Source organism: Schistocerca gregaria, chromosome 2 (assembly GCF_023897955.1).
Source record: "Schistocerca gregaria isolate iqSchGreg1 chromosome 2, iqSchGreg1.2, whole genome shotgun sequence".
In the NCBI taxonomy this organism is placed as follows: Eukaryota; Metazoa; Arthropoda; class Insecta; order Orthoptera; family Acrididae; genus Schistocerca; species Schistocerca gregaria.
In genome coordinates, this window is record NC_064921.1 from 509,356,795 (window position 1) to 509,428,883 (window position 72,089).

Consider the following 72,089-nt stretch of genomic DNA (forward strand, 5'->3'; position numbering starts at 1 on the left):
CTTGTGAAGTGATGCGCCATGTGTCGTCTGTAAGAGAGCTGCAGCCAGCAGCCAATGTGGCAACGCAGTCACTGTGACAGACGTCAACTGTCAAGTAATTTTAAATGGACTATAACTAACAAACTAACTAACCATCTCCTTCAGTTTCTCCATTTCTTCAAGGAAGCCATTTTTTGCCTTCCTTTTCTCTTTTCTTAGAAGTTTCCTCCTCAGTTCCCCAGACAAGGCTATGATTGTGATCTTGACCATCTTCTCAGTAATGGTTTCCACTTCTTGGATTGGTCTATTCTCCAATCCAGCTGCAAAACAGTTTCCGCAGTTCAACAGCCAATTACAGTATTGTTTTGTTTGTATCACAGCAGCCCCCATTTTTTAGATTAGTTTCCATCTTATTTCTTTTGTTTCGACAAGAACTAGTGCTATATCAGTCCACAGTGGAGCCCTCCTGCTTCTGTTACGCTAATTACTCAGGGGGTCGCCCAGTATCCCTGAAGTTCCGTTCACGACATATTTTCAAATGTCTCCGATAGTTCTCGCCACAGATCGCTTCATACCTTGAGTTGGGAGTACTTTCGTTCCATCTTCCTTGTTCCATTCTATGCATATTTTCACGTGAATCACATGTCCCAAGAAGAAGTACTTGTTCCCCACATCCATAAAGGGATCTCCTTTTGTATGTGGTCAGTCTCCTTGGACAAAAGTAGATGCAGTATTGAGGGGAGAATGGGTTCAAGTGGCATTACAAAGAATATCCTCCAAAACCTTACACAATCACATCCTGTCTTAGTTACATCCCCATGCTCACTGAGCATTTCATTCTGTTCCTCACCTACACTTATTAACAAAAGTGCAGACACGTTGGGCGTCAAGCATGCACTGAGGTCATCGACAGACATAGAAGTAACACTAAATGATCCCCAGGGAAGTGTATTGGGACCCTTGCAGTTCGTGTTGTATATTTAGGACCTTGTAGACAATATTAATAGTAACTGCAACCTTTCTCCAGATGTCATAGTTAAGTACTGTCCAAAACAAACTACACAAGTATTCAGGCAGATCTTGATATGATTTCAAAGTGGTGCAAAGATTGACAACTTGCTTTAAATGTTCAGAAATATCAAATTTTGCATTTTACAAAACGAAAACACTTAGTATACTGTCACTACAGTATCAACAAGTCACTACTGGAATCACTCGACTCAGACAGATACTGGGGTGTAATAGTTCGTTGAGACATGGAATAGAATGATCATGTACAGCTAGTGATAGGCAAAGCAGATGCTAGACTTGGGTATATTGGTATAGTACTCATCAAATTTTATCTGTCTATGAAGGAGATTGATTAAAAATCACTCATGCAGCTTGTCCTAGATTATTGCTCAGATAGGACTAACAGGGGAAAATGAATGTATACAGAGAAGTGCAGCAAGCACAGTCACAGACTTGTTGCACCATTGGGAGAGTTTCATAAATGCTTAAAAAATCTGACCAGGCAGACACCTTAAGATAGATGCTTTCTGTCCTGAGGAAGCTTACTTACAAAGATCTGGGACAAGTTTTAAATGATGACACCTCCCCCCCCCCCATCTACCATGTATCATTTCAACACAAATCATGAAGACAGGATTTGTTTAATTACAGCACACAAGGAAGCATTTAATGTTATTATTCCCAAGCTCCATACTTGAATGAGACGGTGAGATGTCCTAATAACTGTACAATGAGAAATACCCTGTTCCATGCACTTCAGAGTGGTTTGCAGAAGATGGTTGTAGGTGTAGATTTAGAAGAAAAAACGGCCCAAGAATACTAAATACGAAAATAGATACCTCACAGAAATCATTTATGGGCCTCAAGTACGCAAATAAAAAGAGTTATCAGCAAGTGAACGAAGTAACGTCCAAAAACACCTTTCGAATGAGTACACTTAATTTTGAATTGTACTTCTTCCCCTACATATAAGTCAGATAGGCAATTTGAGTTGTCATGCAAGGTTTTACGTGAAATTGTGGATGCTATTTAGAGTTCAATGTAGGTACATCTGAGGGTAAAGTTCTTAACAATTCCGTTGCGTTTTGTTCTTAGTCCAGGTTCTGAGAGGCCACCAGTGTTGTAAATATAACTATTTCTGTACTTACTTTTCTAAAAAAATGTACAGTTATACAGAAACAATCTTCGTTCAAAAGTTTGTATGGTAAACTGCTGATAAATGTAACAACAGGAAAAAGTCGCCCCAAAATTCCAAAACATGGACTTACAAAAATATGTACATACAAACACGTTAAACAGAATTTATATGGCAATTCATGGAGACTGTTTACCTGATCCATAGTGTCTTTTTCTATATAACAAAATAGAATACCCTATGGTTCCTCCCACCAACGTCTACATCAAAACTTTTTCCCTGATAAACCTTCAACTTTGCGTTCATTTTCGATTGAGAATGATAATCAAAAGTTATTATATAACAAACAAAACCATTGTCTTCATAACTGAAGGCTTCCATCAAGGATTGCTGATGGACAAATTAAAAAAAAAAAACTAGGACTAGTAACTGCCAGCCGACATGTGCAAGTTTTCGTTGGCTGTGGAAACAATGCAAAGCATACATCGATTACCTCAAACGCAGAGCATCTTGCTTTTGATACTATTTGGAATTCCAAGAGCGTGGTGTGGGTGTTTTGTTGTGTAGTGAAGTGTACATGTGAGAACGTGGGAAATGTGTTATAACGTTGTACAAGTAAAACATGTGAAGTGACACGTGATTTTTACCATATTTCGGGGACTAATATCAAAAGATCAACTTATGATGGATTGAAGAAAGCATCAACGTTATGTTTGAATGGCAGTATTTGGCGCGGAGAAGAACATTTACCTAAATCGGTAAATATGTTTCGAGGGAGCGATTCAGTTGAGCAGACCAAAGCTGATGCTGATAGCTGGTTTTCAAATCTGTGTTGATGGTTATCGGAGCTTGATTTAGGAACATAATATACTACTCTGTAAGTGACATATTCATCCAGATGAAAGTTTCCCTTGATTTCTCTCAAGTGCTCTAAGCAAATTCCGTGATGATGCTTTGAAAAGGACACTGCATATTTCCTTCACAATCCCTTCGTACTCCGATCTTGTGATCCGTCTCCAAACCACCCATTTGTCGACGGGGCATTAAACGCTGATGTTCCTTCCTTCCCCCTTCGTTTCATTAATGACAATTTTTCGAAGTTTATTCCAATTATTCCTGTGCATATACTAGAATTCGCCCGCGTCTTACCATAAAGTACTGTATGACACATCACGTTTAATATTTTAACAAGTTGTTCTATTTTGTGGGTACACAAATCATATAAATTCAATATCAGATTTACTATCTTCTGTATGTTTTATGAATGCCGGTAACTATGAATTTAATTTCCGCATGTTCTCAATCAAATGTTAAATAACTGTTCAGGTTTCAGTTGACTAGTCGTAAATACTTCTCAGCCAATGCTAGAAGTGAACATTTCCGTGAAGCTCCTACTAGTTCTGTAGCTTTGAGTGAAATAGCTTTTGCATAGTGCTCTTTGCCAATATCATGGCAAATAGGCCTATGTACTTCATGATGCTGCAAAATATACTTCTTTTGTAAAGGTTTTGTAATACTTTCTAGGTAGAAGCACATACTTCCAGGGACTCCAAAACAGTGTTAAGATGTGGTTTCTTTAACATTTAAGATGATGATGAATTCGCATAGTATATATATTCATTCGAAGTTAACTAATTTCTCTTCTTCAGAAATGCTTTTCTTGCCTTTGCCAGTCTACATGTTATATCTTATATATATATCTCCTGGTGTGGAATTAGTATGTGAGAATGCTTTTGTTTTGACAATCGTGAGAGTAGGGAGTAGTAACAATATCACACATAGATGTGTGTTGGCTAAAGCTAATCTTCTTGGATTCCTTCAAACACTGTTGTTGTTGTTGTCTTCAGTCCTGAGACTGGTTTGATGCAGCTCTCCATGCTACTCTATCCTGTGCAAGCTGCTTCATCTCCCAGTACCTACTGCAACCTACATCCTTCTGAATCTGCTTAGTGTACTCATCTCTCGGTCTCCCTCTACGATTTTTACCCTCCACGCTGCCCTCCAATGCTAAATTTGTGATCCCTTGATGCCTCAAAACATGTCCTACCAACCGATCCCTTCTTCTAGTCAAGTTGTGCCACAAACTTCTCTTCTCCCCAATCCTATTCAATACCTCCTCATTAGTTACGTGATCTATCCACCTTATCTTCAGTATTCTTCTGTAGCACCACATTTCGAAAGCTTCTATTCTCTTCTTGTCCAAACTAGTAATCGTCCATGTTTCACTTCCATACATGGCAACACTCCAAACAAATACTTTCAGAAACGACTTCCTGGTACATAAATCTATATTCGATGTTAACAAATTTCTCTTCTTCAGAAACGCTTTCCTTGCCATTGCCAGTCTACATTTTATATCCTCTCTACTTCGACCATCATCAGTTATTTTACTTCCTAAATAGCAAAACTCCTTTACTACTTTAAGTGTCTCATTTCCTAATCTAATTCCCTCAGCATCACCCGACTTAATTCGACTACATTCCATTATCCTCGTTTTGCTTTTGTTAATGTTCATCTTATATCCTCCTTTCAAGACACTGTCCATTCCGTTCAACTGCTCTTCCAAGCCCTTTGCCGTCTCTGACAGAATTACAATGTCATCGGCGAACCTCAAAGTTTTTACTTCGTCTCCATGAATTTTAATACCTACTCCAAATTTTTCTTTTGTTTCCTTTACTGCTCGCTCAATATACAGATTGAATAACATCGGGGAGAGGCTACAGCCCTGTCTCACTCCTTTCCCAACCACTGCTTCCCTTTCATGCCCCTCGACTCTTATAACTGCCATCTGGTTTCTGTACAAATTGTAAATAGCCTTTCGCTCCCTGTATTTTACCCCTGCCACCTTTAGAATTTGAAAGAGAGTATTCCAGTCAACATTGTCAAAAGCTTTCTGTAAGTCTACAAATGCTAGAAACGTAGGTTTGCCTTTTCTTAATCTTTCTTCTAAGATAAGTCGTAAGGTCAGTATTGCCTCACGTGTTCCAACATTTCGACGGAATCCAAACTGATCCTCCCCGAGGTCTGCATCTACCAGTTTTTCCATTCGTCTGTAAAGAATTCGCGTTAGTATTTTGCAGCCGTGGCTTATTAAACTGATAGTTCGGTAATTTTCACATCTGTCAGCACCTGCTTTCTTTGGGATTGGAATTATTATATTCTTCTTGAAGTCTGAGGGTATTTCGTCTGTCTCATACATCTTGCTCACCAGCTGGTAGAGTTTTGTCATGACTGGCTCTCCCAAGGCCGTCAGTAGTTCTAATGGAATGTTGTCTACTCCGGGGGCCTTGTTTCGACTCAGGTCTTTCAGTGCTCTGTCAAACTCTTCACGCAGTATCGTATCTCCCATTTCGTCTTCATCTACATCCTCTTCTATTCCCATAATATTGTCCTCAAGTACATCGCCCTTGTATAAACCTTCTATATACTCCTTCCACCTTTCTGCCTTCCCTTCTTTGCTTAGAACTGGGCTGCCATCTGAGCTCTTGATATTCATACACGTGGTTCTCTTCTCTCCAAAGGTCTCTTTAATTTTCCTGTAGGCAGTATCTATCTTACCCCTAGTGAGATAAGCTTCTACATCCTTACATTTGTCCTCTAGCCATCCCTGTTTAGCCATTTTGCACTTCCTGTCGATCTCATTTTTGAGACGTTTGTACACTAAGCAGCTTAATTTGTATTTCTTGTTCTCACCTGTTAGTGGGGGAAATGGAAATCATTTGTTTGCTCACATTCTTTTTCTCCATTGTAAGATACTCCCTGTTATTGCATAAGCATCCTGTAAATTATGGATGCATAACTGTTGTATTGTTTCTGGAACAATTGTTACATTCACAATCAGAATCACTGATATTGATTACATGGGATGAAATATGTGAAGCATATGTCGACAGAACTCCCAAATGTTGATATCTTTGTACTTGGGTTTGAAATTGTGGTACGGTACCTCTGCACGAATTTGTAACACAGACTTATTTTTTGGCGAGCATAGAGGTAGCTGACAGTCCAAACGCCATGTAGGCTAATTATTTTTCTTCAAGCCGCAATTCCCTGTTTCTTCTTTTCATATAAGAGTTGTGTGGATTTTTTTCAAACAATGGGTCAATGTCGATGCGATTTCACCTGTCTGCTTTGACGTGTGATGTCATCATTGGGTGGAAATCTCTGTTTCAAGCGTATACAACACAGTGACCATGATGTCACTCGTTACACCTAAGAACAAACATAAGTAACACGTGAAATATTTAATTCTAGCAACAGCATGAAACTGTTGAGGCAAATAGGAGGTTTTGGGCAGCAACTTACTAATATATGCCAATAAGAATGACAACATTCAAAATAAATATAAATTAAAAATTAAGCACCGGAAGTTTTCATCATCAGCACTGTTACAAAATGCAAAAGTTAAAACCATTGGTATTGGAAATTTTGCTTGACCTTGTTGTTATGTTCTTCAATCCAAAGACTAGTTTTATGCAGCTCTCCATGCTACTCTATCCTGCACAAGCCTCTTCTTTCCTGAGTAACTGCTGCAGACGACATCCTTCTGAATCTGCTTACTGAATTCATCTCGTCCCCCCCCCCCCCCCCCCCCCACACTCTCTCTCTCTCTCTCCCCTCCAATACTAAATTGGTGATCCCTTGATGTCCCAGAATGTGCCTTGCCAACCATTCTCAGGTTGTGCCACAGATTTCTTTTCTCCCCAATTTTATTCAGTGCCTCCTCGTTAGTTCGTGGTTTACCCATCTAATTTTTACCATTCTTCTGTAGCACCACACTTCAAAAGCTTCTATTCTCTTCTTGTCTAAACTTTTTATCATTCATGTTTCACTTTCATACCTGGCTACACTCCATACAAACACTTTCACAAAAGACACTTAAATCTATATTCGAAGTTAACTAATTTCTCTTCTTCAGAAATGCTTTTCTTGCCTTTGCCAGTCTACGTGTTATATCTTCTCTATTTTGACCATCATCAGTTATTTTGCTGCCCAAATAACAAAAATCATTTGCTACTTTGTGTCTCGCTTCTTAATTGAATTCCCTCAGCATCACCTGGTTTAATTCAACTACATTCCATTATCTTTATTTTGCTTTTGTTGATGTTTGTCTTATATCCTCCTTTCAAGACACTTTCAATTGAGTTCATCTGCTCTTCCAAGTCCTCTGCTGTCTCTGACAGAATTACAGTCTCATTGGCAAAGTTCAAAAGTTTTTGTTTCTTCTCCCTGGACTTTGATTCCCATTCTAATTTTATCTTGCTCTATATACAGATTCAATAACATTGGGTATAGGCTACAATCCTGTCCCACTCCTTCCTCAATCAGTGCTACCCTTTCATGCCCCGTGACTCCTTTAACGTCAATCTAGTTTCTATACAAATTGTAAATAGCATTTTGCTCCCTGCATTTTACCGCTGCCACCTTTAGAATTTGGAAGAGAGTATTCCAGTCAAAATTGTCAAAGGCTTCCTCTTTGTCTACAAATGCTGTAAATGTAGTATTAACTTTTTTTCTCAAGCTATCTTCTATGAGAAGTCTTAGGGTCAGTATAGCCTCTCGTCTTCCTACATTCTCCGAAATCTTCCTCGAGATCGGCTTCTACCAGTTTTTTCATTTGTCTGTAAAGAATTCACGTCAGTATTTTAGCCGTGATTTATTGAACTGATTGTTTGGTAATTGTCACATGTACCAGCATCTCCTTTCTTTGGAATTGAGATCATTGTATTCTTCTTGAAGTCTGGGGTATTTCACCTGTCTCATACATCTAGCTCACCAGGTGGAAGAGTTTTGTCATGGCTCGCCCTCCCAAAGCTATCAGGAGTTCTAATGGAATGTTGTCTACTCTTGGGACATGTGTCGACTTAGGTCTTTCAGTGCTCTGTCAAGTTCTTCACACAGTACCATAACTCCCAGCTCATCTGCATCTATGTTGTCTTCCATTTCCATAATATTCCTCTCCCTTATATAGTCCCTTTGTATACTCCTTCCACATTTTTGTTTTCCCTTCTTTGCATAAGACTGGTTTTCCATTCAAGCTCTTGATATTCATACAGGTGGTTCACCTTTCTCCGAAGGTCTCATTTTCCTGTAGGCAATATCTATCTTACCCCTAGTGATGTATGTTTATACATGCTTACATTTATCCTCTAGCCATTCCCTCTTAGTCATTTTGCACTTCCTCCTTTTTTTTTATATACATTTGTATTCCCTTTTGCCTGCTTCATTTACTACATTTTTATGTTTTGTCCTTTCATCAATTAAATTCAATATCTCATCTGTTACCCAAGGAATTCTACTAGCCCTTGTCTTTTTACCTACTTGATGCTCTGCTGCCTTCACTGTTTCATCTCTCTAAACTATCCTTTTTCTTCAACTCTATTCCTTTCCCTTGTTCTTGTCAATTGTTCTCTAACATTCCCTCTGAGACTCTACAACATCTAGTTCTTTCAGTTTATCCAGGTCCCATCTCCTTAAATTCCTACCTCTTTGCAGTTTCTTCAGTTTTAATCCACATATTATAACCAATAAATTGTTCTCACAGTCCACATCTGTATCTGGAAATGTATTATTAATTTAAAATCTGGTCCAGAAATCTGTCTTACCATTATACAGTTTCTGAAAACTTTGGGTGTCTCTAGGTCTCTTCCATATACACAGCCTTCTTCCATGATTCTTAAACCAAGTGTTACCTATTATTGAATTATGCTCTGTGCAGAATTCCACCAGGCTGCTTCCTCTTTCATTCCTTTCCCCAAGTCCATATTTACCTCCTATTTTTCCTTCTCTTTCTCTTCATACTATCAAATTCCAGTCCCCCATGACTACTAAATTTTTATCTCCCGTAACTGTCAGAATAGTTTCTTTTATCTCATCATAGATTTCTTAAATCTCTTAATAATCTGCATAGCTAGTTGGCATATAAGCTCGTGCTACTGTGATGGTTGTTGACTTCGAGTCTGTCTTGGCTACAGTAATGTGTTCACTATGCTGTTCATAGTAGCTTATACATGTTCGTATTTTTTTTATTTGTAATTAAACCTACACCTGTGTCACCCCTATTTGATTTTGTATGTATGAGCTGTATTCACCTGACCACAAGTCCTGTTCCTCCTGCCACTGAAGTTTACTAACTCCCAGTATAGCGGACTTTAACTTATCCATTTTCCTTTTTAAACTTTCTAACCTACCTGCCCAATTAAGCAATCTTACTATCCATGTTCTGATCTGTAGAATGCCAATTTTACTTCTCCTTATAATGACATTTTCCTGAGTAGTCCTCACCTAGAGATCTGAATAGGGGACTATTTTAACTCCGGAATATTTTACCCATGAGAATGCAATCATCATTGACCTCACTGCGGAGCAGCATGCCCTAGGGGAAAAATTGTGGCTGTAGTTTCACCTTGCTTTCAGAATTCCCAGTACCAGCACAGTTGATATTACAAGGCCAGATCAACAGTTGCTCCTGCAGCTACTGAAAAGGCTGCTTCCCCTCTTCAGGAACCACAGGTTTGACTGGCCTCTAAACACATACCCCTCCATTGTGATTGCACCTACAGTGTGGCTATCTGTATCACCGAGACACGCAAGCCTCCCCACCAACGGCAAGGTCCATGATCACTTGACCTCTGTAGCTATAATGAAGCCCTCGGTACCAAGAAACCCACGCACAACTCCAGGACCCAATAACAAAAATTTCATTTGACCTACTTAATAGCTGAAACAAAACCTGACACACACACACACACACACACACACACACACACACACACACACACACACCATAGACTCGTACCCCAGTGTGTGTGTGTGTGTTGTGTTTTCTAATCACTCTGAAAAACAATTTGTTCAGAAAGTAGCAGTGTCCTCGTTCCTGTTTGCATGCATACCAACTATGTGACGACTACCTTTACTCCTTTAACAAGTTCTCTTTGGGTCTTTCAGGCTACACATACAGTAATACAGGCTGTCCCACTCAAACCTCCGTGATTTCAAAGACCCATGGGGAAAAAAAAAAAAAAAAAAAAAAAACACAGTAGATAAGACAATGAGAAATGCACCAGATTGTAGAGCATCTTAAAGAATTTATATTTCTGCATCAGAAGTGCCAAGTATCGTCACCAGAGTGCAGCATGGTCGTATGAAGTAAAAATGGAGACCCCACAGCAGTGCGCGCAAGCAGTAGTGTGGTTTGCTGAAACAAAATCACCAATTACTGTGCAAAGAAATTATTGTCGTGTGTATGAATGTGATCCACCTGTTGTGAAAGCAATTAAGGATTGGTATAGGAAGTTTGTGAAAACAATAAAGGATTGATGGCAACAGGAAGTGATCTGAAACATTCGGGCAGTGCATGTTACTGAGTTTCAGAAGAGGCAGTGAAGGACACCAGACAAACGTTTCTCAGAAGCCCACGTAAGTCAATTCGTCAAGCATCTAGGCAACTTGATGTACCTCGATCAACAGTGTATTGTGTAGTTAACCAGCATCTTCGTATGTGTGTTTACGTGGGCTTCTGAGAAACTTTTGTGTGATGTCCTCCACAGTCTCTTCTGAAATTCCATAACATGCACAACCAGAATGTTTCAGAACACTTCCTGTTGCCATAAACTTCCCATACCATTCCTTAATTGTTTTCACATCAGATGGATCACATTTATACACACAACGATAATTTCTTTTCACAGTAATCGGTGATTTTGTTTCTGCAAACTACACTACTCTGCTTGCGTGCACTGCTGCGAAGTCGCTATTTTCACTTCATGTGACCAAGCTGCACTCTGCCAACAATACTTGGTACTTCTGGTGTGGGAATATAAATTCTTTGAGATGCTCTACAATGTGGTGCATTTTTCACTGTCGTATCTACTATGGTTTTTCTCTCCTGGGTTCTTGAAATCAGGGAGGGTTAAGTGGGACACTGCACAGTAGAGAATAAGAGGGGGGAGGTGGTGGATGTTAGTAGTTTCTGGTTTCAAATTCCTATACTATATCTTTCACCTCTAGACCTTTGTTCTCCAGAAACTGAAGCAGCACTCAAAGCACTTTCTCTTTCTGTAGGCCTATTGAAAGAGAACATGGCTTTATTGGAAATATTCTGGGAGAAATTGTGCATACCACGTGCCATGCTACTCAATGCAGCTGAAGTGTTCCCCAATCTTTACCAAGTGGTGTAGTGTATCCATTAAATTGGACATAGGCATACTTGATTCAGTGTATATTTAATATTCTTCTGCTTTTCTTCTTAATTTATTGACCCTGTCCTTGGACTTGACACTACTAGACTTCATCTCCTCACTGGTCTTTTCCTACTAGAAGGAACTGTAATACTTGTGCTTTTCTTGAATAATTATTTGATCTTTCACGGATGATCATGTACAATAACTTTCGGAGCCATCCGGTAGTGATGAGGATCAGAATAGACCTGCAATTATTCCTTGCCTGTTATAAGAGACGACTAAAAGGAATCTTATGCCTAGTGAAGCTTTTACTTTAATGGCTGAGCTGTTACTTGGATACCCATCAGTTTTAGCTCATTTCATTTTCCTCAACTTTTTTGGCTTAATTATTTATTTCCCTTTTAAGGTTTGACATCCACTCTTCCAAATTTTACAGAAATGGCCATTAAGGGCTTGATCTATACATCATGTGCTGTGATCTTCTGTACCTACATCTATAGTGGATTTACATTCACACCCAAAATCCCACACAGTAGCCAATAAATTGGGAGGGGGGTTTGCATCATGTACCCACATGATTATAGCCTCCTGACAATGCAAGGATCACACTGCTGATGCCCAAGCAGTAACATCCCCATGTATGCCACGGAGTGGGGCACCAAGCGCTCGTACCCTTTCTTCTGGTGGGGTCACACCTGTAGGGTAAGCCTCTGATAGAAGTGAGTGTCAGCAGCAAGAGTGATCCACATTGAAACAGATCAAGCCTCTCCATACTGGTAGATATGCCAGTGTGGCTGTCTAAGTGGATAGAAAGAAAGATTTTAAGACAGGGGCTTACCACCCTATGGCATTTCCACATTTGGCCACTCCATGGAATGAGAGTCAGACAAGCAGAAATGGGGGTGGATAGTTCTCCCAGTTCTTGGTATGCTCCAAAACTGTAACTGTAACAAATTTCAGAGTGTGCCATGGAACATACTCAGCGATAGATATGAGTCTGCTGTCCAAGCATTTCACTCTTATTCCAATGGTTCATCCTGTGACATCAGCCACTCTCTTTTCCTCAACACCCCAATGGAACATGTATCAAGTTAGTCACTTCAAAAGCCGGCTGGCAGCTTTCATTTCCAAAGCAACTTTTGAAACAAGTCAAGAGAAGGATATTGAAGGAGTGGTACAATGTGTTACTGACACAATTATACATGACACAGAAGCAGTGATACCCTATAACTCAGGCTATTGCAATGGTGCCAGGATGGTCTGAAGAACACAGCGGTCTGAGGAAAGAACTGCAACTTTGAGAGAATTCTGCAGGACACTTAAATGACACAAGCACCACTCCTCTACAGAACATTTAATGGCATTCAAGAGAGTTCAAGTGAAGGCATGATTTTTCATAAAGAAGGAAAATAAGGAGGGTTGAGAACAGTATAAATCGTATGTTTGTGCCCACATTCCATTGTCTCAATTATGGACTATACTAAGCTGCATTTGTGGCCACCCACTGTCCACAGTAGTTCCTGGTATCTCCCTCAATGGTGACATTGTATTAATCCCATGGTCACTGCTGAATGTTTCACACACACATTGCCAAAGTGTCTGCGTGCAGTAACTACAACCATTCTGATTTCTTGACCTGGAAACATCTGTCAGAGCAAAACTCCTTATCCTTCCATGCACGAGGCTTTGAATCATACTGTGTTCCATTTAGCACTTACTGAATTGAAGTTTTGCTATGCCTTAACAATGTGTCAGGACACGAGCCCTGAGCCCATTAAAATCCATAATCAAATGCTTAAAACACCTTAGCAACAAAGGCATAAAACACATTCTCGATATTTTCAGTCACATTTGACAGGAAGGAGCATTTATGTTGTCTCCACCCCTCTTCCTCCTCAATGGTGGGAGATTAATATTATTCCTATCCTGAAACCGGGGTAAACTGTTTCGTGTGCAGTGCTTTCACCCATTGCCAACACTTGATTGCTGCTTTATTTGATCTAAAGGAGTAGTACAATAACACCTGGCACCATCACATCCTGTCTGCACTGCACAAATTTGGGCTCTGGGGTTGTTTATCCATTTTTATCCAGAAGTTACTATCCCCCCAGTGGTTCCAGGTCCAAATAGGTTTTATCATCAGCAACCAATATGTATAGAAAACCAGGATTCTGATTGTAACCTCCTTTGCACCGAGCGAGGTGGCGCAGTGGTTAGCACATTAGACTCGCATTCGGGAAGGCGACAGTTCAGACCCGCGTCCAGCCATCCTGATTTAGGTTTTCCGTGATTTTCCTAAATCGCCTCAGGCAAATGCCGGGATGGTTCCTTTGAAAGGGCACGGCCGACTTCCTTCCCCGTCCTTCCCTAATCCGATGAGACTGATGATCGCGCAGTTTGATCTCTTCCCCCAAGCAAACCAACCTAACCTTCTTTGCCATTACAATCAAAGATGTCGTGACTACAGTGGGACATATGGTCTCATCATCATTGTATATGGACATCTTTGCCTTATTACAACTCTCCACCATTGCACACTGCATAATGCCAACTTCTGTATTTATGCACCTGGAATTTTACCTTGCTACATAGGTGCTTGAAGTCATCAAAACTTTCAGGATTTTAGCCCTTTTATTTGACAGTAGGTTAACATGGTTACCACATGTACACCAGCTCAAAGCAAATTGAATGTGGAAGCTTAATATCCTCAGATTCCTCAGCAGCACTTTGTGGAGTGCAGACTGCAGAGTTCTCCTATTGTACAAAACTTTGATTTTGTCCTGACTGAACTTTGTATGCTTTTTCTAAGGGTTGGCAGCACTGCCGGTGCTGAGCTTGTTAGATCCAGTCCACCACAATGGTGTTGGTTGGCAACTGGAGCCTTCCATAAGAGCCCTGTAGACAGTCTCATAGTGGGAGCTGGTATCTCACCACTGAGGGTCAGACACCAGCAACTCTTTAGTGAACTACATGGTCATCACCTGTCAGATGCCGACACATATGTGTTACTTGACTGTTTCACAACTATAAGTTGCAACTGTTTGTGAATTGCCTGCAAGTTGGTAGACCATCTGGGATACAATTGGAAGCGCAGTGTGCCCCCTCTTGGTTTTGTTTATAGTTTCCTCTCAGCATGCCCCATGGTATTTACCAGTCCTATGATATGGATTGCCTTTTGTGGCTGTAAGAAAAATGCTGAAGCAGCTATTCTCAGATGCATGTTACATTCAGCTCTCCACGACTTCCAAAGTTGACACACATCCACACACATGGATCGAAAGTAAATGACAGGGTTGGTTTTTCTTATGTATACACAAAGGGACACCAGAATTACTCCCAGCCGAGTGCATGCAGTGTATACATTGCTGAGTTGGTTGCTATATCATAGGCTCTGCAATTGTCCCCACAAAGAACTTCCTGGTTTGTAGCAACTCCATAAGCCACATACAAGGCATATTTCAGTGCTAACCCAAAATCTTTTGGTCACTAACAGCCAAGGACTATTAGTGACCACCTCAGCTCCAAAATGATATTAACAGATAACATCTGGACATGAAGCCGCATGGATATTCCAGGAAATTAACTCACTGATATATTAATGGTATGGCAGACTACCTAGACCCTCAAAAAGCCGAAAGTGATGGAGGTGACCACCAAGGTATTTCATACTTCTCCCCAGGCTTCTCTGAAAGATGCCATCGTACTGTGTTGACTGTGTATTAGCCACACCTGATTTGCATCAAGATGTCTCCCCTAAATGCAACTCTGGCAGTCATCTTAAAACCACCCATTTTCTCATGGTGTGAGCCCTGTGGGCTGATCTGAGACAATCAATCAATCTATCTATCTTTCTACCTCCCTACCTCAGTGACTTGCAGATGGCGGGTTAACGGCTACCAAAGGTCTATGCTTCCTGAGGGTGGCCTTGGGCTACTTTCTATCTCTGTGTTCTCATGGATTTTTAAATTTGTATATATGAATTTATTTACCTAATTGTTTAAGCTAATCAGCTCTGTAGTTCATACAGTCTACATTTTCTCAACTCATTTTAACTGTACTGATTATGACGACCAGTTGTGGTGTATTCTTCAGTGGCCAGCTACAGTTCCATCTCTTTAGATTTTATCTTATTTTTAACTCTCAGACCAAAGCTACTGTCATATACATTTTCAAACACAGTGACATTATCACAGAACCTGGAGCTGATAATTCTCATTTCCTCATTTCATATCTTTTTACGTCATTTTCTAGTTAATTGAGGACTAATAACCAAGAACTTTAGTCCCTTTAAACCCATAGTCATCAACATTGTTGTCCTCGTCACCATCAACTTTCAGAAAGCATCAAATGTACAATTAGAATATACAACTCGGAACTAGTACTTGCAAGTTTTTACACCTGAGTAAGGATTCAGATGTCATTTGTTTGAATCTGATTACATCTGTTGTCAGTATTTCTTGGCTTTATTCCAAGAATGTCACTCTTTTCAAATGTAGGCTGACAAAGTGAGGGGGGTCTTATATTCATCCTCACACAGGTACTTCCTCTCACAAAGTTACTGCAATTGCCATATCATTTTGAAGACATACTTCATCTCTTGGAACTGTTCTCCACATGCATACAGAACTGTAAATCTCCATGATAGCTCTGCTCTTGTATATAATTATGTGTATTACAGTTTTTTGTTTATGACTATCATTGATTGGTAGGAATACATAGGGATACACATCACTCTTCCAGAGCCCTATGCAACACCAAAGTAGTCTTGAAGGGAGACATCAAAGCAAACCAGGGGCTTGCTGAAATTTCCTGGCAGAAGTTTAAAATTATTACACACTACACTGCAGAGTGAAAATTCATTCCAGAGGCTTGCTGCACAGTTTTAATTAACTGATTTGCTTAATGTGAGAAGTATACCAGGTAGTCTAAAAGGAACTGAGTCAATGGAAGCAATGTTCTTCTGGAGAAAGGATATGGTAGCTAAATTTAAAGAATCAGTAAACACCAAATACAGACTGAATCTGCTGCTTTCATTATATTATTTGAACATATATGAGGAAGGTTAGGCCATAAACTAAGGTACATGATTCCCTCTGTTTCAATGTATAAATGGAACAAAGAAGGAAAGGAGTAATAAACTGGGATGTTTAAGAGGTTGCATTCATCCAGGAGGAGTGGATTCCCAGTTTGTCTACCAATCCTGATTTATGTTCCCCATCACACCAAAATTGCTTTAAGAAAAACTGATGTTATATATTTTTTTTATAAATGTAAGTTTGTTGACTTCCTTTGTTCTGGTTTTGTGGATTTTCATATGTTGAAATGGTTTTCAAAATTCATATGTGGCTTTCTGTCATGACCAGGTGAAGCAGTCATGCCTGACGTGTGTAAAGTTGTTGTATAAAAAACATGAGATTGCTAGTAAAAACAAACTACATTTTTTGAGAATATGCTTCACTTGTGGTCTATGGCGACATTCCTGTAAGTTGTATATGTATCATAAACAGTTATAAGTACAAAAACATTGAAAGTAAACATACTATGTGAGCAAAGACATTTGTTTAAAAGTTGTTCCAGTTTATAGATATAAATGGAGAATCTATATAGAGAAGAACTACTTTATGTTAATGTATTTGGTCAAATAGCATGTTGACTTTCGTAGTTGACAATATAAGTGCAATGAAAGCCAAACAATATGGAGGAATTTGGCCTTGGGTTATGAGCAGATAGATTCTCGCAATATGAAGGTATTTTGTACTGCTGAAGGTTACTGTAACTAGCAGTCAAATGCTTCCATGTTTATTTAAAAATGTCACACACCTCAGGTGTGATTGTTTCACCACGTCATGACAGAAAGCCTCATGTGAATCTTGGAAACCCTGATGATGGAGATTTTGCTTCAAAATATGAATCAGAAATAAAAATTGAAATACAGTAATGTCAGTGGGAAAGAGATATTAACGGATTGAGTGCCAAATAGGAGGAACAGAGTTAGAACAGGTGGACGGTTTCAAGTACTTAGGATGCATATTCTCACAAGATGGCAACATAGTGAAAGAACTGGAAGCGAGGTGTAGCAAAACTAATGCAGTGAGCGCACAGCTGCGATCTACTCTCTTCTGCAAGAAGGAAGTGAGTACCAAGACTCAAGTTATCTGTGCACTGTTCAATCTTTCGACCAACTTTGTTGTATGGGAGCGAAAGCTGGGTGGATTCAGGTTACCTTATCAATAAGGTTGAGGTTACAGATATGAAAGTAGCTAGGATGATTGCAGGTAGTAGTAGATGGGAACAATGGCAGGAGTGTGTCAACAATGAGGAAATTAAAGAAAAACTGGGAATGAACACTATAGATGTAGTAGTCAGGGCAAACTGGCTTAGATGGTGGGGTCATGTTACACGCATGGGAGAAGCAAGGTTACCCAAGAGACTCATAGGTTCAGCAGTAGAGGATAGACCAAGGAGAAGGTACCTGGATTCAGTTAAGAATGACTTTGAAGTAATAGGCTTAACATCAGAAGAGGCACCAATGTTAGCACTGAATAGGGGATCATGGAGGATTTTTATAAGGGAGACTATGCTCCAGATTGAACGCTGAAAGGCATAGTCAGTCTTAAATGATGATGATGATGAATACAGGTAGATACTGACTTTTATTCTTAGAAAAGTAAGTATTTCTCACTGTTTTGTGTGTGTGTGTGTGTCGTACGAACCATTAGGTATTCATTAAAATTTTCAATTTTCGCTGCTCAGTGTTTGCAGTTCATTGCATAATGACAGTTTGGATATTTGGACTATGAACAGAAAGGTATTTTCTCTGTAGTCATAGTCAAGAGCTTAAATACATTTTAACAGGAAACAATATACAGTATCAGTTTTTAGTAGTAAATTTTAAATTATGATATCACTATGAATACGCAGTTCTCATATTTCAAACTATTGCTGTATCACATTGTGTAAATTGCCCTATATTTCATTGAGGTAACTATTGGTCATCTTAAAGTAGCAACTGTTGGATGTTCACACAGTGACGGTCTTATGGATATGACATATGGAATTCGTGTATGTTTGACCAAGTTGCATCCAGATGCATGATGGTTGCGTATCCTGAGTCCCTTACCAGGAACGGAGGTGCAGCCTTCTGCTTATGTTCAGGGTCACCAGTGCTGCTGCGGAAGTTTGCTGTGTCCAACAGAAAAACCAAAGTTGGTGACCATAGGGGTACTCCAGAGTATGCTGCCATTGGCTTTTGTTAGAGATTCTTGTTTTCGTTTTTGCAGTCTGATCACAGAAACCACAGGGTTCCAGGCTGTACATAGTATGCTTTCCTTTATATCCTTCCTGGCTGCTTTCTTTCAAAGGAAACGCTAGGTCACAGCGTGTAGTGCTAGTTAGTTACATGCTCCGTAAGTCATTTGAACAGTTCTTTTACCAAAATGACGTGGAATGAATCAGTTTACAGGACATGTGTACATGACTAGTGTTGACATTAATTATCACATTATTTATTTTTTGAGAAAATGTATGAATAGCTTTCTCAGTTGAGCAACCTGTGCACGGACCAAACTGTGATACACTAAGTAAATTGTTTTTACTTATATGTGAGACTACTCTTGAGTACATTATTTTTTCAGAAATTTTGGAAAAAGAGATCAGTATGGAAATCTGGAAGTAATTGTTGAATTCTTTCTTTTTATGGCTTGTACAAAGAGGTGTAACAATTGCATATTTTAATCTGTCTGGAAAATTCCCTGGCCAATGATGCATTACATATACCATGAAGGACATTGGTCATCATGTTGGAACAAGTTTTCAGAATTCTGTTTGAAATTCCATCTACACAACAAGAGCTTTTGTGTCCTAGAATTTTTATATAATCCTATTAATTTCAATGAAGAATGTTGGTGCTGTTCTATTTGCTTAAATTTTTGAGAGATGACTTTTTAATATATTCTATTGCTTACCTTAGCTCAGTACAGCCGATAGATACACAAAACAGAACAGAAAATTTATGTTCCTAGCTTTCGGAACTTTGTTTCTTCATCAAGGAGGAGAGAGGGGAAAGAAAGAGAAGAAGGGAAAGTGGATTCAGTTACTCACAACCCAGGTTATGAAGCAACAGGGAGGGTAGCAAGGATGGAGGCATAGTTGTCAGAGGGAAGCCAAAGATATTTCTCCTATTCCGTGGATGCCGATTCATTTTAGCTGTTATCCAAGCATTGAATGAAAACTGTTCATGTTTTTATAATATTCAAATATTAATTACTCATTCAAAGTATGTATTTTTGTTTTTCTTTTCAATTTAGCTTTTCGAAGTTCTGAAAATATTGGATCCTACATGTGTAAACCAACCTTCAGGTAATGCAGTCGTATGTTCCAGTTGGTTCTGTGCACTGTAGTACCAGATTTATTCTATAAACTCATCTTTTATGTTACATGTTCATGTCGTGAGAGACTGTCAGGTAAAATCAGATGCACAATCAGTTAAGTTCAGGGGAAAGAAATGTAGATCATAGACAAGTTATTTCTACTATTGTGTGTACAATGTAATCTTAACACCACTTTGTACATGCTGTGCCATATGACTTTTTCGTTTTCAATTTCTGTGTTATAACTTTGGTCTTTTCCTCATAGGTTACTCAGCTCTTTATTTCTTTTTAACTAGTCACTAATGTAGTTCTATTTGCTAATAATAATAATAATAATAATAATAATAATAATAATAATAATAATAACTTGTCATAAAGAAGACACATTAATTTGGAGACAGATACAATTAAGACACACTTACAGGGTGACAATTATTGAACTATATGAAATAAAACAGTTTGCATTAGGCCATACAAACTGCACGGATGGCTGCGGGGAATGATGGGAATTAGTATTCACTTTTGCCTTGATTTTGTCGGCTATTTGCACTTGAAAGTGTCACAGTACAGTATACCTAAGTGATAGCGCTTGTGATGGGCTGCTATGCGAGCTGTAACAGCCTAGCTGCAGCTCAAAGGAAGTTTATGATCAAGTTCAAGCTGAAGACAACCGGTCCAAGTGTGCTAACAATTAAGAATTTGATTTGCAAGTTTGAGAGAACGGGTAGTGTTCTTGGTGAAAGTGTTGGCAATATTGGTCATCCAAAATGGGTGAAAACATCTAGAAGACATGCACTGTGTTTCAATCCATCCCCAGGAAATCGATCAGATGAGCTGCACGAAAGGTGGGAATCAACCGGTAGACACTGTGACAAATTGTTGGTGAAGACCTGCTTCTCTTCCAATACAAAATTCAAACCAGTCAGCCATTAAGCCCCAGGGCCATGGAACAGTGGTTGTCCACAGAATTGAGGAACAGGACTTTGATGTGAATATGGTTTAATTTAGCGACGAAGCCCACTTCCATTTGAATGGGTTCGTCAGTAAGCAGAAATTGGTGGATTTGGGGTACTGAGAATCTGGAACCCTGAACAGGTGACTGTGAGGTGTGCAATCTCCAGTCAGGGAATAATTGGTGCAATATTCCTTGATGGCATGGTGCGTACTAAAGAGTACATGAAGGTTTTGGAAGGTGATTTCTTCACCATTATCCAAAGTGACCTGATTTTGACAAGATGTGGTTCATGCAAGACGGTGCTTGACTACATTGAAGTAGGATAGTGTTTCATGTCCTGGAGGAGCAATTTGGGGACCACATTCTGGTTCTGGTGTGCCCGTTGGCCACTGGCATGGGCCTCATTTGGCCACCATATTGTCCAGATCTGAATATTTGTGACTCCTTTTTGTGGGGCTATATTAAAGACAAGATGTATAGCAATAACTCCCAAACCATTTCTGAGCTGAAAACAGCCATTCAGGAAGTCATCAATAGCATCAATATTTCGACAATTCAGTGGGTCAGCCAGAATTTCATTATTTGTCTGTGCCACATCATTACCGATGATGGTAGGCATATCAAACATGTCAGAACCTACATCCGAATATCTGTAGTGACGTTTACATATTGAATAAAGTGTGTGCATGCCATAGTTTGTAACTTAACGAACGTTGTTGTTGTGTTTTTCCCCCATATACTCCAATAATTGTCACCCTATACATCAAGCTTTCAGCCGCATCCTTCTTCAGTAGAAGAGAGTGTTACGGGTTATTCCTAAAGTAATAAAAAGAGTTTTGCTAACCCGCAAAACATTGTCTATGTATGCATAGCAATAATCCAAATCACATGTGACCTTGTCCGTAAATCTTTGCAATGTCTGAGCAGCATTACATAGCCCGAAGTCATGCGAGTGAACTTGAACAACTGAAAGGTGTGCGTACAGCTGTCTTAGGAACATCGTCTGGTACCAGCGGGCAGGTCTCTGGTAAAAAGCTCTGACGAGGTACAGCATAGATAATATGCTCTTACCATAGACATTGGATGTGAAATCCTCGATGTGTGGTATAGGGTACCGGACTGGAATTGTTCTTGCCTGTAGCTGTTAATAGTCTTCACAAGGATGCCACCCATTGTTCTTTTTCAGTATCACACGATACACGATAGATCCTGTGTGCGAGCATGGATGCGAATTCCTGTTCAACCACTTTCAATTTCTGTAGTGTTAAACGACGTGGTCGAGCATGAACAGGTGGTCCAGGTGTGGTCAAAATGTAGTGTATTGTGGAGTGCTGCACGGGAGCTAGCATGGGAACTTGACATGTGATCTTTGGAAACTGTTTCAAAAGTTCGATAAACGGAGGATTTCCAGTAGTCCTCTGCTAGCTAAGTTAGTAAAAGTTCCTGTAGGCGTTGATGCCAGAGGTCAGGCCCAAGTCCATAAAAGATAGAAAATCTGCCCCCAGAATAGGATGAGTGACGTCTGCCACGACAAACTGCCACTCAAGCATGCGTCGTAGACTTAAGTTTTAACAATAATGTGATACAACAATATATAGCTATTGTAGAACCATTGGCTGTAAAGAGGTGGTAACCATCACGCATACGAATGTTGGTACTAGGAACTGTAATTTCGTACTGTGGTTTGTGATAATTGATGGCTGCCATTCGGAGTGTCAGTGGCCATCATCACTGAGCTCCTGTTGCATTTCCCTGCTCACAAGGTGGGCTACACTTTCATGCCTTCCCCCCCGGGTTTCCACAATTCCTTTGTGGATACGTGCGTGGCAAGCACAGAACCCCGAGCTAGTGTGGCCCTCTTTCCTTTCCAGGTTGCATACCTTCCTTTTCCACATCCTTCCCCATCCCCCATCCTCCCCCCTCCGCCCCTCTCACCTCTGTCTCTTCCCTTACCCTTCTCCCCCTCTGGGAGTATGTTTTGTGCCTACGTCCGGAGACGGATGCTTGTAATTGTTAGACAGTCTCTCTTCTTCGCTTTCTATGCTGAAAGTCTCTGTCCTCCCTTTGTCCTTCTCTTTTCCATGCCTCTTCTCTTTACCCTCTTCTCCGCTGCGGCATTTGAGACCTTTCTTCTTTCCTTTTCTTTGTTCCTCCCATTCTCTTCTTTTTCCTCCCTGTGCGTGTCTGAAAGCCGACCCACGCATTCCCACACATAGCCGGTGACGAGGTAATGCGTAATTCCCCGCTATGGGTGGACAGGTAGGACTGTACATACCCCCTGGTAATGGCCAGACCCAGGGAGGAGCGATTACCTGAGCTGATACCTCCTGAACGTGCCGATTGGTCCCCCTGTCGGTTTCTCGGGAGGTGTGAACAATCACCTAAGGTGGGAGTGTCCTCAGAGCGGGCGCCAACAAGGAAGGAGCATGCCATCGGAGACACTGGTAATCATGGGGGATACTTTCGCAATGGTTTTCTCATCATCTACAATGTCTGCTCACAAGCAAAAGTTAAATGAGTCTCAGCCACGGACAATTCTTCCATCATTGCCACAGTTCCTTGTTGTTTCTCGGTCGGACGAAGATCAAGACTTCTCCACAGTGAACCCTTTCATTATTCAGAAAGCTGTTGACACAATTGTAGGTCCTGTAAAGTCTTGTTCCCGATTTCGAAATGGCACCTTGTTGTCATAAATAGTCAGTGCCCTCCAGGCACAAAAATTGCCGCAAACTTCACTGCTACACACCTTCTCTGTCCGGGTGGAAGTGCGCCACACTTTAAATTCATCACACGGGGTGCTTTATACACACACCCTCGACGCATTGTCCGACGAGGAAATTCAAAACTACCTGTCTGACCAGGGCATAACAGCTGTTCGAGTCATGAAAAGGGCTGACGAGGACTTGGTTCCAACCCATACTATCTTCTTGACATTTGACAGTGTTTAATTTCCACCGAACATAAAAAATGGGCTATGAGGTAATTTCAGTTCGCCCTTACATCCCCAAGCCTACACGTTTGCTGCTGGTGTCAGCGATTCAATCACACCAGCCAGTTGTGTTCCAATCCGGCCAAATGCGTTACGTGTGGCAAGGATGCCCATGAGGGTGCTTGTCCACCCCAATTCCCTCATTGCTCAACTGTATGGGTGATCACACTGCTTCCTCTTGAGATTGCCCCATTTTCAAAGATGAATGGCTTATTCAGGAAATCAGAGTGAAGGAAAAGGTGTCTACATTTGCTGGTCATAAGTTATACTCCAGTCGAAAGCCCACTGTGCCTCCACCAGGTAAATATAGTGCTGTCCTTGCATCTCCTCAGCCTACTAGGGAGGCAGACACGCAGACTTGTGATCTCACCTTTAGTGCAACGGTCGTCAGATCGGCTAGCGCAAAGATCACCTGTTCAACCTCCCCACTATCACCTGCTCAACGTCTGTTTCCAAGAAGGCTCATAAGGAACCCAGTTCCTCTCCTTCTCCGCCATGGCGTGTCTCATCTACAGCACCACCTGGCAGTAACTGCCCTCGGCCGTCTTCTGTGTCGCCAAGACGCACTGCTGGCGGCCTATCAACTGGCCAATCGCTCGTGGCAGGAGCTGCTCCTGAAAACCTGTGGATCAGGATCTTCTGCCTTTGGCTGAATGCTGTTCCATGCTGTCGGCCACTGGCTCTCAGCAGTCGTTGAGTTAAGAGCAACCGTGGTAAGATTCTTCCCTTTTTGTCCACCCTATGTCAATTATCCATTGGAATATCCACAGCATTAGAGCCAATCGGGATGAATTGTTGATCATCTTACGATCTTACTTACCGGTCATCTTCTGTCTTCAGGAAACAAAGCTGTGTCCCCACGATTGCTTTGTTTTCCCTCACTTTCAGTCAGTCCAGTTTGATCTCCCCTCTGTTAATGGCACTCCAGCACATGGGGGACTTATGATTCTTCTCCATGATACTTTCCATTATCATCCAATCCCCTTAAACAGTTCCTTCCAAGCTGTTGCTGTCCGTCTTTCCCTTTCTGGATACACCTTCTCTCTTTGTGCTGTATACATTCCATCATCCACACCAATGGCAAGAGCTGATCTCCTTCATCTCCTTGGTCAGCTCCCACCCCCCTTTTTGCTGGTTGGGGACTTCAGTGCCCACCACCCGCTTTGGGAATCTCCGCGTTCTTATCCGCGAGGCTCCTTATTGATGGATGTCTTCCACCAAGCGAATCTTTTTTGCCTCAACACTGGGGATCCTACATTTTTGTCTGCCTCCTTGACAAAATTTCTCTCATTTGGACCTTTCAGTTGGTACTGTTCAGCTAGCTCGGTGCTTTGAATGGTTTGCTCTTGCTGATACACACGAGTGACCATTTTCTGTGTGTCCTTGATTGCAGCCACAACTGCCATCTATGCACTCGAGCCACTGGAAGTTTGCCCAAGCCGATTGGACACTTTTTTCGTCTCTAGCGACAGTCAATGACCGTCACTTTCCTAGTGTTGACGATCAGGTCACTCATTTTACAGAAGTTATTCCTACAGTCGCGGAACTTTCAATACCTCACACCTCGGATTTGCCCTGGCGTCCCGGAGTTTCTTCCAGCTTCCCTGCATTTAGGCCCTGTCAACCTTCCGTTTGCGGATGTCGCTAAATTTTTGGGTGTTATAGAATGAGATTTTCACTCTGCAGCTGAGTGTGCGCTTGATCCACAGGCAAAGGTCATTGAATTCGAGTCTCGGTCCGGCACACAGTTTTAATCTGCCAGGAAGTTTATTGGGTCTTATGTTTGATAGAAAACTGTGCTGGTCCTCCCATGTTTCCTATCTTTTGACTCACTGTCTGCGATCCCTCAACACCCTCCGTGTTCTGAATGGTACTTCCTGGGGAGTGGACTGAGTGGTCCTTCTCCACCTCTATCGCGCCTTAGTGTGCTTGAAATTGGACTATGGAAGCATAGTTTACTCCTCTGCTCAGCTGTCTATTCTTTAGCGTCTTGACTCTCTCCACCACCGTGGACTGTGTTTAGTGTCTGGAGCTTTTTACACCAGCCCTGTGGAAAGCCTTTATGCTGAGACTGCTGAGCCTCCGCTGCCCAATCGGAGAGCTGTACTTCTGAGTCGCCGTGCTAGCTAGCCATCTGTCTTCCATGCCTGCTAATCTGGCCCATGACCTTTTTTTCGATGCCTCCTTAGGTTTAGGGTATGCAGGCCGCCCTTCATCTCTACCACCACCGGGAGTCTGCTTCTGTCAACTGCTACATTCTCTTTCCTTCCACTTTCCTAAAACTTTCTTGTCAACAGGGGGTACAGCACTGCCTTGGCTCTGCCCCCAGACATGCCTGCTCTTTGACCTTTGTCAGCTTCCCAAGGATGGTACGGAACCCCTTCTCTCATTTATTGTCTGGCATTTGCTGCTCTATGCGCCCAAATGAAGGATGCCACATTTATTTACACTGACAGCTCAAAAACATCATGTGGTGTTGGGAGTGCCTATATTGTTGGCGACACCCCTAATTTATTTCGGTTTCTCGACCAGTGTTCGGTTTTTACTGTGGAGCTTTACGCTGTAATCCAGGCTGTCCAATACACACGGCACCATCAACAGGTACAATATATTATATGCTCAGATTCGATCAGCTCTCTCCTTAGTCTCCAAGTTCTCTACCCTGTCCACCCTCTGGTCCACCGGATTCAGAACTGCCTCCACTTGCTCCACTTGGGCGGCATCTCTGTGGCGTTCCTCTGGATCCCAGGACACGTTGGTATCCGTGGAAACGAGGCAGCTGATATAGCGGCCAAGGCTTCAGTCTCTCGTCTTCAGCCTGCTGTTCGCATGGTTCCCTTCGCTCGCATTGCTGCTGATTTCCAATTTAGCTTTTTTTAACCTTTCCTAAGCCACAGAAAGGGCGCTAATGAGCTTAGCAGTTTTGCGCCCGAAAACCATAAAAACTTTCATGCCACATACCCAAATCAGTGGAGGTACCAACATACTTTCGTAGCTGAAGGTGAGCGACTGAGTTTCCCAGGTGAGCGATAGTGATGAGATCGGCAACTGTTGTTCTGAGTTTGCAGAGGGGCGACTTGTGTGGAAAGTTCAGTGATCTGAGCTTGTACTGCAGCAAATTTGCTGTCCATCTGCCATTGTGGGCTGACTGTTGCAATGCACACAGATGGATACATTTCAGATATTCCATCGGCAGTTTGCATTAGTGTATCTAGATCACTGACGCACACAGTTAGAATCTATTGCAGGTCAGTAGGTAAGCGTGATAGCCAAATGCTTCGCAGAATGTCGCCACTTACTGTGTTGCTTACTGACGTACATAATTGGCACAGCAGCTGCTTTGGCATGCAATCGCCAAGCTCTTCGATATGAAATACTTTTTCCAGCCCTTTCGCCTCAGACTGCAAAACTCGTATGAGTAGGGTGCTTTTAATCGCCAAATATCGGTCCACGCTCGGCGGTGATGATAGAATATCCAGCAACTCCAGTGCCATTTCTTCACTGAGTGCTGCCACAACATAACTATATTGTGCCAGAACGGCGGTGGTTTTACTGTGACACGGTTTATAATGGCATCAGCAGGTGTGTCTGCTAGTGGTGCAGGAACTTGATCTACCATCGTAATAATACTGAGGAATCAGCTGGCTACAGATGTGCGGTGCACCTGCCGTGGAGTGCGGAAGATGCGCGGCGCAGTTGAGTGTGCAGCATGGTTGATGTGACAGTACTTTTTGCGACTTGGCACACTACGGAGTGCAAACATTGTTTGAATTGAATGCCCGGTGACTGTCGAAGATCACATCGGGGTCACCAGCTGTTGCGTGTTAGCGAAACTCATTTTATTACTTTAGGAATAACCCATAACACAAAATGACATTCGTTTAACAGAGTGAACGAACAACAGAATAAATAATGTAGCTGGAAAACAAAGAAGAAACATAGATCATAGGCTGTTTCAGAGATGTTGTTGCATGGAATCTTTCACATGTGCGTAGCACTAAATCTTACACATATACACTGCACGCTAGCTTGCACTCACTTCAAGAGAGACACACCATGCATGCACACAAGCAAGCACACCCCAAGCACACTTAACCACCAACTCCAACATCTTGGGCTGGAATGCAACTATCATGTGGGATGACAAGCAGCAATCTGGAGGGGGTGGGGAAGGGGAAGGGATATTAGTGTACGGGTGGCGAGAGAGATGAACACTGTGAGGTGGAGTGTGCGGGTACTAGAATACTAACGGGTGCAGCGTCAGGAGGTTGTCGGGAGGATGGCGGGGGAAAATGTAGCAAAAAAGGAGAGGAGCAGGGAAAGACAGATGGATGTATTGTCACAAAGCGGCAAATAAACAGGGTGGTAGATGAGAATGGGGAGGAACTGATAGGACAGAGGGTGTGGAAACTTTTGGGTGGAGCATGTGAGCATTCTTAAATAGAAAACTAGCACCAACAATTGAATTAGTCATACTATGACCACCAGTAGGAATTCGGTCTTTTAACCCTATACAAATTCCACTTCTTAATACAGTAATTCTTCTTGTATCAGTAATAACAGTAACATGAACACACCACAGACTTACGGAATATAACTGCATTCAAGCGTTCAGGACTATTCTTCACCGGGCTGCTAGGACTATATTTTACTTTACTTCAAGTGTACAAATATTTAGAGGCACCCTTTAGTACTACTGAAGCAGTTTATCGATCAACATTTTTCATTGCCACAGGATCTCATGGGCACCGTGTAATTTTTTGGAACAGTCTTCGTAACAAAATGTTTACTTTGTGACACTCACTAAATCAGTTCTCACCAATACATCACTTTGGATTTGAAGCCGCTGCATGATCCTGACAGTTTGTAGGTGTAGTTTGACTATTCTTATGGATCTCAATTTATTGATGAGGTAGATAATCGTTTTTCCGGTATAAATAGTATTTGACTTCCAGTCATAAAGCTTGATAATTAATCAAGGAAATCAATTCTAATATTACCTAAAAGAATTTTTATTAGATTTATTATTACATTAACTGTTATAGTCCTTGGAACCATCCTTTTTAATCTTTGATGTAGAAATTGTTATATCCTGCCTAGTCGTCAAAGATGGGGTGTCTAGGAAACTTGCTTCTCAGATTGCTAGACAACAATTCAAGCAAATCATGTTAAAGACTTTTATTATGAAATGAATCAATGAAATATTTAATTTTGAGAAATACATAGATGTGTTGCAAGCAATGGGCGACATGCAATATAATCAAATGTCCTTCAATATGACGATTCCAGTGCAAGTGAAGTAATACAGTAGATGCTTCTATCCAGGTTGCTGGTCTTGATGCTTCTGTAGAGCTGGGCCACTACCAGTCGGGAGAGGCATTTATGTTCTCTTCGCCTAGAGGCTGCTGCTGGTACATTGTCATCTCAGAGAGGGGTTGGTCAGTGTACTATTGGTTGACGTTGTCTTCACAGCCCTCTCCGCTCTGTTGTTTCCCACTGGAGTGCCGGCACATGACTTTACGTCGGAACAAAAATTGCATTAATTCTACCAGTTGTAATTTTTATAAAAACATCAGACATAATCTGAACAGTGTAAACAGTATTCTTCATCCAACCCCTTTTAGAAGGTTATATTGTGAATGAAATAAGTTCTTCAGTGAGCAGAATGAGGGGTTGTAGTTAAATATGACATGTGAGTTGCATTCAAAAAGTATTGATGTAATCAATCAACCTTACATTGAATAAGAAGTGACTTATTGCAGTCGGTTTCGACCTAGAGTGTTGGTAAATATTTTACCCTTATGTTATATTAATTGAAGCCAAAAGGATACATATTACTGTTAATAATATTATTGAACTATTAAGGAAATGTAAAGCTAATATGAAACCTGCTAACTTTTTATATTAGTGGTTACATTCCGTTACCATTTGTAACAATATCTGTATTTATAATCATTATCTAAAAATATTTTCTTAACATTTTCAGTGTTGCACTTAATTATAAGCTATTTAAGTATATAAAAATACTGCTAGAATAAACATTCAAAAACTTGTAGTTAAAAGATAAATCGTAAAATTAGACTTATATTAACCCTGAATGTAACCAATTAAATAAGTAAATAATATGTATAAAACTCGACCACCTAATAACTGAACAATAATTGAAAGACTGATGAATAATAACCCAATTTAAGAGGTAAAGATCTAACAAACATAGTTGAAAGAAAAGGTGTACGTCATATAGAAACAGCAAGTCGAACGAAAAGTAGTGTGTTTAAAGAAAATAAATTATGAGAAAAATCAATAATAATAATAATCTGAAGATATGTCCTGTTTTGTAATCAGTCTTCTTTATTCTTTGCTATCCACTTCACTTTGTGATAATTTTGGTACTTCATTACTTCCAGTTGATCTTAGACTATTTTCTTTCTTGGGCTCTCCTCGGGTCTACTCCCAGTATGTCTGTTTAAAACTTGCCATGTCTAAATGTTCATAAAGTTTAGTTTTTCTTCTTGTTGGATAGTTGCTGAGATTTCTCTGTTCATTGATCTCATTCTCCACCACTTCAAAGTCTTTCTGTCATCCGCAGTGTTCAGCTTTCAAAGCCATATAGGAGTACAATTAAATGATGTGGTCACTAGTAATTGTCTTTGTTCATTATCACATTTACGTGTTCCAATTATTTTTCTGATTTCTGTGCTGCATCTGTTGTCCTCTGTAGTTAAGGTGCCTAAATAACAAAATTTATCAGCATTTTCTGTTTTATTTTCTAATTTTTTTATGTCAAAGTTACTGTCACAATTTTGACTTTTTCGCTATTAATTTTAAATTCAAACTTTTTCATAATTGCTGAAACTTTAGAAAGTATATTCTGCATATGTTTTTAACTCTCAGATATTAAAGCAGTGTCATCTGCACAAATCTTATGCAATGAACAGGAATTTTGTTCCCTTTAACACCAGATGTTTCTCCTTTGTTGATCCTACAAGTTTTTTCATTGAAAGGGACAATGAGCATCCTTTTGGTCTTACCCCTGTTGTAATTTTGGCTGTACATTTTTTCCATAATATGTATAAATGTACTGCAATCTAATTATTTTTCTTTTTTGCAGACAATGACGCGCTTTGCAAGGGCCCATGGATCAAAGTCTTCAAATGAGCGATTACCAGAGGCAGCAACATCATGGAATGTAATGAAACAGCAACTTACAGACAAGCTACAGTCTTCTAAGGCACTTGGAGATTCTGCTACATCTTTCCAAAAGATTTGGAAATCATCAGACTTTGATAGAGATGTTTGGAACAAAAATGAGGTTAAGTGGGCTGATTTGGAAGATAGTGAGTGTGCAGATAAAACTGTGAAATCTGGTGAAGAGTATAATACGCTTGAAAAAAAGAATAAGAAGAGGAAGCATAATAAGACATTTACAAATGAACATTTTCCTGAAACCATAGGGGACAACCAGAAAAAAAAGAAAAAAATGAGGAACAGGGACAGCACTGAATTTCATGAGTCTCAGTATACAGGAATTGAGTTGCCTATGCCTGATGGTGATTTGCCACATACTAGTAATGTTGAAAAGGCAAAGAAGCCCAAAAAAATGAAGAAAGAAACGAATGATGAAGAGGGTAATGTCAACGACATAGAGTTAGAGAAACATGAAATGTCGGAAGAAGCAATGTGTGAAGAAAGTGGTATATCTCCAAAGTTCACCATGGAAAATAATATGAAAAAGAAGTTAGGAAAGAAGCGAAAAAGGAGTCATGATAGTATATCTGGCATACAAGATGAACAGCCTGCCAGGAAATATGGAAGTGGTCTGAATGGAAAGGAGAACGTTAACCTTGAGAAAAGTGGTGAATCAGAAGCAAGTGATCATCAGTTGAAAAAGAAACATAAACGTTCTAAAAATAAAAATAAAACTGAAGAAAGTGGCTGCTTGAATTTTGTCAAACAGAATTTCCATGAAGAAGGTAGTGAAATTATCCCAGGTGCAGATGCTGATGTGGTGCCAAGTGAAAAGCATAGAAAGAAAAAGAAATGTAAAGATAATGGAAGCAACACAGTAGTTGGTGTAGATGCCAGTTTGAATGGTGGCAAGCCAAATTTTCAATTGGGGGGTAATGGAAGTCATACAAGTGTAACTTCAGAGAACGTGCAAAACGAAGGAAGAGAAAAGAAAAGAAAAAAACTGTGGCAGCAAGAAAATAACAAGAAATTCATGAAAAAACATAACTTCTCTGTGGAAGATAGAAAGATAAAGAAGGGTGAATTTGAAAAGAAGTATCTGCACACAACAGTACTACACGTGAATGGTAAGGATATAAAAATAGTTAAGTTTGATGGCTTCCCTGTGAAAAAAGAAGATGCAGAAAATTTAATACAGCTGAAGAAGAAAATGATAGCAAATGGGATACCAGCTAGTGAAATTAAAGCAACAATGAAGTTGGAGAGGCGCAAGGCAGAGAAAGCACTGGCAAGAGAGAAGAAGAAAGTTTGTTTTCATTGCAGGAATTCTGGTCATGTTCTATCAGAATGCCCAGATCTGGGAAAGGCAGATACAGATGATCTTGTAGGGACGGGTATTTGTTTCAAATGTGGATCAACAGAGCACAAGCACTTTGAATGCCGTGTTACTAGGGAACAGGAATTTCGTTACGCTAAATGCTTTATATGTAATGAGCAAGGACATATTGCTCGGCAGTGCCCAGATAATCCCAGGGGATTGTATCCAAAAGGGGGTGCGTGTCATATCTGTGGAGATGTTACTCACTTGAAGAAAGATTGTCCAGATCTTATTAAAGAAAAAGAAGAAAAAATTATAAAGTTGCAGACACTGACTGACAAGGCATTAGAGGCATTAGAAGATGATAAAAACGCGAAGTCGGCCTCACTTAATGATGTTAAAAAAAAGAAGACTGTCAAATTTTAATCAGGTCTGGAATTTTGTTTTGTAAAAAGAAAAGTAGTTGTTTAAGATTAAAGGTTTATATTTTTAAAAAGAAACAAGTGTTTGTAATGTGTTTGGTTTGTCATGTAAGAGTTTTATTTTTATGTAGTGTGTTTAGTTTAAAGAATAAATAATTTTTGAAGTAAAGATAACAACTCAACAAATACCATAAAATGAGGTGAATAGTGACAAATTTTAACTTTGGTTGAAAAATTTGCTTACTGTTTGTCAAATTTAAACAAAAAAATAGTACCCAAAACTCAGGTCTGTATTGCTCTTATCAGCTTATGATATCATTATCAAATTATTTTCTTTCAATAAATTTAAAATAATTTAAGCATGGTGTTTCTAATCACCCCGCAGATAGGGGTGAATAGAAAGTGTTATAAAATTATCATTTTCGTTTAAAAGCAAAGAGAGGTTGATAAAAGCTATGAATATATATTTTTTCTGTTATTAAATAAACAGATAAACATTTATTTCGAAAAATAATAGTTAATTAATTTTAAAAGTAAGCAAAATATACAAAAATGTTTGTGTCACATGGCTAATCTATTCAAACTTAACGTGAACAAAGAGAACACAGCTGTTTACCATGAGCCTCGTACTGTATTATTAATAAACTGTTAAATCAGACAGATCATCCTCAAAACATAGCAAGTCTTTGAAACAAGCACTTGAACTGAGAACCAGTGAGGACAATTTTAGGACGACATCATTTCTTGAGACAAAAGATTCTTCTTCATTCATTGTGAACTTTTTGGTTTGAGGAACTCTTTTTAAATCTGTTCCGACAAAATCATTGTCAATAAGGTACTTAACTTTGCAAACATAACATCGAAAAGATGTTATGGAGATACCAGTATTTTCATCTTGATCTGAAGAACCTGAAGAGGACAAAATAAAGTCTTCATCACTGTCCTGCAGTGAGTATGCATCTTCATCCTCTGATGATGAACCAAGACTTTTTCTGTTTTTCTTGTTTAGATGTACAAGGGCTTGGATCACTTTAAAGTGAAGAATTGGGGGTTACATTCTTTTCATCCATGTCCGTAAAGTCGTCAACACTAACACTTTTGCCAGGTTGGACATTAACTTTTGTCCCTTTTTCTCCTTTGTTTAGTAGTCTGGTCTTGTCTAAGACTGTGGAAGAGTTCTTTATAACTGTTGTCAACAGCATTAGTGCAGTCTTCAAGATTGTTCTTATCCTTGTTTTCATTTACTGGTATGCCGGTACCAGTACCTGGGAGCATTGACAACACTTTATTGCGGGCTAGAGGCACAATTCCACATTTCCTGAAACCTGCAATAATGTTTTTTTCCTTCAAGGAGTCACACAACTTTTTCAAAAGAAGAGGAAATTTATCCTTAGGAATTGTTGCCTCGTTTCTTCCTGCTCCCATTCTTCCAATATTTGGTGCCAAGTAGAGGCTGAAAAAATGCCACATCCAATGGTTGTGTGACATGTGGAATTTGCTGGTAGGAATATAAATCTTATGTCATTGTCCTGACACAGCTTAAGTGATTCTATGGACAGATGTGAAGATAAATTGTCTCTAATAGAAATTTCTTACCTTCCAGCTGTTTCAGGGATGGGACAGCAACTGTAAGGACCCAATCATCGAAGCAGAACGAATCGACCCAGCCAGATTTTGACCAATTGTATCTTGCATATTTTGGCCCACCTTTGCTCCAGCTTTGATATAAATGCAAAGCCTTATACACGACATAAGGGGGTAGTGTAGTGCCATTTGCAGCAACTGCAAACATTACGGAGATCGATGCCTTTGGGGAGTTTATGACCCTTTTGGGATATTTAGTTCCCTTCCGTGTGACAACCTTTCATTTTCCTGGATCATTTGTAAAGTTTGTGTCTTCATAATTTATTATGTTAGACGGCGGCATATTCTCCAGTTCCTTTGACAGTTCATCGAAGTAACTGTTGATAGTTTCTGGTGTAACACCAGCTCTGGAGCATTTTATGTTTTGGTACATACGCACTACTACTTGATCTTTGTGTTGCCTCATAAATGATTCCACAAAATCACAACCAGGGAGATTATTCACAAACCTTCTCACTTCCTTCTCCCTTCCGTCCAGAGAATCCTTTACTAGAAGTCTTAACTCTTTAATGCATTGTGTAGCTGATCAGCTACAGACTTCATTTCTTTGATGTATCCTATACTGAGCAACATTTTGTGACAAATTCATTATGTATTTAAGTATATACATTCTACTGCAGCCCCTATCGTAAATGGCAGGGTGAACTGAAACAGTTTGAAAATCAGCTGTATGGATGTACTGTCACTTGTGTGTTTTTCCAGAAAGTAGAGACTTTTTTGTGTTTGTGCACTGATTTGTGGGTTTGAAAACTACTTCTTTATTTTTAAATGTAATTAGATATGGTGTAGACAGTTAATTCCGATCTCTTTATGATAGATTTGAAATTAGGTATGTCTTTGTGTTTGAAGCGATTTTCAACAATAATGCTTTGTTAATTTAACCAAAAATTTGAGCAGCAACTCTGAAACAAGAAAGATATGTTAGTGGTGTGTGTGACATAACTAGAGATTTATATAGTATTAATATGGCATACTAGTAGAATTTTTTAGATTTTGTTATCGTGGGATGAATAGAAACACCAGAATTCATATGTTTCTATTCACCCCATAAAGTTTATAAGCATAACCTAAAAAATCTGAAAAATCACAGACCTGATTTCATTGAAAGTGAAACAAAAACCAGCCCTTACTGTTTTATACAGATGTTGTACCTAGTACTTACAATGCCATTAACTGTCACATGTAGAATACATGTTTACTTACTAGAGCAGTTCAAAGTAGATAGAAAAACAACTTAAAAACTATCGACATATGCAGGATAAACATCAACCTACAATGCTGCCAACCCAAAAACAATAATAGTTAAAATTAATGTCCAGTATAACCTTATACCTTGTATATATGAAGTTGTGTTTCTTTTCACCCCATTTTCGGCAGTGAAGGTACAGAGTTGTCATTAGGCCCATAAACAAGACTGAGAACTTTGCCAACTTCTGCCACCTCTCCAAATCATTGCGCTGTGCACAAATTCCTCTGTGGTCAGAAAGAGCTTGCTGGTGCTACATTAATATCCTGTGCACCTGCTGCCTCTCCTCCCACCCATCAGGCTCCCTTTCCAAATCCTCTATCCCACTCCTTGCCTCATTTCCCTCTCAACCACTTCACTTGGCGTGACCCCAAATCCCAGTTGAGCTGCAGTGCTGCCACACTTGAGACGGCACATCGGTATGTATAGTGTGTGCTCTTGTGTTGCATGTGCGTGTTTGGAGTGAGAGCAAGTCCACTCTAGAGCTCTGAAGGACATATTTTTAAGTCCAGTTGACTAATCAGCTATTCATTGATTGTTACCTGTATTACTTAAATTATTTATATTCCAAATACTTTCTTTTCTGAGTTCAGTATGCATGTATCATTTGCAGATGTATGTTGCTGGGTGTGGAATTTGTTACATAGTGAAGGATATATCTATCTGCAATAAATTCACAGCCACATATTATGCCAAACAGTGAAATGTAAACAAGCAGTAACTTTTTGAAAGGCAGTAAGTCCATAGTTAAAAATTTTGCAGCAGACCAAAAATTAGTATTGAATAAAGTTTTAAAACAACAGATAATTTGAATATGAGAAGCTACTAATGGGTCTGAATACAAGAAAATGGAATGAGTAGGAAAATCTCACTCTTTATTTAAGGGCACAGCTGCTACTCAGATTTTTAGAACATTTGGACTCGTTTCACTTTGCATCAACCATAAGAACTATTCGTGTGTTGAATCCAATTTACAGAAGAAAATCTATTCTTCAACTTTTATTTTGGGCAATAATAAATGATACAAAGAAACAACATAAACGTGTCCAACTGCAGTGTAAACAGTACAATCAAAATTAATTATTTTGGTTTCATGGTAACATACTCTTTACATGAGAAATGTTGATTAATTGTGTGAGCACTGATTCAGAATTTTAATCAGGCAGTACATTTTTAAACAATATTAAAGAGCTACAACCAGAATTGTAATTAAACTTATTTTAATATATTTTTATTTAAAAAAAAATTTGCTTTTTTTTAACCCAGTTCCAACGCCAAGTAATCACTCTCTCAGTCTTCAACTTTTTCTTCTACATTGTTTGCCAAATCATCTCTCCCTAGGTGTTGAAAATAAAATTGTAGACTTTCATCTTCGCTCCTTATGTCAAGAAAGTGCTATTTAAGTTTTCATGGGGTGTATCAAATGGACAGTATTTGGGTCAGGCATATGATCTTTTGGTACACGTCTTTTTAGCACGCTCATATAATTTTTCAATGCATCATCCAAGCTGTATGAAAGATAACATACATTCTTTTTTCCTTCCAGTTTCAATTGCTTTATGACTTATCGCCACTGGCTTCTTCAGTTGGCAACAAATGTCCTTAAAGTTTAAAATATTCCAGTCTGTCCCTGGTCTTTGAACATTCCCCATTTTGTACTAAATATTATATGTTGAGGATTTAACATTTCAGCCTTTTTCTCCAGAGACTTCTCTGTTGCTCTGAAAAGGCAATCCATGAGCAAGTATGAATGATCACACATTGGAAATGTTAGCCGTGTTTCTTTCACTGAGTCTGGAGATTTTTTTAGAAGCACCAGTTGGGCAATAGAAAATAATCTTGTACTTTTAGTGTATTATTCGAATCTACAATACACTATGCATTTGTTCCTCGACAAGCCTGGTCTTCATTTCACCAGTAGAAGTTTGGGTTGCACTTGGTGTATATCAAAGGAGAGAGACAAACTGCTGGGCAATTTCTGTTTCATAATGACATATAATTGCTTTGCTCTAATTTTATGAGCAGCAAGCTCTGTTCTAACCCCTTTGTCTCTTGACAAAGTATTTAGCAAGTTTCATTTAGTGTTTCATTCCACAGCAATAGCTACAGACATCTGCTGCAGTATCACCAAATGCCACATTAAAAGTTTTAGAACAAATGTTATTGAAGGATCATTTTTGTACCTTTAAAGAGCAAGGAATGCTCTCATTTTTCATAGCTAAGAATTTTGTGATGTTTTATTCTAAAGAAAGATACAGCCTTTCATTTTTTTTCCTGCTGTAATGACTTCCCCTAGAGATGAACTCATATCACACACTGTTTCTTTGGAATGATTTGTTTTGTTGTTTGGTCTCCGTCTCTTGGTTTCATTAATGATATATTGAGGAAGTAATACTATTAAGTTTGGTTGTTCTTCTATAGAATACAGCTATAAAAAACTTTAAATACACTGGAACTTGTTTGTTCATCCGATCTGAAATGTTGTAACTAGAGGATTCAGTCTTCCGCCCTCTTTTGAAGGGGACCTTGGTATTGAGCAGGACGCAGCTATAAATAAGGACAAATCCTGCCCAGTGCTGTTTGTTAAGGGGTCTGTAGACCTCCTCCCTATTCCTGATGAGATAATAGACAATGATGGTACAGCATTTGAAACTTCCCTCTTTATGCCCACAAGGCAGTTCAAACTCCAGCATTTCAGGGCCCTTGTCATGCTATCTGAAAATTTCAAAAAGTAACTTTGGGTTTTGATACAGAATTTAATGTAGGAATGTATAGTTAGTAATCTTAATAAAATCTGCTGATGGTACTTTTGCAGTCATTTGTAACTACTGTGTCTGATTGGCTGAACACTGCAGTTGCTACATTTAAAGGATTTGTTTGGTCCTCACAACTTGTTGCTGAATATTTTGTTATGTTCAAGTCACTTAAAAGCATAAGCTGAAAATCATCTTCACACTAAACCACATTTCAATCATTTAAGGTGGCATCATTTGATAAAATTATATCATGGATTCTTTCTGACCACCAAAACATAACTAAAATGAAATTTAGTTCTCTTTTGGTGATCAGAAAGACGCATGCTAGTTTTCAAAACATTCTGGCTCTAGTTGAAAGAGTCATGTACATTTTATAATTAGTATGGTACTTTAATTTTAACCATTAGTCAAATGGCAACATCTTACAGCTTAAATGATTTTAATGTGCTCAAGAGTGATGATGCTTTACAGCTTATGCTTTAAAGTGGCTAAAATTTGAGATAAAGCGTGTCAAAATATAAGGACCAAATAAATACTTTAAATGTAGCAACTGGAGCATTCAATATTGAAAAAAGAAAATCCACCCCATAGTCAAATTCGTATCAAAATTTTCTTTTAAAATCTCTTACTTTTCCGTGTGCTCCACTTTTCTTTTCAAATTTGACTTTTTCTTTGTGCTATCCCACCCCAAGCTTGGTGTGTGATTTAGACTCAATAAGAAAAGGGAAAAGTGTGCCCTTAAGGCACTACATTTTAAAGAAAAAGAAAATTCTTAGTTTTTATCTCTCATTGATCAGTAATGTATTTATTTTCAATTTAATCATTAATATTGCTGTATTAACTTTAATAACACAATCTACAAAGAACTTTAGTGAGGTAAATATGATGAGAAACATCATACTTCCTTTAAAAATCCCTATTCTTTGGTGATATCTTTTTTTTATGCTGTGGAAAAGTACGATGATACTTGGATACAACATGAAGTACATGCTTCTTCTGTTTCTCATTCTTGTAAATTATTTATTGTAGTCTTCCTTTAGGGTGACACAGCTTTCAGTTTAATAACTGGCATTGACAAAATCTTCCTTTTTCGTACCACGGGTCTATTGTGAGGATTTTGTCACATAAATTAAAACTGGTGAAAGATACTCCTATTAGAAACACATTGCATAACTCATTATTGATAATTTATTGGATTTGAATGGTTGCTATTTGAATCCCATTGTTTTTGTTTTCTGTTTCATTGCACTGACCATTTCTATTTTGGATTCAGAATATCAATCAGGGGTTAAGGATGGCCTTAACAATAGTACAGGGACAGAGATAATATAGATAACACTGATTTACAGGTTTTGTAAAGGCCCATGATGGCATTATGATCAACATCATGATATTTATATACAAAGTTATGAAATAATACTGAAATACAAATATGGGTTTTGGCTTCAGAAGGGACAATGAAACTTGATTCGACATTTGCGTGGTGGTACGTCAACTAAAGATCACAGTTAATTCTAAAACTTCTGTTGAATCCTCTCCAGGCTGCTGTTCTCTCATATTATATCGAATGAATTTGAGAGATACAGAATTGGTCAAAGGATTGCTTGACTTTTCCGTTTTGAATTCAAGTTTGGATTTTATTAAAATTGATACCAGGTCAAATTTTTACAACTGTATTATCATAGTGAGATCTGTGTTTCTACAGCTCATTGTTTCCTCTAAAATGCCCGTGAGAATGATTTCATATGTGTGATACCTGCACAGTAAATAAGAGTATTTTTTACAAAATGTTTTCAGTTGAAACACACATATGATTAAAAGAACTCTGTTGTGTCAAAAAACTGTTGCTTTAATTCAACGGCAGTTTCATAGACAACTTTTGCCTGCTTTGTTCTATAGTAAGTCAATCAACTAAAATATTCCGGATATTACCAACAATTAATGAGTAGCAGATTTTTATTATTTATTTTCAAATTATTTTATATGTAATATTTACATTATAAAAATACAATTTAATGAATTTTTGAAATTCATGTTTGCTGTACTCTCGCTCCTTAGTGGCAGTCGCTATTAGCTCAAAGCTATCTTCCTCATATAATTAGTGATTGGTTCTGTGCATGAAACATGGCTTTTCTTTCAGCTGTTGATTGATCAAACATTTGCTATTGTCTTCTGTATTAGACTTTCTGGGGAAAGCCGGCCGCGGTGGTCTCGCGGTTCTAGGCGCTCAGTCCAGAACCGCGGGACTGCTACGGTCGCAGATTCGAATCCTGCCTCGAGCATGGATGTGTGTGATGTCCTTAGGTTAGTTAGGTTTAATTAGTTCTAAGTTCTAGGGGATTGATGACCACAGATGTTAAATCCCATAGCGCTCAGAGCCATTTCGGGGGGAAAAAAGACTACCTTTTCAATTATGAACTTACGATGACTTCCAGTATGCTTTTGTAGTAGCTTCCATTGTTTGATACAAAGCTTCTAATTTTATTATGCAGTCTGTCAGATCCTGTTTTAGAATTCCTGATTTTTTGTACAAGGAATCCCCTTAAGTGTGAGGTAGCAAGTTCAATCTTTAGAAAGCCTCATTTGAAAGTGATGTGTTATGGCAGGAAAAATATTAGCTGCTAATGACTTGCCATGTGCATCAGGAGGGCAACAGAAAACGAATGTCCGGGAAGTCCAGAGAGCAACCATCAAGATCAAAGGTGACCTTCTTGGTTGTTACAAACTGTGCAGGATGTTCAGTTAGGTACCCGCTCTTAAGGAATGCTTATAGAATCATATTGGTGTAACGGGTAATTAGAGTGATGGAATGTGATGACATGAAACAGAATGTGAAACAGTCTGCCGTGGAGCTTATCGTGAAACGGGCTATCCTTTTAGGTGTAGCTAGAGATAGTGCTATAATATGTTTTACAGGCATGGAAAAAACAAACAATCAAAGCCTGAATTTGTCCATTGGTTCCAAATGGTATAAATTGGAATGTCACACACGTTTCAAGAGCGAGAGTTTGTTCTAAGGAAGTACGATTTTTATACCCAATCGAGGAATCAAGCAAAGCAAGTTATTTTGACCAGCTATTGGCCAAGAGCAGTGATCATATCAGTATTGTAGTTCTCTTTTGCCCATTTCCACATGTTTGTATACTGTGACGTAAATATTCCCTATTGCCCTTGGAAGATCACACACGAGAAGGAATTGTAGGTGGCAGATCCTACTTCTTGCAACATGATAAATAACTTTCAGTTATTTTTATCATCCAGATTGACAGTCGGCATTATTGTATATGAAGGCATTCAGGCATTGATGTTAGTTGATGTTGATACAAGTCTCTTGGTACCTCTAATTTCCAGGGTTCCTTTCATATGGATTTCCTCATCAAATCCTGATTGGTCGGACTTGAAAACAAATTCCGTACTAAATGATGGGATAAGTTGGTTTATATCATCGACCAAGTTTCAGATCGATTCTGTGGTTTGCTGTGCATTGCCAAGTTGATGCTTTGTTTGAAATTTCTGAGCACTGTTTGACGTTATGCAACCATCCACTTCTTCCCTGAAAATCACTGTAATCTATATCACACGCAATTTGATATGCTTGACATAGTAGTTCACTATCGTGCACATCTTGTAAACTGTATCAAGCATCTTTGAAATGCACAAACACAAGTTTGTGTAAAAAGTGCGCCTTGTCATCCCTTGAATGTCCATAGTTTTTCTTATGCACTACAAGATCATATTGCTGCCTACTTATTTGAAATCTGTTCAAAACTGATTTTTTACTATGCAGCAAATGATCTTCCATGCATGTTATTAAGTTTAGTATCTGTGTATTGGACAAAGATTGTCCTTCACTACATTTCACTGGAGACTGGATTTGTGGCTTCCTGTCTGACAAGGATGATGAACTACATGGCTTGACACCTGTTTCAATATCACTCACATTTTAAGCAGGTACTCCCCACGTACATTGTCAAGCGTATAAGACGCCACACATTCCACTGATTCGTCTTGCGGAAATACTAATATTTCATCTGCCACTTGTTTCACACGCTGTAAAATTCCTTGAGTTCTTTTCTGGCAAAATGTCAACTCCAGTGCTGTTTCTTAGATATACTGCAATGTTTGCTTTGTTTATCATTGCCATTTCTCTGCTTTGTATCTCATTGCCATTGCTCTGATTTGTATCAACACCACTGTTATGAGTTCCTTGTTGACGAAGCAGTTCGGCTATGCTCCATGGCCTCAAACTGTTCTCACCATTGGATATCTCCAGTCCCACGCCCATTGCCATTAGCAGCCAATATTGTGGTTGCAGACAGTATATGGGATGCCAAATGCCGTAAACATCATTGCCCTTTGTGACCTCGCACTCGAGGGGTTCCTTGTCAGTATATCATCACTTCCTTCACAGCTAGTGTGGCACTTCAGTGAACATTTAATTTACATATATGAAAAAGAACTCATTAAAAATTCTTTGAAAGATGGCAGTTAACTTTCATGTGAGTGATACCTGAGCAGATATATTACCTCCCATAAACAAACCGAAGGGGAAACTTTACTTGTGTTGCTACCTTCACTTGAAAGTGAAGAGATCACTAGAGTAATTGGGTTGGCTCGTGAGAAGGTGCTATCATTTCACTCTGTTCACCCAGTACCTGTTTTAAGATCACTCCACCAATATGAACATGAAATGAGAGCTCATTCAGTTACAGAAGGTACAGAAAAAAAGTGTACTTTAAGTTTATCATGCAAATGTAATATTCTGGAAGCTGTTTTTTTTTTAATGAATGTTCCAAATTTAGTATTGAGAATAAGTTTCAAACAGCTCATTTTTAAATTGAGTCAAATCGAACTGGAGGATAAAAACAAAATTTTTAAAAAGTGTCAGATGAGTGCTGTCCCATTGGTAGAGTTTTAAGCACAAGTTGTCAGCTTTGAAGCAAATAGGTAGCAGTCACTCATAATTCAAATCTTCAAAAACTACCTTGACATTAAGATTTCCCTTCCTGATGCCATAGGTGCTGAACGATTTCGTATGGGTGCCCAGTAGCAAATCTGTTGACCCTATGTCCACACATTGGTGTTGACCAGAAAGTTCTGCTTTCTGGGTGGAGGTTAGTGACATTGCTTTTAGTGTGTGACTTGGAACTTCTCACGGAACATTCAGTTTTTGACAGTATAATGCAACTGAATATTTGAAAAGTTTATTCACAAAGTGGTGGCAAGAGAAGAAACTTACAAAAATTTAAGGAAATGTGCAAGCTTTTGGAGCCAGTGGCTTCTTTTGGTAGCAGGGTTGAAGGGGAGGGAAGAGGGATGAAGGAAAAGGACTGATGAAGTTCAGGAAATGGGGAGAGTTGTGGAAAAGCTGCCATGAATTGCGGGTCAGGGGATCAGGGGAGACTTACTGGATGGGATGAGAAGGAAAGTGTGATTCTTGGGAACTTCACTGCACAAGATTTAAAAACCTGAGAGCTTAGAAAGGTGGAAGATAAGCAAGACAGAGATTACTAACAAAACATCATGCAAGAGTTAGTAAGAGTGGAATGCTAAGTGTACTATACATGGTAGAGGTGGAGAGGGAATGGGGGGTTAGGAGGAATAGACCGATCAGAAAATAAAAGATACAGAAAACTAAAATGCAGTGAAGAAAGGAATAGTTATTGCGAAGAAATGCTGTGACAAAAAAAGTTAACGTAAATTAAAGCCAGGTGGGTTGCAAGAAGCAAGGATGTGTTGTAATGCCAGTTCTGAGAAACTGGTATCAGTGGGAATAATCTAGATAGTGTGTGTGGTAAAACAGGCACTAAGTTCACAACTGTTGTGTTGTAAACCGTGCTCTGCAACAAGAAATTGTGTGTTGCCAGTATACACCTTCTGACTGTGCTCAGTTATCCTAACTGATGACTTGGTGGTAGTCATTCTAACGTAGAAGGCCAGACAGTGTTTGCATAACAGTTGGTACACATCTTCCCCTGCCCCCCCCCCCCCCCCCCCACCCCCCTTCCTCCCGCACAGGACAGTCGCGTTGATAGAATGTGTTTTGCCAGTTAGAGGGCTTGTATATATATGGTGGTAGGAGGGTGAATATGGCAGGTTTTACAGCAGGGATGATGACGGGTAGAAGACATAGGGAAGGGAAATGGGTGCAGAAGGAGCGTAGGGTCTAATCAGAATATGCAGAGTTTAGGGCTGCAGGGTGGGAGGGGGAGGGGGGTGTGGAGATGACATACAAGAAGCTATTCTAGGTGTGGTAGGCAAAATGTCAAACAGAGAGAACATTTCAGGGCATGATTATAGGAAGCTGTAGCCTTGTCGAAGTAGCTGATTAATACACACTCAAGACCAGGATGTACAAGTGGCAAGAGGTGTACTACTCAGTTGGTCAGCTGGTTTTTACAGGGATCAGCAATATCTGGACTGGATGTGATGGCCTAGGAAATCTGCTTTTAAACTTAGCTGCTGGTGTAATTACGTCCAGTGAAGGCCGAGGTGAGAATGGTGGTGTATTGCTGTAAAGAGTGTGCATCTAAACAAATGTGTTTGCCTCGACCGGTAAGGCATGGAAAGGATGGCAACTGTCATAATGCAAGTGCTTTTGCTTGTTAATAGGTTTAAAGTGAACAGATGTATGTAGCTGAACCTCTATGAGCAGGAGGTCAATGTCAAGGAAAGTAGCACATGATTTGGAATAGGACCATGTGAAATTTAATTGAGATAATGTATTGAGAGATTGTTAAAATTTTTACTGGTCAGCTTTACTGTTGAGTCCATGTGGCAAAGATTTCATGTGTATCCAAACAAAACTAGGGGCTGAAGCATATGGATCCCAGGAAAGCCCTCTCCCAGGTTGGCAAAGGAAGGAGCCAGCCTGGTTCCCATGGCTGTGCACTGATCTCTGGACATATCTGCCTCTCAAATATATAGTAGTTGTTCACATACATTAAGGTGAGCAGGATGAACATTGGAGGTTTGGGATCAAGTGGGTGCTGTTTGTGGTAATGTTCAGCAGACAGACATGTACATGGGGGATTTTGGTGTAGATGAAGATGGTGTCATTAATGACATGCAAGTTGTGTGGTGGGAGTGGGACGGGTACAGATTTCAGACAGTTTAGGAAATGGTTGGTGTAATTAATGTAGGAGGAGAGTCTTTGTACTGTAGGTTGCAGGTGTTGATAAAATAAGTCAGATATACATTCAGTGGATGCTTTGAAGCCTGAAACTATGGGATGCTATAGTAATTAGGTTTGTGGATCTTAGCAAGAAGGTGAAGAGTAAGACTGCATGGCTTGGGTGGGGTTATAAGTTCTATGGATTGAGGTGTAGACCCTGTTTTCTTGTCTTTTCCATGAACTATCCCAATTGCAATTTATTGTTGTAATTGTTTCCTATTATAATAATTTTCTTATCATATGGTCCACTTTCCTTGGGGGAAAGTCTTGTCCACTCATCACCTCTCGTGAACACTTGTTTGCTCCCACAATTTCTGTGCTAATTTTTGTACAAGTTTCATATTTTTTTTATTGCCTGTCATCCTTTTTTTCTTTCACTCCCCCCCCCCCCCCCCTTTCCCGTTCTGCTTCTTTTTTGCCACCGACACCATCTGCAATATTCCAAACCCTCCTCTTTTGCCATGACAAATCTCAACACATCTTGTATTTTGTAATTTCAAATACATGGTTTTGCATTTTCCAAGTCCCACATTCCACTCCTTGAAACTTTTTGTCTCTGGAAACTATCCCCAGAGGCCCAACATTGAAAGTCCCTGTTTCCAGATGTAATTGTACACTGTAATTAAATGTACGATGTATGATCAAACAGTAAAGGGATTTTTTCTTTTTTTTCACAGCTTTTATACATTTGATTTTCAAATTTCTTTTTCTTGCTGATACACATGTTCCTGATGTATGTTTGCATTTTAAGCTGTTTTGAATATTTAGTTTATTAGATAGGTTATACACGATTTCAAGTGCTTGACAAATTTGTGTGTTTCAAAAATATGTACCAAAGAATTTGCATTAAATTTTGCTAGAAAAATGGAATGAAGTACAGCACTGCATTTGAAATGTTAACTATGTGCTATGAGTGAGACAAGTGTTCAGGAGTGGCAAAAATATTTCAAAGAGGGTCGAGAAGATATAGAAGACCTCAACCGCCCTGGGCATCCTAGCATATCAATTGCTGATGACTGTGTGGAAGAAGTAAAGAATATGGTTTCTGGAAAAATCATAGAACCACCTCAAAGAGATTGCTGATGAGGTTGGCATGTCCTTTGGCTCATGGCAAGCAATTTTATCAGATATATTAGGCATGTGGAACCTGTAGCAGTGAAGTTTTTCAACCGAAAATGATACATAGACATTTCTTAGGAATTGCTGAGTGAAGTTAACAGTGATCCAAACTTCTAAAGAAGGTTATAACAGGTGAATGTTCCTCTCACTGTTTTTCTTTAATTACAGTGGGATAGTACATCATAAGTTCTGCCTTATGACCATATGGTCAGTAAGGAGTACTGCCTGGTAGTTCTGAGCAGTTGGCATGAAGCAGTACTAAGAAAACAACCAGAACTGTGGCAAAATCACACATTGAAATTTCATCACGATAATGCTCCCGCACACACCTCAATGCGTGTTTGTGATTTTTTTGGCAAAAACCAAAACTGTTATGTTGCCTCAGCCACTGTGTTCACCAGACATGGTTACCTGTACTCATTTCTATTCCAGAGGGTTCAGAGAACCACAAAGGACCATATTTTGCCATTACTGATGAGATAAAAACAGAATCGCTGGGAGAGTTGGACACCATAATGAAAAGATTTTGCTCACCTAGAATAGCTTTTCGTCACCCTCCCAATCTCCACAATATCTTTTGTCGGACCATATGCTGCTTCTGCACCTGTCTTCCAACACTATGGCGCCTATGCCTGTGACTGTTCCCACTGCAAGTGTTGCCCTATATACCCTCTTACCACCACCTATTCCAGCCTGGTAACTAGCAGAACATATACTATCAAAGAGAGAGCCACCTGTGAAATGACACATCATACACCAGATTTTATGTAAACACTGTCTGGCCTTTTACATGACAGCCTTTTACTTGGCTGCTGACTGACGTCAGTCAGGATGAATGGGCATAGGAAGAAGGTGTATACAGGCAAAACACAGTATGCTGTTGCAGGGGAGCATGCTGTAGGACATGAGTCATGACCTCAGTGCCTGTTTCACCACACTCGCTATCTGGATTCTTCCCCCATACACCAGTTTCTCAGAACTCTGCAGGTGGGAACTAGCACTACAACATGTCCTTGGTTCTCGCCACCCACCTGGCCTTAATTTATGTTAATTTCTTCCAGCTCAGCATTTGTTCACAGTAACTACTCCTTTCTTCACTCCATCTGAGTTTCTTGCATCTTTCATTTTCTGATCTGTCTATTTTTTGCAGTCTCCCCTACCACCTCTGTTACATACTGTGTACTTAGCTTTTCACTCTTTCACATGTGCACAAAGTTTTAGTAGTAATTTCTGTCTCGCATATTACCCTAACTTTCACCTTTAAGCTCTTAGATTTTAACATCTCATCTGGTGCAGTCCCCAACAGTCAGTCTTTCCTTCTCATCCCATCCGGTAAGTCTCCACTAACCCGGGGTTCTGGGTGACTTTTTGGAACTGTATCCCTTTCCCTAAACCTCTCCAGTCCTTTTCCTTTGCCCATCTTCCGTCCCCTTCAACTCTTCTGCCAGAAGAAGAAGCCACTGGCTCTTGAAAGCTTGTAAAAATTTAAATTATTTTGTGTGTGTGTTCCCCTGCCACTGCTTGGTGGGTAGATTTTTTATCTATCTGTTTATATTACATTATCAGCAATGAAAAGTGAGTTCCAGAAGTGCATCAAAGATTGGGAAAAAGTGCTGGCACAAGTGTATTATATATGAGAAGGATTACTTTGAAAGGGACAAAGTCGATGTTGATGAATAAATACAGATTCTTTAAGAAAGACAAAAATTCCCATTACTTTTTGATCACGCCTTGTATATCTGCCTTATTTGATGAACACTTGCATCTTACAGTACTAAGAGTCCTCCCTGCTATCAGTAACATCAACAGTTTCCGACACTGTCTGAAATCAGTACCAGTCCCACTTCACACCTTGGATGTCGCCTTTGATGCCGCCTTCCCTGTACCAACATCCCGCATGTATATGGTCTGTCTGCTCTGAACATTACCTCAAGCAGGAACCAACTTCTGTCACACCCTTCCCACTCATCTTAATCAACCTTTTACTTATGAAAAACTACTTTGCCATTGAGGGCAGACATGTAACAAATCAGAGGCTTGGCCATTGGAACAGAATGGCTCTGTCCTATGACAACGTTTTCAAGCAGAGGGGGCATTCCTGGGATCCATAAGTGCACATTAGAGTACATTGATGTCATCTTTGCCATGTGGACTCATGATGAGGCTGACCAGTCAACATTTTTGGAATCTGTAAATATGTTCTCCAAATTCAGCTCCACATGGTACTATTGTGAATCCCATGCTGCTTACTTAGTGTCGATGTCCACTTCACCCAGGGTCAGCTACATCTTTGTTCACATTTAACCTACTAACAAACAACAGTACTTACATTTTGACTGTTTCCATCCTTTCCAAGTCCGATGTCAGGTGCAGATTCTTTACATCAGTACACCAGCATTCTCATCTCAGGCTTCACTGGATGTGGTTTGCCAACCAGCCTAGTTCAAAAACAGATTGTCCAGGCCATCACATTCGATTCAAAAAACAATTTAGGAGTACACCTCTTGTCACTCAGTACTATCCTGGTCTTTAGTGCCTATTAATCAGCCACTTCGACAAGATTATGACCTTCTAAAATCATGCCTTGAAATGGGGTCCATTCTGTCTGACATTTGGCCCGCCACACCTAGAAAGGCTGTTCCCCTCCCTTCCAACTCCAAACTCCGCAATAGCCTAGTCAGACCCTATGCTCCTTCTGCACCTATTTCCTTATCATATGGCTCCTATCCCTGTGATGTCCCCACTGTAAGACATGCCCCATGCATTCTCTTACCACCACCTACACCAGCCATGTAAATGCAAAACATATTCTGTCAAAGGGAGTCACATGTGGAATAACATATGTTGTGTACCAGGTGTTATGTAAACATCATTTGGACCTCTACATTTGTACGACTACCACTGAGTTATCAGTTAGGATGAATGAGCATAGACACAGGGAGTGTATTGACAACACAATGTCCTGTTGTAGAATGTGCTCTACAACAGCAGTTCTCAACCTGTGGGGTGTTTCTCCCCCCCTCCCCCCCTTTCCGCACCCAGGGGGATGCAACTATTGCTAAATGGGAGGTGTGAGCTTATTGATAAGAATGAGATATCAATTAAAAAATTAATTAATTTACTGAAAGGAAAGCAAGGCAACATACATTCTGACATAATAAAAAAATTAAAGTTCACATTTACACTGATATAATTTACTTATAAATAGGACTGTACCAGTGCCTTACAACACATTTAATAAGTAACTTCCAGTACTAAATTGCAAACAAGTTTAGTTATCATTAGTGGCTACCTTGCACTTGACTGGCAGAGCAAAGATTTTTGAAGGCAGCAGCCATACTACTTTCCCTCAGCATTGTCACATTCCCCTGAGGTAATCCATCAACTTTTTGCTCTCTACCTGTAAGACAGGGAGCAATAGAGGCCCATCAATTATAGGTTTATGTATGTTTGTGTGTTGCAAAATATCAAGAAATTTACTTATTCTTGGTAATTTGTAAGGTTTGTATCTTTGGCATTAAAGTATATACAGGGTGGACTCTGCCCCCTTACACAGATTCTCAGAGCTCAATAGGTGGGAACTGGCGTTACAACATGTCCACAGTTCTCGCCTCTCACATGGCCTTAATTTATGGTAATTTGTTTGATCTCAGCATATCTTCTCAGTGACCTTCTTTCACATCCTTTCAGTTTCTTATATCTTTTATTTTCTGACTTATAGCCGTCTGCCCCCCCTGTCCCTCTACTACATACAGTGCACTTAGTTTTCTGCTTGTACTAACTCCGATGTTTTCTCTATAATCTGTCTTGCTTATTACTCTTATCTTCCACCTTTAAGATGTCATATTTTCAAATATCGTATGGTGGAGTCCCCAACATAAGTCTTTCCTTCTTGACCCATCTGGTGAGCCTCCCCTAACCCAGGGTGCTAAGTAACTTTTCCGTAACCCTCCCAATTCCCTAAATTTCTCCAGCCCTTTCATTTCGTCCCTCATCCTTCCCCTTCAACTCTTCTGCCAGAAGCAGCCACTGACTTCACTTGCACATTTCCTTAACTTTTGTGTGTGTTTTCTTCTTCTGCTGTTTGGTGAGTAGATTTTTATCTATACAATTAGATTATATTTTCACAAAAAAATTCAGTTTTGCCACTTGATTGCAGATGATTGATGAAATCAAGGAATGCCATTGCATTCACAGAATTTGGCAAAAGAAGTTAAAAATTTCTGAACATCGTTCGTTATCATGTGTGGCAGCTTTTTGTGGCCAATATGTGTGCTAAGGTTTCTTCTTTTGTTTATTCAATATATATACTCAAATAATGAGTCAGTGAAGTGTAAAAATGGGCCAACAGAATCAATAGGTATTCACTTTCGAGGTTTTTCCACTGCTGGGGCATAAAGAAAAGCTATAATGATGCTGCTTGGATTTATGCACATTGATTACAGATGTTAATTATGTGCACAGTCTTTATTTATGCCAAGCCAGTATGCATGCTTTTTATATGCTTCATCCTCCAATGACTGTTGTGCAATGACTGAATGTGTGGGACTTGAGAGCTGCAGGAATGGCTATGCATTGCTCTGCGAGTTTCGATGTTGGAACCTGGATGCTTTGCATCTGAGATAACCAGTCTTTTAGAGGAAAAAGTATGCTGTAAGTTGTTGAGACCATCCTTGCATTGTGCAGTAAGCTAATCAATTCAAGGTGGGGTCTTGCCTGGACTAGTAGCTATGCTGCTATGTGTCTGCAGTTCGTAGTCTGTGGCAAAATGTTGTCTTCATAGCCAGCAGTTCATGTGAGTAGAGATGAACATCAGAGAAAGAAAAGTCCAGGCTCTATGGTGGGTGATGAAACACATCCCATTGAAATTGCTACCGGGGCATCATAATTGATTCTGCAGTGCGTGGCCAACAATTGTCCTGGAGAAGGAAATGCATGACAAGTATGTTATGTGAAGTTTCAAAAAAATCAGCCAAAACCTTGCAGTGGGCACCCATGCTTGGGGAAGACACTATTATTTTAGGCATATTTACATGCTCACTGTGTGCTCAGAAATGAAATCACCAACATGATGCAATTTACAGGCATACTCGGGGTGCTGCTCAACATATCTGTGCAAAGCTTCATTGGATTTTCAATGTCCCTTTCAGAACAGCCCTCTTACATTAATAGAAACGGGTTTACGTATACCATCAGGGTTCTTAAGGACAATTATAACTTCGAAAAGAATGAAAATCATGTTCATGACACGTCTTGAAAAACATTGTGTGTATAGTTACCCTATCCAAGGAGTAACTTTACATGGACATATACTTAAAAAGTTATTTGACAGTGTTGCCTCATAACGTGTAACATTACACACATCTGGAAGTTTAAAATGGAAAGAAACAGTAATCTGAAGTGGTGTTGTAGCTTTACTGACTTGTCAGAACTCATTACAACAATAAATGGAAAATTGTGAGTCATTTCAATTTTAAGTTTTTATGGCGTAAACTGGAAATAATGTTTCTGCTGTGTCTGGAGCATGACTTCCTCACTCATCACTTCTATATCAGTATAAGACACCACTAACCCTAATTTCACTTCAATACAGATTGAATATTTGCATAAGTGGGTGCAGGTGTTCTTTGAAATTAAAAAACACTCTTCAATATATCATGTAGACTCACAATGTTCTGGTAATTGATTTCAGAGTTATCATTCACATCAGCCCATTCAGTGTGTGTGTTAAGTTACCTGCTATCTTTACGAACTTATCTCTCATCACAAGAGCTGGCCTGTAACACAGTGTTTTTCTTCTGGCGTTCTTGGAAGCTGGAATGTTTCTGCCATTTCACAATAAGGTGAGGCTCTTTCTCTCTCTCTCTCTCTCTCTCTCTCTCTCTCTCTCTCTCCCTCCCTCCCTCCCCCCCCCCCCCTCCCTCCCTCTCTCATTATGGTTGTAAAGTGTGGGTTGTTCTTCCTCATTCACCAATTATGTGTTACATGCAGTAGACGACTCGGCAACATGCTTCATACCACTTGCACTGAGTGACGTACCAGGCTCAACCGATATCCTCTTTTTCTTCTTCAATATGTTTTGGTCCATAGGATATCGACTTAGATGAGCTCTAACAGAGACTGTAATTGGACCATCAGTTACCATACTATTTTTCATGATGTAGCCCCCCCCCCCCCCCCCCCAGTAGATGTTTCAGAACTGCTTGGCAGTCTAGTGGATAGATTTTAGCCGCTCCAAAACTGGCCACGAGGTTTTTCAGTGCCCTGTCTGAAATAGCTTCTTTCAGATCTATTACAAGTGAGTAAAACAGGTCGTTTGACAGAGAACCAATTCTAGGACTGTGCATCTTGAACCCAGATAATGTTTGTCTCCAAACTCTTCTCACAGGAGCAGAGAATGCTATGTCCAAAGGCTGAGTGATGTGTGTAGAGTTTGGAGGCGGCCTAACGCAGCGTATGTAATATTGAGTACACAGATTAATAATATCAGCATTAATATGCAATGAGAGGTTGTCACCTATAATTGGTTATGGTCCATCCAAGTTTCGGATGCGAAGGAGGATGACTGTATTACACTGGTAATGAAAGCAAGCAGTGTTGAACCAACCAGACTTCATCCTGTTATATTCTGTCCCTGGCAATTAGTCCATGTTTCCCACATGTGGTCCACTTTGTAAACAACATACAGTGGATGTAATTTACCTGCCGCTGTCTCACAAAACATGATTGATCTAGATCTCTAAAATTGAAACTTTCTTTCTTAGTGTCACAGTTAATGATATTGGTTGCAGGAGCACCACTGCTAGATGAAGTACAGTTATAAAAATAGAAAGTAACTTCCTCTGTGCAGCAATGTTTTCTGAAAAAATGAGTATGCCCAATTTTCTCCAGGAAGGTTGCTCTGAAACTGAGTGACAAGTCATCCTTGTTTATATAACATTCGCTTTCCTATCAAACACATATCTATTTTGTCAAGTAGATGTCCCCATTCCCCCACAAACTTGAAATACGTGAATTAATTGCAATTCTTCACATTGAGAAAACACTGTTGGCCTTCCAGGTTTTTTTTCCCCATGAAGTTCCTTCACTTTGTTTGCAGTTGTTTTCATAGGTATTCAACCTTGTAGTTGGGCAACCACAAGTATGAGTAGTCATCTTGGGTATTAATAATTGCTTCAGTTGTATTGAGTCAACGGCAGCGAAGGCGGAGAAGATTGACTTCGTTACACCGGAGCTGGTGCCTTTTCTCTTTGGGTACAAAAAGAGTACAAGTAGTGACTGAACCACAGAGGGGCGGCTACAGACAGCGGCTGACTCATGGTGAGCGGCTGACTTTAGGTTGGGCATCCTACTGCCTATGTGGAAAGTAACAGGAAACTACCACATTACATTCTCAAGCAGTACATGGTATGTCTCTCCATGTGAAAGATTCCAGAGTTGAAACTTCCCCTCATTTGGATCTCCGGGAGGGTAGACATATTTGAAAGGAAGAAGGGGACAGTGAAGGGAGGAAGGATAAGGATTGGAACATGGAATGTGAGGACACTACTGCAAGCAGGAAAGCTAGAGAATGCAAAACAGGAGATGAAAAGGAACAGATTAGATGCCCTCAGTTTGTGTGAAATGAGATGGGGAGAGAATGGGAAGACAGAAAAGCTCTTTTACTCAGGGGAAATCAAGAGTGATGTAAAAGGAGTAGGAATATTGATAGGGCAAAAGTTGAAAAATAAGGTAATGAAGGTACAATATATTGATGGAAGACTGATGACGATACGACTGAAGGGTAATTCAAAAGATTTGGTATTAATACAGGTATATATGCCAACCAGCCAGCATAGAGATGAGGAAGTGGAAGAATATTATGAGAAAATACAAGAACTCATTGAGAAAGAAAATATAAATGTCTGCATTACCATCATGGGGGACTGGAATGCAGTGGTGGATGAAGGAAGAGATGAAGATGCAGTAGGAAAATTTGGATTAGGAATAAGAAATGAGAGAGGTGAACAACTAATTAGTTTATGTAAAGAAATTTCATTAGCAGTGGGTAACACATTATTTGAAAACCACAAAAGGAGATGTTACACATGGATATCAAATTTGAGTAGAGAAAGATATCAGTTGGACTACGCCCTGATACAAAAAAGGTTTAGGAACTGTTTAAAGAATGCTAAAGCTTATCCAGGAGCAGATATAAATTCAGACCAAGTGAAGTTGAAAAAAGTCTGGAGAGGTAAAGCAAAGGTAAGACTAAACATAGGAAGACTCAACGAGGTAGGAAAGGCATCAGATTTGGAGAACAGATTTATGGAAAAATGGCAAAGAGGTAGTGCTGAAAATGGTAATGACAAATGGATAAAAATGAGGGAAGGATTCATAGACTCTGCCAAAGAAGTACTAGGAATTAGAGTATCCCAAAGCACCAGGAAAGAATGGATAACAGAAAACATGTTGAAACCGTTGGAAGAACGGAGAGAGTCGAAAAGTGTAGAAACTGAAGAAGACCAAAAGAGGTACAAGAAACTGAATAATTAATTAAGGTGAGAAACTGGAGAAGCGAGAGAAAAATGGATGAAAAAGAAATAGAGAAAATGGAGAAAGAGGGAAATTATGAAATGATGTATAGACTGGCTAGTGAGGTAGTTTTTGAACGTAAAAGAAAGAGGAATAACATGGAAATACAAAGAGCAGCTGGTACTGTAGCAGAAGAACCACAGGAGGTTTTGAACAGATGGCAAGAATATATTGAATGTGTATATAAGGGGGATGAAAAATGCAAAGCGAAATTAAGTTTGAAGAAGAGCAAGGCATGTGGAATTGATGATTTGCCAACAGAACTGTTGAGTCTTGGAAACAAGGCAAGAAAAGAAATAATCTACGTCTCTAACAAGATATATGACAAAGGGGAATGGCCTGAGGATTTCCTTGCAACAATTATGATACCAATAGAGAAAAAGTCAGGCAGTAGTAGCCAGCCACGACGGATGCAGCAACAGATAAGTAAACTGCTTTTGTGACATTTACGAGTTACTAACCAGGGGCGAATTTTATATCATGTGTGTGCTTTAATAGTTTAGTTTCTTGAGTCTCTGCATGTAAATTTAAAATCTAATAGCCACAGCTCTCGCGTTTTCATTTGCGTCAAAAGTAAACCAGTTTTGTGATATATTACGTGTTCCTTATCAGGGGCAAATTATTTAGTTTCAGCTGAGTGCTTCGGTAGTTAGGTTCTTGAATATCTGCATATTATAGACACAGTTCATGCATTTTCGTCAGGGTCTACATTAGAGTTGCGCAGCATGTGCCGATAGTCCATTTATCTGCATAGTTAAGTTTTCCATGGTCTTTGGTATAGACAGGGACTGTGATTGTTGTGTGCGGATGCGAGCCGAGTTGGTGACACTTCGCTCTCAGCATCAGGCTGTGATGGCTTCGGTTACACAGCTTGAGGCTGCAGTGGATGGGCACCACTGTTGTGGGCTGGCCGTGGGGACCCGACAGACATCCAGTGTGTCAGAGGGTCCTCCGATCGGTCCTCGCCGGTGGCCAACCCTTACTGCTTGCGCTGAGGCTGACCCCTCACCTATGGTTGAGTGGGAGATAGCCCTGGGGTAAAGCAGGCGGCGAAAGGCTTCCCAGGTGGCCGCATGTAAGGCCTCCCTGGTTTGTCTGACAAACAGGTTCCATGTGCTGTCTGTGACTGACACTGTCGCTGAGCCGGATGCTGTCACCTGTCCATCTTCAGAGGAAACCACTCAGCCTGCAAGATCCGGGCAACCACAGAGGGTGGGACTATTGGTAGTTGGGAGCTCCAATGTTAGGCCCGTTATTGGGCCCCACAGGGACTTGGCTGACAAGGAGGGTAAAAAAAACCAATGTGCATTCTGTGTGCATACCAGGTGGAGTCAGTCTAGATGTGGAAAGGGTCCTCCCGGATGCCATGAAGTGCACAGGGTGCAGCCAACTGCAGGTGGTTGCTCACGTCGGTGCCAATGATGTGTGTCGCTTTGGATCAGAAGAGATTCTCTCTGGTTTTGAGTGGCTAACAGAAGTGGTAAATTCTGCCAGTCTTGCTTGCAAGATGAAAGCAGAGCTGACCATTTGCAACATAGTCAGCAGGACCGAGTGCGGACCTCTGGTACACAGCCGAGTGGAGGGTCCGAATCAGAGGCTCAGACTGTGTAGGATGCAGATTCCTCAACTTGCGCCAAAGGGTGGTTGGGTTTCGGGTTCCACTGAATAGGTCAGGTGTCCACTATACGCAGAAGGTGACTACATGGGTAGCTGGGGCTGTGTGGCGTGGACTGGGTGGTTTTTTAGGTTAGAGGGTCTTGGAAAAACACAAGATGGGCTTCAGTCACAAAGGGTGCAGGCTGAAAACAGGGAGAACATAGATACAGGAACCATTGGTATAACAGTTGTAAATTGTCGTAGCTGTGTTGGGAAGGTACCAGAGCTACAAGAGCTAATAGAAAGCACTGATGCTCAAATCGTTAAAGACACTGAAAGCTGGCTAAAGCCGGATATAAGCACAGCCGAAATTTTTGTGCAGAACCTAATCGCATTCCGAGAAGATATGCTAAACATCGTTGCCGGTGGCGTGTTTGTTGCTGTTAGAAGTAGTTTAACTTGTCGCGAAATTGAAGTAGATACTTACTGTAAGTTAGTATGGGCAGAGGTCATTGTTGGCAACCGGAATAAAATAATAATTGGATCCTTTTACCGACCTCCCATTTCAGATGATACAGGTGCTGAAAGGTTCAAAGAAAACTTGAGTTTGATTCCAAACACGTGCCTGACTCATACGATAATAGTTGGTGGTGACTTTAATTTACCCTCGATATGTTGGCGAAAATACATGTTTAATTCCGGAGGTATGCATAAAATATCATCCGAAATTGTGCTAAACACATTCTCTGAAAATTATTTCAAGCAGTTAGTTCATAAGCCCACGTGAATAGTGAATGGTTGTGATAACACACTTGACCTCTTAGCAACAAATAAACCTGAGTTAATAACCAGCATATATAGGGATTAGTGAACAGGATTGTCATAGCGAGATTGAATATTGTAATCCCCAAATCCTCAAAAAATATACCTATTCAAAAATGCAGATAAAAATTCACTTGACACCTTCCTGAGAGACAATCTCCACTCATTCCAAAGTAATAATATAAATGTAGACCAGATATGACTTAAATTCAAAGAAATAGTATTGGCAGCAATTGAGAGGTTTATATCAAATAAACTAACAAACGACGGAGGTGATCCTCCTTGGTACACAAAACGGGTTAGAACACCGTTGCAGAAACAACGAAACAAACATGCCAGATTTAAACAGATGCAAAATCCCTAAGATTGGCGATCCTTTACAGAAGCTCGAAACTTAGCGCGGAGTTCAATGCGAGACGTCTATAACAGTTTCCGCAACAAAACTTTGCCTCGAAACCTGGCAGGAAATCCAGAGAGATTGTGGTTTTATGTGAAGTATGTTAGCAGCAAGAAACAATCAATGTCTTCTCTGCATGACAACAATGGAGATTATACCGAAGACAGTGTTGCCAAAGCAGATTTACTAAACACAGCCTTCCGAAATGCCTTCACAAAAGGAGACGAAGTAAATATTCCAGAATTCGAATCGAGAACAGCTGCCAACATGAGTAACATAGAAATAAATATCCTCGGAGTAGTGAAGCAACTCAAATCACTTAATAAAGGCAGGTCCTCTGGTCCAGACTGTATACCAATTAGGTTCCTTTCGGAGTATGCCAATGCATTAGCTCCATACTTAACAATCGTATACAACCGTTCACTCGACGGAAGATCCGTACCCAAAGACTGGAAAGTTGCACAGGTCACACCAATATTCAAGAAAGGTGGTAGGTGTAATCCACTAAATTACAATCCCATATTGTTAACGTCGATATGCAGCAGGATTTTAGAACATATTTTGCATTCAAACATTATGAATTACCTTGAAGGAAATGGTCTATTGACGCACAGTCAACATGGGTTTAGAAAACATCGTTCCTGTCAAACACAACTAGCTCTTTATTCACGTGAAGTGCTGAGTGTTATTGACAAGGGATTTCAGATCGATTCTGTGTTCCTGTATTTCCAGAAGGCTTTTGACACTGTACCACACAAGCGGCTCGTACTAAAATTGCGTGCTTATGGAACATCGTCTCAGTTATGTGACTGGATTTGTGATTTCCTGTCAGAGAGGTCACAGTTCATAGTAATTGACGGAAAGTCATCAAGCAGAATAGAAGTGATTTCAGGTATTCCCCAAGGTAGTGTCATAGGCCCTTTGCTCTTCCTTATTGATATAAACAATTTGTGAGACAATCTGAGCAGCCGTCTTCAGTTGTTTGCAGATGACGCTGTCGTTTCTCGACTAATAAAGTCATCAGAAGATCAAAACAAACTGCAAAACGATTTAGAAAAAATATCTGAATGGTGCGAAAAGTGTGAGGCCATCCACATGAGTACTAAAAGGAACTCGTTAAACTTCGTTTACACGATAAATCAGCCTAATCTAAAAGCCGTACATTCAACTTAATACCTCGGTATTACAATTACGAACAACTTAAATTGGAAGGAACACATAGAAAATGTTGTGGGGAAGGTTAACCAAAGGCTGCGTTTTATTGGCAGGACACTTAGAGAATGTAACAGATCTACTAAGGAGACTGCCTACAATATGCTTGTCCGTCCTCATTTAGAATACTGCTGCTCGGTGTGGGATCCAGTTAGGACTGACGGAGTACATCAAAAAAGTTCAAAGAAAGGCAGCACATTTTGTATTATCATGAAATATGGGAGAGAGAGTCACAGAAATGATACGGGATTTGGGCTGAACATCATTAAAAGAGAGGCGATTGTTGTGACGGAATCTTCTCACAAAATTCCAATCACCAACTTTCTCCTCCGAACGCGAAAATATTTTGTTGACTCCGACCTACATAGGGCGGAACGATCATCACGATAAAATAAGGGAAATCAGAGCTCGTATGTAAGATATAGGTGTTCATTCTTTCCGCGCGCTATATGAGATTGGAATAATAGAGAATTGTGAAGGTGGTTCGATGAACCCTCTGCCAGGCACTTAATTGTGATTTGCAGAGTATCCATGTAGAAGTAGATGTAGAAAGAGAAACATTAAAAAAATGTGAAAAGCACTGGACCATCAGTCTAATTTCTCATGCAGATAAAGTCTTGCTGAGAGTGTTGAATAGAAGGCTATAGGGCAAGCTGGATAGAGGGAATGCAGAGGAGCAGTTCGGATTTAGAAGAGAAAAGGAACAAGAGATGCTATTGGCCTGTTAAGAACTATAGGGGAAAGATATATAGAGAAAGGTAGAGAAATCTCTGCTGTTTTTATAGATTTAGAAAAGGCTTTTGACAGAGTTCAGTGGAACAAGCTGATGGATATTTTGAAGAGGAAAGGAGTAGATTGGAAAGAGAGACGACTGATACAGAATCTATATTTACACCAGAAAGTAAGGATAAGGATTGGAAATGAAATGTCAGAAAGAAGCAGCATTGGACGAGGTGTTAGACAAGGTTGTTGCCTTTCCCCGCTGTTGTTTAACGTATACGTTGATGAGATGATTGCGAAAAGCTTAGATGGGAAAAGAGAATAGAATGTATAAGATTTGCTGATGACATGATATTAGTGGCAGAAAGTGAGCAGACAGTGAATTAACATTCTGAAAGATCTGAATGAAGTTTGTGTGGAATATGGGATGCAAATAAACACAGCAAAAAGAAAGAGTATGGTCATCAGTACAAGACGCAGACTGTCCATTATTAAAATAGGACAATCTACCATTAGCCAAGTAAGTGCATTTAAATATCTTGGGAGCACAATAACTGAAGACTTTAGATGTCACTAGGAGGTGAAAACTCGAATTGCCATAGTGAGGGAGGCATTCTACAGAAAAAGGAGACGCTTATGTGGCAAATTAGATAAAGAACTAAGGAAAAGGCTTGGCAAATGTTTTGTCTGGAGTGTGGCACTATATGGGGCAGAAACATGGACGCTGAGATGAAAGGATGAAAAAAGGTTAGAAGCATTTGAGATGTGAATGTGGAGGAGAATGGAGAGAATAAGCTGTATGGAAAGAGTGAGTAATGAAAGAGTATTGGAAAGGGTTGGTGAGAGATGATGTCTGCTGAAGGTTGCAAGAGAAAGGAAAAAGAACTGGTTGGGACATTCATTGAGAAGGGAGTGCTTGCTAACAGATGCTAGGGGAGGATTGGTTTGTGGGAGAAGACTGAGAGGAAGGAGGAGATACAAGATGATAAATGACATAAAGGGAAGAGGAAACTACGCAGACCTGAAGAGGATGGCAGAAGACCAGACAGTCTGGAGAACTACCATGTGAAAACCTGCCTTTTGGCAGAACACTGATGATGATGTCCTGAGTCATTTACTGTTGGATCACTACTGATTTCATGGCACTAAGAGCGCCATCTTCAGGTGAACATATGACTAAAACATTAGAGTGGAAAAGTTCAGAACGTTTTTACCCAACATTCATTGTCCGTCAGAACAAAACACTGCTAAAAGGCAGTAGGTCATAGAATAAAACACCAGATTCCAGTATAGTGGATGGGTCCGCTCCTCCGATCTATATGGAACCGTGTCCTCCCTTACAAGTTTTAAAGATCTTTTTACATTAACTGTCCAGGACATCTACATTGCTTTTCTCTCCATAATGAGACTGCAAAAAGTGTTTCAATGTTCCGATCAACATGTGTATGAAGGGCCTTTTATTGATTATGAAATTATGTAAGTCAATTAAATTGCAACTTGAGTGCAAAAATTTGTGAAACTGTCCATGTGCTGACTGTTTGTACCAAATAAAAACTGTCTTCAGCACATCAAAAATAATTAAATAATTCTGAAAATTTGTTTTGTTTGGAATTTTGCTGTTGAGAAATGTGAAACCAAGTCATATGCAGTGAGACTACATTGCCATTTAAGTATATGGAGCATTCAGTTTCCTCCTCTTCCCCCTCCTCAATTGCACACAGTGTGGTGTGGCAGTGGGAGAAGTGTGCAGTCAGGCAAGCACTGGCACATGAGCCAAGGCACTGCTTGCGAGCCAAATTCTTGGCTGCTTCTGACTTTGGTTATGTGGTATAGTGATTAAACAGGTCATCCTGATAGAGACGTTCTGTGGTTTTCCTAAGGCATATCAGGTGAATGATAGGATTGGCTTCCTCAACAAGCAAAGCTATATGTCTACTCCTGCCTAACCAAGTTAGTGTTCCACCTTCATTTAGAAAACTTTGCAGATTGCTTAACTTTTTAGCTTTCTTTGTGGGTAAATTTGAAGAAATGCTTCCAGTAGGAGAGCGTCATAGATTAAATTTGTTGTACTTCCCTCATAGGTATATCTGGCATCTGAACTGTTTATGTAGTGGCACTGGTTGACCTACTGAGTCTGTTAATTTGGCATTGTGTAATGCTCTCTCCTCCATAGTGGTGTCTAAAAGATAGATTTAGAGATTTCACGCTGGAGTCTGTAAACAGTCAAGGAAAACAGTATAACAAGAAGTCAATGACCCAAGTTCAATAACTTATATATACTGCTTACTTTTGTCATGTTTAAAAATGTTTTACTTTTGCTATGCACTATGAGTAGTACTACATCACACACACACACACACACACACACACACACAGAGACAGAGAGACAGAGAGAGAGAGAGAGAGAGAACAGAAACCACTTCACAAAACAAAAGGTTACAATGGCAACAAGACAGAAAATTAGTGTTTTTTAATGACTCATTAAGTTCTTCTAACTTATATTACTTTGATATTCCATGAAAATATTTCGGTGTACTTTGCAAGGGTTATACCACAAGGACACGAACCTTTCTGCAAATGGAATACATTCATTGTCTGGATACAGATATAGTGCATAGTATTCAATAAGTGAAGAGAGAGGATTACACCAGTGGTTTATGGCTTCTTTCCCATGTCTATATTACATGACATGAAAATGCATAATTCATTTCTGAGGATCTTAAGTTTATTTCCATGGTAAATGTAATAATGTATTGACTGCAAACCAGAGAGCTTAACTTCTTTCGGCACATGTAAGATTAATGACAATTTCTACTGCTGTGGAAGGCATGACTTTAGAAAGGTACAAAATACGCTGGTGTCCAGAATTAAAGCAACAAACCGAAATTTTGCAAGGTTGCATTTATTTTGCCACAAAACAATTAAATCAGGTGATAGTAAAGTAGAAACAGTATAAAGAATACAGAATGTGAACAGCTGCAACATGCATAACAATAGAGAAAAATATTCTTCGGTTTTTCCAACTTAACAGATTTACATACACATTCCAACAACTGGTTAGTGCACTCAGTACGGAGTGCAACCAACTCTTGCAGCAATACAGGCCTGACAAATGATGGAGCGTGCTCTGAATGATGTCATCAGCCTCATCTTGAGGCAATAATGGCCATTCTTCCTGCAGCTGCTTGCAAGTCTGGGAGAGTGGTTGGTGGATGCTGTGTGATGCAATACATCTCCCTTGTGCATCCCATACACACTCTATGGGATTCAAACTGGGAGAGTGAGCAGACCACACCATGCGTGCAATATCTTCCATTTCCAAGAAAACATCAACCATGTGTGCTCTATGAAGTCGAACATTATTATCCAGCAATATGAAGTCTAGGGCCACAGCACCTTGCAACAACCCCACATGAGGTACCAAGATCTCGTCACAATACTTGACAGCAATTAAACCTTGCTGATTTAACCATACAGTTTCACAAAGAAGTGTTGGAGTGGTCATCATAATCCCTGCCACACCATTAGGGATCACCCGTGATATCAGTCTCTTTCCACAATGATTGGGTTCCAAAATTGTGTTTCACATTCCCTACAGATGCAAATTCATCTAGAATAATTGTCTAGACCAAATCGAGACTCATCTGTGAAAAGAACCATATGCCTGCAGTTTGACCTCCAGGTGGTATGTTGACAACTCCACTCTAACTTCCTTCTGTGAAGACGCATCAGACGTAAACATACATCAGGTCTCTGACATTAAAGGCCACTCTGCCAAAGCCTTCTGTACATCGTTTGCCTCACAACATGTCCAGTGGATGCTGCAAAGTCAGATGCCAGTTGCTGTGCAGTACTAAGGCAGCCAAATAATGATTCTCTCTTTCTGATGTTACATGTGGCCAGCTCCACCCTGGTCTGAGGGATACATTTTCTCTTCCCCTGGCCCACCACCGCCAAAAGCCTTCTCTGTGCCATATTGTACCATCTTGGACTGTGCACACAGCAATTGTGGATGTGGGACAACCCAATCAACACATCTCATTTGATAGGTGCCCTGACGTAGTTGTTGGCATGGTTGTCCATTGACCAGAATGCCATCTCCCATGCAAGACATGATCATATGGACATCGGTTGTCAGTTTGTAAGATTATACCATAAGTTAGATGCAGGACAGGGAAAATGGGTTGATGTTTTAATTTTGGACACCAGTATAATTTAATTAATTCATGATGGAATGGGTATTCTTCATTGCAGTTTCCAAGCTATTCTTTAGTAAGAGGAGCATCTGAACTACAGTAGTAGCATGAAACACCATAGGATACTTTGCAGGTGGAATAACTTTACCATTATGAAAAACAATGTTCTCTGTAATGTAATGATACCACTGGCAGAAAAATTCAACACTGCAATTAACTTGTTTGCACACTAGCATAACTTTTTAATATGCATTAAAGTTACTGGATACCTTCATAAAAGAACACATTGATTGAAGCAGACGAAATGAATTAAAATTTGTGCCACAGCTGCAACTCGAACCTGGGTTGTCTTCACTAGGCAGAAATGCTAACCATTATACCACCACAGCACTATGGCCAACATTGCTGCATGAACTACGCAAGTCGAGTGCCCTCCCCAACGCAAACTCCAATTCACATCTTCAGCTTATTTTCACCCTACATGGTTTAATGGTTAGCATTTCTGCCTAGTGAGCAAGAAAACCTGGGTTTGAGTCCTGGCTGTGGCACAAATTTTAATTCATTTCTCCTGCTTCCACCATAATCATAGATAATGATGAGACTTAAATGTCTCAGGGGGGAAAATGTCATTATAAGATCTAGAATGTAAAGAATTGTTTACGATAACTACGTTATCATGAGCATTTTCATTTGAGCAAGTGGGGCCTATATGGACAGGAGTGGAGAAGACAAAGTACTTGACGTCTTAATTGGCATCTAATTTTATTCTTTTCTTGTGGAATAATGTACCACCGGAAGGCATCTTGAGAGCATGCACAGTCTGGGACTTCAAAGTAAAGGTGGATAGAATGGTATCAAGAAACTAGAGGATTCATTTTGGCATGCAAGAATATGGACTTAAGAATTTACAAGACTGGTCCAGAACAATTAACTGATTACATTATTACTCCGTATCAGTTTTCAATATAGTGTATTCAAAATGTACTACTACTTATTCTGCATTGCTGGGTTCAGTGAAGCGCCAGCTTTGGGTCAGATTAGCAATAAATATACAGTCATTTGGATAGCCTTGCTTTTTCTGAATATGGAAAGATAATTTTAGGAGCTGCAATACATGATGCACTGAAAACATTTACCAAAGTGAGTGTGCTTGTGGCTGAACGCCTTTCTGTAGACAGTCATATGGACACTACCCATCATATTCATGATTAATACTGTGAAAAACTAAGACCTATTAACACTATGCAGAGCATAGCCTTTCAATGAAGACGACTTACTGAGCCATCCAAGTGCCAGATTCACTTCTGCCTGTAATCATTTCTTGTGTTTCATACTATATAGACACTCCCCTTCATACCTTTATTGACTCACTCACCCTTGGAAGAAAGGATCTGCAGAGAAATTGGTTAGCTGCAGCATAGTGTTTATTTGCAGAGTGAATCTTTCCCCCGGTTTTATTAGATTAGATTTACTTTCATTCCAATTGATCCGTAGTGAGGATGTCGTCCTCCAGGGTGTGGAACATGTCAGAAAAACAATAATACATGACAAATACTTACAAGTAAAACAAATAAGCTAATTTACCATTCCACAGGTCCCAAGTGGAATGATCATCATTTTACAAACACTAATGCACTGAATTTAAAATAAAGTTTTTTTATTTATTTACAAGGTAATAAATATGTAATGCAACAACTATAATACTTATATACAATGAACACATTACTGCACTGAAATGGTGCAGAAGTTATATAAAGATGATGTGACTTACCAAACGAAAGTGCTGACAGGTCGATACACACACAAACATACACACAAAATTCGAGCTTTCGCAACTAACGGTTGCTTCAGCAGGAAAGAGGGAAGGGGGAGGGAAAGACGAAAGGATGTGGGTTTTAAGGGAGAGGGTAGGGAGTCATTCCAATCCCGGGAGCGGAAAGACTTACCTTATGGGGAAAAAAGGACAAAGGACACACACACACACACACACACACACACACACACACACACACACACACACAAGCAGACATATTCAAAGGCAAAGAGTTTGGGCAGAGATGTCAGTCGAGGCGGAAGTGCAGAGGCAACGATGTTGTTGAATGACAGGTGAGGATATATTGAAGGGCAAGTTCCCATCTCCGAAGTTCGGATAGGTTGGTGTTAGTGGGAAGTATCCAGATAACCCGGATGGTGTAACACTGTGCCAAGATGTGCTGGCCGTGCACCAAGGCACGTTTAGCCACAGGGTGATCCTCATTACCAACAAACACTGTCTGCCTGTGTCCATTCATGCGAATGGACAGTTTGTTGCTGGTCATTCCCACATAGAATGCATCACAGTGTAGGCAGGTGGGTGCTTTCACACGTGGCTCTGCCTTTGATTGTGTACACCTTCCGGGTTATAGGACTGGAGTAGGTGGTGGTGGGAGGGTGGGAGGGTGCATGGGACAGGTTTTACACCGGGAGCGGTTACAAGGGTAGGAGCCAGAGTGTAGGGAAGGTGGTTTGGGGATTTCATAGGGATGAACTAAGAGGTTACGAAGGTTAGACGGACGGCGGAAAGACACTGTTGGTGGAGTGGGGAGGATTTCATGAAGAATGGATCTCATTTCAGGGCAGGATTTGAGGAAGTCGTATCCCTGCTGGAGAGCCACATTCAGAGTCTGATCCAGTCCCGGAAAATATCCTGTCACAAGTGGGGCACTTTTGTGGTTCTTCTGTGGGAGGTTCTGGGTTTGAGGGGATGAGGAAGTGGCTCTGGTTATTTGCTTCTGTACCAGGTTGGGAGGGTAGTTGCGGGATGCGAAAGCTGTTATCAGGTTGTTGGTGTAATAGTTCAGGGATTCCGGACTGGAGCGGATTTGTTTACCACGAAAGCCTAGGCTGTAGGGAAGGGATCGTTTGATATGGAATAGGTGGCAGCTGTCATAATGGAGGTACTGTTGCTTGTTGGTGGGTTTGATGTGGACGGATGTGTGAAGCTGGCCATTGGACAGGTGGAGGTCAACGTCAAGGGAAGTGGCATGGGACTTGGAGTAGGACCAGGTGAATCTGATGGAACCAAAAGAGTTGAGGTTGGAGAGGGAATTCTGGAGTTCTTCTTCACTGTGAGTCCAGATCATGAAGATGTCGTAAATAAATCTGTACCGAACTTTGGGTTGGCAGGCTTGGGTAACCAAGAAGGCTTCCTCTAAGCGACCCATGAAGGTTGGCGTACGAGGGGGCCATCCTGGTACCCATGGCTGTTCCCTTTAATTGTTGGTATGTCTGGCCTTCAAAAGTGAAGTAGTTGTGGGTCAGGATGAAGCTGGCTAAGGTAATGAGGAAAGAGGTTTTAGGTAGGGTGGCAGGTGATCGGCGTGAAAGGAAGTGTTCCATCACAGCGAGGCCCTGGACGTGTGGAATATTTGTGTATAAGGAAGTGACATCAATGGTTACAAGGATGGTTTCCGGGGGTAACAGATTGGGTAAGGATTCCAGGCGTTCGAGAAAGTGGATGGTGTCTTTGATGAGGGATGGGAAACTGCATCTAATGGGTTGAAGGTGTTGATCTACGTAGGCTGAGATACGTTCTGTGGGGGCTTGGTAACCAGCTACAATGGGGCGGCCAGGATGATTGGGTTTGTGAATTTTAGGAAGAAGGTAGAAGGTAGGGGTGCGGGGTGTCGTTGGGGTCAGGAGGTTGATGGAGTCAGGTGAAAGGTTTTGTAGGGGGCCTAAGGTTCTGAGGATTCCTTGAAGCTGAGGGACTGTCAGCTTTCAGACAACACCACATACAAAGTTTGCCAAGGTAATCCCATTCCTGATGTCCAGGCAGAGCTTCAAGGAATCCTTTCCTTGACTGTGACTTCCACCTGTCCAATGGCCAGCTTCACACGTCCATCCACATCAAACCCACCAACAAGCAACAGTACCGCCATTATGACAGCTGCCACCCATTCCACATCAAACGGTCCCTTCCCTACAGCCTAGGTCTTCATGGCAAACGAATCTGCTCCAGTCCGGAATCCCTGAAAAATCACACCAACAACCTGATAACAGCTTTCGCATCTCGCAACTACCCTCCCAACCTGGTACAGAAGCAAATAACTAGAGCCACTTTCTCATCCCTTCAAACCCAGAACCTCCCACAGAAGAACCACAAAAGTGCCCCACTTGTGACAGGATACTTTCCGGGACTGGATCAGATTCTGAATGTGGCTCTCCAGCAGGGAGACACCACAGTACTTGTGTCAAGTTAGATTATTTTATGGCTGAACACATCACTTTTTCCTGTGCTACACTAAGGCCGTGTGATGGATACGACAAATCGTTTCTGCTATTAGTATTACTTTTATGAATGATACTGTCATTTTCCAACTGTGATTGATTCCTCACAACACTCTATAAGAAAGTAAACTTACTGTGGCACTTATAAGTAACTTCAACTTTTTAACGAGCTGTCTAGAGAGGATACCACACCTTGTTTACACACTTCTGTGCAACAAACACTCTTTGCCCTCCATGATGATGCCATAAAACAGTGGATGAAAATGGAAAGAGGAAGTTATCTTTCCAACTTTCATTGCCAAAATTTGATATCTGTAAAACACAAATTGCAGAGCTTACTTGGGCAATTAAGATCTGTAATACATGACTTTTAGTTCAGGATTTTATAAATATGAACACTAAGAAATTAAACTATTCTGTTAAATTTCTTGATTTACCCTTTGTCCATTATCTCTAAAGGTCATTGTATAATTTATCGAACTGAGAAAAGGCGTTCTGGAAAGCCTTGAGTATTTTATTAGCAATACAATCTCTCTCTCTCTCTCTCTCTCTCTCTCTCTCTCTCTCTCTCTCTGCGCACTGGAATCAATGTTTTGTTAGCAAAATGAAGAACCCTGAGAATCACAGCATGTCTCTTGACTTTACATCTCTGTAAATGAGTTTTGACCAACACAAAGGCATGAGACAGATTTTCTGACAGGTCATCATGAAATCTCCAGCACTGACAATATTGAGCATAAATGGAGGAGGCGGCTCAAGAGCATTGCCCCCATCAAAATTGTGAGGGATCCCCACCGTGGTTCGACAACTGTATTAGGAAGCTGCTACGAAAGCGAATAGAAATACACTGTAGATTTAAACATAACCAAAGGCCTCTCAGATAAACAAAATTTAAACAAAGCCAAAATTAATATAAGGAGGCTATGTATGAAGTGATCAACAAAAAAGTAAAACTGTAGTTACCAACTTAACAAATTCATAAGTAGTTCTGGCCTTCGCACACAGACACAGAGTAATCATAATTGACGTGGAATAGAGAACGACACAGAAAAGGTCAAAACACTAGACGTCTTTTTCCAGAACTATATCACAGACGCTCATACTGCAGTTCCCCCTTTAAATTGCAGCACAATTAACATCATAAAACATACCAAAATAAGTGACCAAAGGATTGAAAAGCAAATTAAATCACTCAACAGGGCAAAGGCCTGAATCTGATGGAATGCTTCAATTCCACACAGAGTGTGAGAGAACTTGCCCCCCTCTTCTGGGAGGAGTGTACTGTAGATCTCGTGAGGAGCAAAGTGTTACTAACGATCGGAAAAAAAGCACAGGTTATTCCCATTATCAAGCAGAGTTGTTGAACAGACACACACAACTTTAGGACTATATCTCTGATGTCTGTCTGTTGTAGAATTTGGAACGTGTTTTATGCTCGTGTATTATGACATTTCTGGAGACTGAAGACCACCCCTGTGGGAACCAACATGTGTTCCATAGAAAAGGACCATCTGAAACACTACTTGCTCTGTTAATCAACGAGGCATAGAAAATAGTAGATACAGGCACCCAGGTAGATACTGTTTTCCTCGACTTCCGAAACACGTTTGATACAGTTACACAAGGCTGCCTAATGTAAACATGATCCTATGGCATATCAAAATAACTGTGTGCATGGACAGAACAGTTTCTAGAACACAGAACATAACATGTCATTCTGAACACAGAGGAGTCTTCAGGCGTAAAAGTAATTTCGGGCATGCTCCAGGGGAATTACACACAATTAAAGTTCCAGCTCCAAAACACTGCTCAGAATGACGTCATATTTGAACTGTATATTATTAACACTGGAAAAAAAATTTAACAAAAATTTTATCAACAGATGGCATTGCAACCGTCAGAATGTGCACACCAACAGACAGGTGGCACTCGAGTGTTCCTCAGTTTGCGTCTGAGATGCCCAACACGACTGTCTCCAAGAAGCCCCATGGAGCTGTTGGTAAAGCTCTTTCACAAGAATGATGACTGTATGCCAGTAGCCCTGCAGACCCAATGTGTGCTAGGAGCCTGGAAAGAAGATTACAAAATTTGGATACACGTTTCTATGAAGTGCAGTGGGGCAGAGGAAGGAAAACAGTTGATGTGATGTCTGTCGAACATGTGGCCACAGCACCACAAGAGGGAGCGAGTGGTGGCGTGCAAACACAACATTCCGTGCATGGGGAAGTGCCCAAACTTTGGACATGCCTGTAAGCATGGTGGAAAAATCCTATTCAATATCCTGCATGAAATCTCTCATGTTTAGTAGTTGCTTCCAGCTCAGCTGCCAGCAAATTAAACTTTTGTTCTGGAATTTCTTGCTCACCAGAAGTGGACAATGAATGGCCATGGAACATGCTGTGGACAGACAAAGTCTATTTCCATCTCCAAGGACATGCCAATATGCAGAATATGTGCACTGGAAAATCTACATGCACACCAGCAATTACCACTTCATTCTGCAATGGCAAGTGTGTGGTGTGGGTTCATGGCACTGTTTATCTCAGAGCTGTATTTTTTCGAGGAGATGGGTCTTGCTGGTTCTGTTACCTGTAGTCACAGGTAAAAACTATGAGAGCCTTTTGTGCACCACTGTCATGTAGATCCTTTAACAGTGTGGATGTATGAGCAGAATAATTTTTAAGCAAGATGATTCTCCTCTACATATTGCACAGCCAGTGAAGCAGCTGCTGCAAAGGCATTTAGGAAATGCTAAAATTATCAGCCATCATTTGTGTACAGCATGCCTGTCGAGGTCGTGCAATTTCTCACTTTGTGGTTATCTGAAAGATGTGTTCAGTGCTCCAATTATGAATTTAGCTGAATTGAAGGCATGTGCCGTGCAGCCCACTCTGACTGTGCCACTCGAGACCAGTCACACACATTGAATGGTATGAATGGTGAAAAAACCACAGCTGTCATATTGTGATTCATCTGTCGTTTGTAGCTGATTCCATTTACATTCAGATACATACTGCATCCCCACAGGTCAAATTTTTGCTATATTTTTTATTGTTCCATGACGTATCCCCCAGCATCAATAATATGTTGTTCAAATTTGGCATCATTCTGAGCAGTAGTTCTCTTTATACAGTGTTTTGAAACTGGCACTTTAATTAGGGACAACCTATATATAAATGACCTAGTAGATAACATCTGAAGTTCCTTGGGTCTTTTCGCAGATGCTGTTGTATACAGAGAAATTGCAACAGTAGAAAATTACAGCGAAATGCAAGACGACCTACAGAGAATCGATGTTTGGTGCAGGAAGTGGCAACAGCCTCAACATAAAGAAATGTAATATATTGTGAATACATAGGCAAAAAGACCATTTATTGTATGATTAAAAAATTGCAGATCAGTCACTTGAAGTAGCTACTTCCAAAAAATATCTAAGACTATGTGTGTGGAGCAATCTGAAGAGGAACAACCACATAAAATTAATTGCGAAGAAACTCACCATATAGCAGAGATGCTGAGTTGCAGAAAGATACAACAAAAAGACTGTCGGAAAGTTAGCTTTCAGTCAAACTTTGTCAAAAGTATAACATACACAAAGACACACACACACACACACATATGAAAACACAACTCACACATACATGACCACAGACTCTGGCAGCTAGAGCCAGACTGCAAGCAGCAGGGTATTATGGGAGAGGCAACCAGGTGGGGATAAGTAGGGGGGGCTGGGGCAGGGAGAGGAACAGGCAGCAGGGAAGGGGTTGGAGGTGGTAAAGTGCTGCTTGGAACATGCAGGGACGAGGTGGGCAGTGG

At 40.2% G+C, this 72,089-nt stretch overlaps 1 protein-coding gene across 2 annotated transcripts; it reads left to right on the forward strand.

Annotated features, from left to right (window-relative positions):
• The first annotated feature begins 2,635 nt into the window (after positions 1-2,635).
• On the forward strand, positions 2,636-32,722 carry LOC126329113 (uncharacterized). Of its 2 annotated transcripts, none has more exons than XM_049996127.1 (2): positions 2,636-3,002; positions 30,732-32,722. In XM_049996127.1, exon 2 carries the CDS (start codon positions 30,735-30,737, stop codon positions 32,550-32,552), a length of 1,818 nt encoding a protein of 605 aa, XP_049852084.1. In that variant the 5' UTR covers positions 2,636-3,002; positions 30,732-30,734; the 3' UTR covers positions 32,553-32,722. The 2 variants fall into 2 exon arrangements, with proteins under 2 accessions (XP_049852084.1, XP_049852083.1); XM_049996126.1 differs by having other exon boundaries at positions 2,637-2,883.
• Positions 32,723-72,089: the final 39,367 nt, after the last annotated feature.

Bases quoted from the DNA above. Each gene is read 5' to 3' on its own strand.
- LOC126329113 (XM_049996127.1), top strand. From the start codon at position 30,735: ATGACGCGCTTTGCAAGGGCCCATGGATCAAAGTCTTCAAATGAGCGA.